The sequence below is a fragment of the Delphinapterus leucas genome, chromosome 14, assembly GCF_059928025.1.
Source record: "Delphinapterus leucas isolate spDelLeu-1000000601 "Yukka" chromosome 14, BTC_Dleu_Yukka2, whole genome shotgun sequence".
NCBI lineage: Eukaryota > Metazoa > Chordata > Mammalia > Artiodactyla > Monodontidae > Delphinapterus > Delphinapterus leucas.
In genome coordinates, this window is record NC_143142.1 from 31,951,015 (window position 1) to 32,023,103 (window position 72,089).

Below are 72,089 nucleotides of genomic sequence, written 5' to 3' on the forward strand. Positions count from 1 at the left end.
AAGGAACCTGCAGATGTTAAGTGACTTGCCCAAGGTCACAGGACAAAGCAGAATAGTCTTTTGGGAAGAAATGAGGAAAGCTTTTACACCCAAATGATCAGTATAAAGGCCACACAAATCACCTAGAATAACTGAGGTGTTTCTTTCAGGATCCTCATTAAGTTCTGCTTAGTGTTTAAAATACAAATTTGAACCAGGTAATTATAAGCATTCGTCTAGAAGCAGATTTAAGGAACAAATTTAGTTTGTAAGTGGGCTGGAAACTGCTTGATCAGAGCCATTGCTAAGGGGAACTGCAATATTTGTATAACTAATGAATTAACCCAAGAACCTATAGCTGAGAGAGGAAGGAAGGGATTGGAAAAATTTACATAGAAACAATGGAAAAACTCTATAATTGGTTTACGGAGGGAGAACCACAGAACTCTACAGAGGTCACAATTGCTGCACCATCACGTTACTTCCCCTCCATTTCTTGCTTAGCCAGAACTCTAAAAACTAAAGAAATCTAAAGACTAAGGAGGGGCATTTGACACTGTGAACCCATGCTTCTCTCTTGGACTGCGTCACTCCATAGGGAGTGCTCTGGAATGCTGTGGGAGAGCTTTTAGACTGTCGAAACAACTAGGGGCCTTCTGGTATTTAATCGGCAGGGCCAGGAATGCTAGGAGTCCTACGATGCAGTGAACAGTCCTGCACAGAGAAAGAATCGTCCTGTATCATACGTGACTTTCAAATACCCTTCTGGACACTGACCACAGGTGAAAGGCTTGTTTGTAATCATTGCAACCTAGAGCCCGATTCAGTTTTAGACTTAAGACAAAGTATTTTTTATATACGGAATTTTCCAGCAACACAATTATTGTGTAAGTTGAGGGAAAACTGTACTTTGTTTTGTTCGAATATTCACCCTCCTGGAAGTTCAGGTCCTGTGCAGCAACACAGAACAAGCTCATCCGGCCCAGTCTCCACGTGCAGGGCCCCCATCCACGCCAATTCTGCGCGTCAGAGCGACCATCTGACTCCTTCACAGTGTCCTCTGCCTGAGCTGTGTCCCAACGTTTACATATTGAAACACTTATTATATAAAATGCACTTTCCTTTTTTTTATATATTACAGTTGGGGCATTATGTTGATTTTTAAAGTTACGTGCACAAGGAGAGTATATTATCTGTAAATTTCATCTTGGGATTGATAAATGGAACAATGTATCTGATATGGTTGAAAGTCACGGCCCTAGCCATTCTTTCTTTTCTGGAAAATCTCTCATTCCCGGCTTCTGGGACAATGCTATCTCCTGGTTTTCCTGAACCCCTCCTTCCTTAGTCTACTTTACTGGCTCCTATTATACCCAACTCATAAAAGCTGCAGTGTTCCTGAGTTTCATTCCCATCCCTCTATTTTTACTGATTTATCTCTCTTGCTTACTTTGACAGCTTTGACTAACACTTACTTGCCAAATGGCTAGACCCTGAGTTTCCCACTTCTTTTGCTGAATTTCACACCACATTTTCACTTGCCCACTGTGTACCACTTGTATTTTCTACCAGTGCAGTATCTCAAATGCAGCAAGTCCAAAACAGAACGCATTATCTTCCCGTGCAAAGTCTGCTCCTCCTGTATTCCTGTTTTTCTTGGTTAAGGATGATATAATTTACCAAGTCTGCCAAATTATAGAAAACTGGAATCATTTTAGAATAATACATCATTTTTACACTTCCCGAAAGTAATTGCTCACCAAATCCAAACAAACTATTTTATATCTTGAATATTTCTAAAATCTGGAGCACAAGTTTTTGCACTTTTTCTGAAATACAATAAGTAGCATTACAGTCTTAATGTTACGTATGGTTTAACTCATTTTTACTTAAGTTATATAGCCTGTAAAAATATAATTTTACACAACTTTATGCACAAAGATGTTAAATATAAGGTTATTTATGAAAATTTGGAAACAACCAGCTAAAGGAATGGTTTGGTATTTTTATTATGCATCCATACAAAAAGTGATTTTGTACCCATTAAAATTATGCTAATGGAATGTCTTTATTATAATAAGAAATGTTTTTCATAGTGTTCTATGAAAAATAAGGATCTAAAATTATCTCAACCATATAAATTATGCAGGGAAAAATGACTGGAATGAATCACTAATGGTGATTTATCCCTGGTAAAAGGATTATAGATGATCTGTATTTTCCCCTTAATGTTTTCTTCTGCTATCTTTGTGATTTTCCACCATGCGTGTTTTTCCTATAAGTAATTATTTTAAGTCCTTTTCAAGTCTTGTCAATAGTGCCTGGACCATAGTTTCATCACTTATAACAGCCTTCGCATACACTTTCCTTGCTTCCTGTATCTTTTCCCTTCTGTCCATCTTTCACACTGCTTTGAGATGAATGTTTTCAAAATGTAGATTTGTCCCTGGAGTTCCCTTTCTGCTGGCTCCCTACCTGTGCAAAGGTCGAGGAGCAAACACATACACATGTCATAAAAAGATGGGAGAACCTGTCTCCCAAGTCTCTTTTTTCAGCCTCTTCCTCTGCAATTCCTCACCAACAAACAGACCTTCCACCTTTGCTTGAACAAGCCATGGACTGTGGCATTTTTTGCAAGTCTGTTTTCTTCGACAAAAATGTCCTTTTTCTCTTTTGCTGCCAGGTCAAATAACACATTCATCCTTTAAGACTCTATTCAAATGCCATTACAGCCTGATGCTTTTGCTGACAGAGATAGAGACTCTCACACGCTCCTCCCAAATATTGTTGTGGATACTCTTCTGTTAGCACTTATCTCTTGGTATAAGAGAGAAATGGCCACAGGAGTTCCTCTTCCTGGGAAAATACTGTGTCTTAGTCACCTTTGTATTCTGAGCCCTGATACAAGGTCTGCACTCAGAAAGCATTTGATCGATGACCAAATTAATGTATGTAGCCAAAAGCTGCAGGAAGAAAATCTTCAAGCACCTCACATACCCAGATGGCTTGGAGGAGCTGAAGCCGAGTTTCTGACAAGACAAAAGGCAGAAGGAACCAGAATGTGCCAAAAGAAGAACACTAAGTTAAGTCAAGTTAGTTAGGAGGAAATGGCAGCTGGATTCATCAGTAATTGATAATGGTGGAGACTGTTAGAAAAGATGAATTAAGCTTTTACATTAAAACAATACCTTGTGCCTATGTATTTATAATAGAGAAGTCTTTAACACTTTGGTTAAAACTGTGTTTTTGAGTAGTAAAATAAAGCCACCATGGGAACACCTACGGGAAGCCGAGACACCAGATTAATACTCAAGGTACCATCCCTTTGTCTGCACATCCCAACTTTTAAAATCTTAAAGCCTGGGCCACATTCCAGATCAACTGAATCAGAATCTAAGGGCCGGGGCCCAGATGTCAGTATTTTTTAAAAGCTCCCACTGTTGAGAATCACTCATTTACATGAAAACAGTTTTCCCCAACAGCAGATCATCTCCCCAGAAGGAAATTAATACTTCATGATTATTTTCATTGTTAACTTTGTTCCTAAAAAGTGACAGCAAATGATACACTCAGTATCAAAGAAAGGTAAATAACAACAATTAGTTTAAATAACCTTCTTCACTCAAGGGGTGCCGATTTTTACTTTAGTTGATTTTTTTTCTATTCTCAAAATACATTTTCAATATAAAATTCAAATCTGCATAAATGATCATATTGGAATACCATACTCCGATACCATATTTTGATATTTTTATCAAATATCAAAGGAAGAAAGGCCAAAGGAAGAAAAACTGGGGAACAAAAAATTTTATGGTAAGAAACTGAGCTCGTATGGACACGGAAGCTCTGCCAGCTTTGGAGGGAGGGTCACAGTGGGACAGCAGCTGGGACCCGGAGTTGGGAAAGGAGACTGGAGAGGTAAGCTGATTCCAACTCTCCTTCCTGAGGGCTGCTTTCCTCCTTTGGGTTCCCATATCTTTACCCTCGTTGTCACCAATTCATCCTGACTTGGGTATACTTACCCCTTATTAGACTCTGGCATGGTTAGAAAAATTCCCTGAAATTTTTCTTTAAGAATCTATGACAGGATAGTTTTTCAAAATTTATTTACTAAAAACTGAAGAAAGGAGGGGGAAAGAAAATGAAATGATTAAAGAAAAAAACAAAAACAGGAAATTTGTAATGCATAAGCATGTGACCAATAGTGACTTCATAATGCAGTTTAACTGGCATAAATTAACAACGCTAGAAATCGTTATCTTGTTCACTTGATCTCAAAACACTCTTTTGTTTAACTGACTTTTCTCTCCATTTAAATACAAGCACCTTATTCTCAATTCTGCCCCCCTCTTAAAACTTGTCCTTATTTCAAACACTATCTCTTAGTGGAGTGTTTTTCAAAAATTTTTTAACTTCCACTCATATCAAGAAATACAATTTATATCTCCACCCAACATACACATAAATCATATATGCAACAAAAACAAATTTCATGAAAGTCTCATTATGCGTGACATGCTCTGATGTATTTTCTATTCCATTCTTTCACATGCTGATAGTAACCTACCAAACTGGCTTCATAACCCTCTACTGGGTAGTGCGCGCTGCTGGAAAGCTAAGCAAAGCCTGCAGAGTCCCAGCGCAGTCTATTTAAATAGTGCTAGTACAGACACAGAAGCTTGTTTCCACATCAGACACGATAATGCTCCTTTCCCAGTTTCTCAACTCCACCCACTTTGGGAGAATTCTTAGAACCTGCTGGTTGGCTCTTTCTGATACAGTAAGGACTATGACATACCGGGGGTGGGAGGTGTGTGAGAATAACAGAGTCACAGTCACCGCATCAACTCCTGTAAGTACTGACAGAAGTTAATCCAAGTTCCAGCTGCTTACAAGCAGGGGAAGCAGAGAGAAGGGAGCAGTACCTGCTGGTCTGGAGCCAGAGGAGGGGGAGTTGAGGCTCAAGAATCCGGAACGAAGAAGATACCTTTCCTCTATCGCTCGCTTCTAGCGCCAGGAAGAGGTAGCAAAACGGCAGGTAATGTGTATGTTTTGAGTGACACACCTGGTTCTCTTGAATAAACAAATGAATGAACGGTTAAATCAATATTCATAGCCCTAAGCCAATATTTCTTTTTTAAAAATTCTTTTTTAAAAATTCATACTGGTATAAAAATTGTCCCGCCCCATTTTGCTTGGATCATTTGGAATCTGTGTTATTTTGTGTACATGAATTATGCAGAGTCTTGAATGGAAGAGTTGCTTACAGGTAACAAACTTGGGGGCCTAATTAGGAACTCCTATGAGAACCTTATGAAAGGGAGACTTAGATTCGTTAACAAGCACTGAAATTAATGCCAAAGACAACTTATGAGGTAATCGGTTGGTTTTTCCTCCCTGAATTTCCTTTCAGAAAAAAATCAGCTCCTTAATGCCTTTAGAGCTCTGGGTGCCCATCGGCATTTGCTGCTCAGCAGCTGCCTCGATACAAACAGCTCTGACTCCGCAGATTGTTGGCTGGTCCTGGGAGAGTTGCTGCTATTTGTCAAGTGTGACATTAGGATGAAGTTTGAGGACAGGGGATTACAATCAGGTATCTTTACTCAAGACTTTCAAATGTGACTACAATTAGAAAACACAAGGCCTCTCATAGGATTTTACAGAGGAACTTCCTCACATTCATCAAGTAAAGTAACTTGAATTTTGATACTTTGGCCTTTGTTTCCACCTCCTTTTGTTCCTGTCTCTGTTATAGCATGTACTCTTGTTGTCTTCACACTGACTATGAACAAGTCTTCACTCTTTCACTAAATCCAGTTCAGAGCAAGGATGTGTCTGTCACCTTATTCTTCTTTGTATTCCTAACACCTAGATGGTACCTGGAGTTGAGAATGTGTCCAATACCCAGTACATAAGCCAATAAGAAGAGGGTAAGAGGGATGTGAGATTTGCTCTACGATGGGGGGTAGTGGGGAGGGCGGAAGCAGGGCAGGAGAAGCCAGAGGAATTGCAGGCCATCCCAGGAAACGAAGGAGATGACATTCAGAGTAGCAAGCTTCAACCCAACAGGGCTCCTGGCCACTTACTTCCTGAGAAGGAAGCTTACCTTTACAGCAAGGCTTCCCAAGCTTTAAGGTGCAGATAAATCACCTAGGAATCTTGTTAAAATGAAGCTTCTGACTCAGGAAGTCTGAGTCAGAACCCTACAGTCTGATTTTCTAACAAGGTTCCCAAGGGTTCCAAATGCTGCTGGTTCAGTTTAGACACACCTCAAGTAACAAGGCAGCCTCAGGACCTGCGCTCTAAGTGTCTGTAACTCATGGGTTCAGTTGGGGTCCTGGGAAGAAGTAGACAGCAAACGCAAACAGCTTAATTGAGAAGCCTTGACTAAGATGTGAGTAGCATTAGGGGACACCAGCAAGAGAAAATTAAGGACCTTAAGACTTGCAACTGAGAGGATGAGCCATCACTAGCCCCAGACCAAAAGGTGCAAAGGGAGGGAGAGGTTACCAGAATCAAAGAACTTCGAAGCTGGAACAGGAACTGTAGGACAGGGTCATGAAAAGAGCTGTGTTCTTGGGTATCTTGGGTAGAGGAGCAAAGGCACTTCCTAGGGAGGAAGAGGGAGAATAAATATCCGTCTCCCTCCCTTTGCAGCTTCTGATCCCCTCCCATGCCTCCCATTGGCCAGACGCAATTGGGACCTAGGGGACAAGGAGGCCTTGTTGATAAGCCCCCTAGAGCAACCCAGAGCACAGAAAGGAGAGTGGACTGGACAGCACAGGGAGCTAGCCAGCATAGGAACTCCAACCAATTTAGCAATTTACTATTTCCTGTGGTTAAAAGTAAATACTCTTAAAACACAAAGAGTCTGGACTTGTCTAAGGGAGCTACATGAAAAAAGACTGCACCAGTCTGTGTTGATTCTGTAGGCAATCTTTAGGAGGAGAAGACTCTCAAGGGGCTTGTTAAGTAGGGGCAGCTTTAGAGATAAAAGAAAAACAAGCTGACTGCCTGAGGCAAGGGCAGAAAGGAAGTGCTGGGAAGCCATTAAAAGACCAGCCCAGGAAGTGAAGAATAGAGTGGCCCCAGGATCTCTAAGAGAAACAGGACCAGCAGGTTGGCGCTGGGGGCAGGAAAGCAGAGAGCCTTTGCTTTGCTCTCAGAGGCACTTTGCCTAAAAATTTCCAACTCCTTTTTAAAATGTAGATGCAATATCATTGGTTGAATTCCAAGATTTGGAGAAGAAAGCAGACCCAAGGAAAGTTAGAAAGAGTAAGCATCATAAATGCTAGCTCCTAAAAAATTCCAACCAGAAGTCTGTTAGAGACATATGATTAAAATTATATGTGTATGTATATATACATGTATTCTCACACACACAGAGACACACACAGGGTTCCTCATTAGAGCTTTAATCAAGGCTCTTAGGAAAACACTAAAAAAAAGTGGGAAAATCAACATCCTCATATTTAGATTTTCAACATGCTAAAAACCAGCATCTTTCACACTAAAAGATAGTGTCACCTCATCACCCCTGAGGGATGTGCCATGCTCCCGGTCAGTGCTAAGCAGAGCAGTCCTTCCCAAGTATGCAGGGCAGTCAGAAATGGCTTGACTCCCAATGAAGTGAGAACGCAGTCTGGACCTTGACTGATGAGTGAGATTGGTTGCCTTTTGCCAGGATGATATGATATACTTTTTTTCTTAATTAATTTATTATTTTTTGGCTGCACTGGGTCTTCATCGCTGCATGCGGGCTTTCTCCAGTTGCGGTGAGCGGGGGCTACTCTTCATTGCGGTGCACAGGCTTCTCACTGCAGTGGCTTCTCTAGTTGCGGAGCGCGGGCTCTAGGCACGCAGGCTTTAGTAGTTATGGCTCGCAGGCTCTAGAGCACAGGCTCAGTAGTTGTGGCACATGGACTTAGTTGCTCCGCAGCATGTGGGATCCTCCTGGACCAGGGCCCGAACCCGTGTTCCCTACATTGGCAGGTGGATTCTTAACCACTGCGCCACCAGGGAAGCCTGATGATATGATATACTTTTGACTGATGTGTTCCCTCTTCACCACCTCCGCCCCCTTCCCTAAACCCATATTCCAAGAGATTTGGCTGGGGTGGGGGAGGGGCTCATTCACCGCTTGCCCCAGAGGGAATTGTCAGGAGGAAAAAGAAAGAAAAGAAAACGCAGTAAACGAAGATTCCAAGTTCTTGGCTCTAGTTCAAATGAGAGACAAAAATAATTTTGAAAAGAGATATGAACTGGCAGGAGAAGTTTTTTGTTTGTTGTTGTTGTTTTGTTTTGTTTTGTTTTTTCTTTATTTTTTAAACCACCCCACTCCAAACTGGGAAGAAGGGAAAATTTAGAGAGGAAAAAGAGCATTATAAGCAATTAGAGGCTGTGCATTCAGTATCCCATCCCCAGAATAAAGCCCCGATGTATCAGGTGGGAGTTGGGGTCATCACAGTTTTCTCTCCAAATTTGGGGAGGCTCTGGGAGGACACCTGCTTCCTGCTTCCCTTCTTTAATCATTAAAGGCAGCGGCAGAGACATCCCCTGGGACAAGGGCAAGAAGAATCGGGATAGAGGATCCTGGTGGGCTAAGGCAGATGGGGTCAGGAGTTCCCTGCCTTGCCTATGGGTGCTGATTTTAGCTGAGAGACAGAAAGAGAAGGAGATTGATTGATTCTGTGTCTAACAGACACTCCTGGCTTGAGGTAAGAGTCCTGATAGCAGGGGCTGCCTAGCAGGTAGCCAGGTGGGAGCCACGCCTGTGCCCACGGATCCATGTCTGCATCCCAGGAGCACTGCCCCCAACTCCACTGGGGTCAGGGGGTCAGCTCTGGGCTCCAAGAAGTCAGGGGAGGGGAGGCTGAGTCCAGAACCCAAGTCCCTGACGGCCTCTATTGAGGCACTCCTTATAGCACCAGTAGGGAGGGGAACAAGGAGGATGGAGGGGAAAGATCCTGAATATTCCTGAATCTTAACCGGAAGGAAGTTACTCCAAAATTGGATGTGGCTGACTGGCTGTGGCTGTGACTAGATTAATTTTTCCTGCTATCTGTCAAAAATAGGGGATTCGAGTTAGAATACAAATTCTGTTGCCAAAATAAAGAAAATTATATTCTGTGACTGTGAAATTGATGTGCATTACAAGTGACTGATTTTTCTCAGCCTCACTGCTTAAATGTTGTATGTGAATATTCAGTCAAGGTCAAATTCTATCCAGAAAAAGCACCCCCATGGTCTCACTTGGGCCAACAATGGAGAAGCAGATTCTTGTTGGCCATCTGGCCTTCATCTTAATCTCACCTGAACTCTGATTTAGAGCTGGGATGGTCTCATAGGTCCAGTCCATGCTCTGTAAGCGGCAGCCCTGCCTGGAAGCACCTGTCTCTCCAGGTACCTGGTCCTGCCTGAGAGGTGACATGCACAGCCAAGTCCCGCTAACACACGTCACGTGTCTGCCAGCTCCCCTGATCACAGGCAGGGTCTGACTCTTCTGCTTGCCTCTCCTTCCCAATGTCTTACTGCACCCTCGTATTCCCCCTGCAGTTTCCCAAACTATCCCAGCTCCTAAGGATCTCTTTTACATAAGCTAGGGGCTCTGGAGTTCCCTGACAGTGACATTTTGGGTTCTCTTCTATTTACTTTTGTAGTGGGATGGTTGCATTTCTGCCAGAGGGTTGTTAGAAAGACACACATTGGCCAGAGTAATTGTGAAGCAATAAAGAAATGTCAGAGGCCTGCTCGAGTCTTGACAAATGGATTTTCATCATTAACTAAACATCTTTCCTGATAAGGAGGATGATGTTTCCCTTCTTCTCGCACAACAGCGCCCCTAAACACACACACACACACACAACACGCTCGCACACATGCAAGCAACAAAATTTACATATTACTGGGGAAGAGGGATAGATACTATCTCTTCCTTCAAGAGAGTCAGTCAGAAAGGATGTAAAAATGGTCAGAGTAGAGAACCTGGGAGCCCAGGCAACAAGAAGAAGCGGCCTGCCTGCGTTGTTCAAAGTCCTGCAGCTACTTCCAGCAAAACCTCAGAGTTCTTCTACGACCTCCAGACTGAAAAACACAGACAGGTAACAAATTGTGCCGCTCACTCAGCACTGTGTGGGAGGGAGTGCCCAGGCCTCTCAGGCAAACAACGTTTGGTTCACATTCCCACCCTGCCACGTACCGGCTGTACAAACTTGGGGAAGACGCCTGGCCTCCTCGTGCCTCAGTTTCCATATCTGTAAACTGGGGATAACCACCTCTGCATGGAGTCTTCGTGAAGATGAATGAAGCCGCATTTGTAAAATGCCTGCACACACTCTAATTCCACTCCTACCATGGTCACCAAAACCTACGGATTTGTAGCGGTAGATGTTATGATAGTTCAGGCACTTCCAATGCTTTGGAAATTACACTACTTCTTGAAAAAGTTTGAGATGGGTTTGTCTCATGTTGATGTCTGATTTCTTCTATTTCACAGATTAGAAAGCAGTTTTTTTTTTTTTTGTTTTTTGTTTTTTTTGCAGTACACGGGCCTCTCACTGCTGTGGCCTCTCCCGCTGCGGAGCACAGGCTCCGGACGCGCAGGCTCAGCGGCCATGGCTCACGGGTCCAGCCGCTCCATGGCATGTGGGATCCTCCCGGACCGGGGCACGAACCCATGTCCCCTGCATCGGCAGGCGGACTCTCAACCACTGCGCCACCAGGGAAGCCCTGAAAGCAGTTTTTGAAGGGACTGTAACTTCTTACTGGTAAGGGATCTCCACAGACTTGCCTAATTCGAAAGGAGACTGTGCTTTAGGGTTTTTGTTTTGTCAGAAGGAGAAGGAGGAAGAGCAGAAGCAGAAGCAACAGCAGCAGAAACCAGAGACAGATCAAGTGATAAATCCTGTAATCTTTTAACTGAACATTCATAGCTACTGAATAATTTGAGGTTGTCAAAAGAATGAAAGACGACTGATGCATACTACGCTATTATATAAAAAGAATCTTTTGAAGTACATGTAGGCTCTGCTGGCCTCCATGATAATTATATTGCTATAATACAAAGCACTCTGTCTGGACTAGCCCTACTGCGCCTGTGGATGCCCGACACCAGCGCTGAAGGTGCCTGGTCCACCACCAGGCTCCCAAAACTGCCTCAGCAGGTGGCACTGACGGCACTGACGTGTGGTTCCTGTCTCCTTATCTCCAGGACTCCTTTTGAAGTTTATGGAAGCACTGTTTGGAATTAGCACCGCAACTCATGGAACAGGAAGAAAAACAGGGTGAAAACATCTATATTATCACCTACTTATTCCAGAAGTTTCAGATAGTCAAACACCACTTCAGGACACAAATAACTGAAGTACTGTGCCTTCTGTCTTTTTAAGCAAAATAATGGATGTTTCACGTCCCAACTAGTGATTTTTGTGAAGTACCAAGCTGGATTCTTGGAAAGTCTAAAACAGAGATCTGCATTTTTAGCAAGAGATATCCTTTACATATCTGGCCCCAATTTTACTACGTATTTTCATAAGAGAAAGAAAAAAGTTGAAGTCTTCATGTTCATTTGCTTTACTACATCTAACAAACAGAAAGTAACACAGACCTTCAAAACTAACAGAGACAAGACCTGTTTACTCTGCTCACTTACAAACCCTGAGTTTGTTTGGGACTTGAGCTCTGTAAGCCTATCATTTATTCATCACTCAAGTTGCCTAGCAATGAATATCCATCTCATCAGTGCTCACATTGTCCAAATACTCCTCTCAATAGTTTTTTCCCCTTAAATAATCCACAGGCTTCTCTATCACTATGAAACAATTCCCTTTTTCTCAAAGCCTCCTTCCTTCTGTTTAGACAAGCACTTGGGGGCAATTGTTGGTGCAATCTTCCCTCTGTCAGTGGTCTTACTGCCATGTCCCATGAGGCCTTCAGAGAGAGCTGAAAGGCTTTTGCACTCTGTCTGGCAAGAAGGCAGTAAATTGCCTTCCCCACTGTCTTTCATGTAACAATACTGCACATCTTGACTAAGCTGCCTTCAATCTCTGCTTCTGGAAAATTTCCAGGCAGGGTCTGTGTTTACGTCAGCAAGACTGATTCAAAACAACATCTCTGGGGTTTTAAACAGGCTTTGAAACACAGTCCTGCACTCAACTGGGGTCAGTAGGAGACCTTCCAGTAAATCTGTTATTTCATTTCATCATTCTACTTATTGCAGAGGGGCACTGATTTCCTTTTAGCTCATCTTATAAGCTATTTTGTTATTTTTCATAAAATTTCTGCCAGAACCTTGGCTATTAGAGCCTTGCATTATTATGCCCACTGTCTTCAGAATTCCTTATCTGTAGAGATTCTGCCTGTTTGGGTAAGCTAAGTGTTGTTCTGTTTTCCATCTGGTTTTTTTTTTTTTTTTTTAACTTTAGGATCATAAAAACAAAGTCCTTCAGAGTCATATCTTGTTAAATTTGCCTTTGATTAGCACAGCTGCTCTTCAATTAATCCCTGGGCTTAGAGTTTAACAAGGGCCTTACAAAACTTGTAAAAGATGGGATGTGTAAAGAGGGGTCAGGGCAGGGGGGTTGTGATTATTTGCAGAACTACAGGGGTTATCACAATGAAACTGTAGAATGTGAAACTGAAAACAATTTCTAAATATGCAAATTCCTTATTACCTGCAAGATTTAAAGTTAAAGGTTTCTTATTTAGCAGTAAGTGTGAAATTATTTTCACAAACAAATGAGTACATCAAGCTATTGCCACAATCCTAGACATCGTGCCAGACATTTATCCCCTATCACGAGCCTTGGTTTTTCTTACCACCCCCTGAAATCTGTGATAAAACTAAAAAAAAAAAAAAAAAAAAAAATTTCCCCACACTATACCCAAAAAAACAATATTGCACTTCGGTAGGCTTTCTTACTACACTCTAATCTAAAAAGAAGGCTCATTGAGGCCAAAGTAGACTTTACCTTTGATTACAAAATACACTAGTAAAACAATTTAAAAACAACAAAGAAACTATAAACACACTTGCAAAATATAAAAATGATGCTACTTAACTAAAAAAAAAAACAAAACAGAACACAGTAAAGCAAATGATTCTAATCCAATTTAAAGGAAATGAATTTCAAATAAGCAACAAAACTATCCTTCCTGATATTTGCACTTCCCTCTAAAAGACAACACAAAGGACAAGAAAAGGAATAAAAAGAAAATAAAAGACCAGCAATGACCCTTGGCAAAGTGGCTGTATGGATAACAATGATCTAACAATTAAACATGAAACAAGATGGACAGATATTATGGAAGTCTTTCTGGGAAGAGCATGCACTTGTGTTTACTGAAGTAGACCCTCTGCTTGCAATTAATCAGAGGAATTTTGGGTAAGAGAGGAGCAGGCAGAGGCCAGGAAAAAATCAGAAGAAATGGACGGAGGCAGATCGCACAAATCCCCAGGCCAAATGAGGGCAGGCACATGATGAGAATGCCTTCCTCACCCACATGTCTTCTCTTGGACCAGGGCAAGGAACATAGCCATTTCTGGTTGGTGCCCTTTGTCCCAGCACTGAACACAAGAGGAAAGGCTGGTAGCCCCACCAAAGAAATATTTTAATGCCATTAAAGAGTGGAAGAGCTTGCTTGAGTAATGGAGTCTACCTCAGTTGATGTTTCTAAAATTAGATAATCATCTGGAAAGATTAGATGAGATAGCTGAAAGGCTCCTGCTCAAAAACAGGAACTGGAATCAAAAGATCTCTAAGCCATTCCTTTTTATGCATCTATTAAGATCCCATTTTAACTAGTCTTCCCAAATTAGTAACAAGTCTTATCTACTTGCCTTCTATATTTGAGCTTTAGAAACTTACATTCACACCACAACAAAACTTTTGAAAGGTTAAAAAGTAACAGTTTACTGGCACTTAACATTATGTACCAATAACCTACTAATAAAACTGTGAGCCCCACCCATGCATTCACCTAAAAATGGATTTAAAACAAACAAAAAAAAGCTACCGGCAAGCTTTGCTTTCTCTTTTCCTCTTTTAAGTAAAAGGAAGAACCAGTTTGCAGAAAGAAGTCTGTGGCCCAAATTATTGGTTTAGGAAACTTACCTTTCAGCAGGTTGAAAGTCTCATGGATGATATTCTTAAGGGAGAAGCACAAGACCTCTCTGTGGCCCGGTGTCCTCATGGCCCAGAGGTGGGGATGCCACCCTCCAGTCCACTTGCACCCTCACACACCTGCAGAGCTCGGCCTCCACCTCGGAGCAGGACCTCACCAGCTGCCTCCAGCCCTGCAGGGCCAGAGAAACAAAGGGCAGGGGAGCTTCTCATCTGAGTGGAGAACAATTCCCACCGCATGGCAGCCGTTTAAAGAGGTGGTGTCTGCAGGACGAAGGCTGCCTCAGAGCCTTCCTGTTTGTGTCCCAGCTCAAATTTTCATCCATTTCCTAAGGAAGACTGCAAAGAGTAATCAGCCCTGAGAAGGCTGAGGTTTATGAAAACCCATGCGCGGTGCAAGGGCAATTTTTAGAAACACTTTTACCCTTTCCTTCTTTTCTCCACTAAGTAGATATGAGGCTTTATTAAAAGTACTTTTAAAGTCAAAAGCAAAAGCTGTATATGTTGTGATCTGGTAAAAGTATTTCTACTCCTGAAAGATTTTTCACCTGAAATGTAGAAAGGAAAAAATTTGTCGCTGATTAACCCAATATGTATCAAGTAATTAATAATGCAGAGGAAAACCATGCAACTTTTGGTCAGAAAGCAAGGGTCTGAGTCGAAAAAACCTTTACCATTTACTAGCTTTAAATAAAGAAATGCACTCAATCCCTCTAGGCCTCAGTTTCTTTGTCCGAATAAATGAGACTAATAATGTGTGCTTTACATGTCTATTTATGAGAACTGCATAAGATGACTGGAAGAGACCCCATACTTTGCCCTAAAAGGTCAGAGCACGCTGTCATTATTACATCAAGGTATCCAATTTCCCTGTGGCCGTTACATAATATGAGACATTAGTAGCTGGCGAACGAAGAGCTAATACATCTCCTCACTTCTCTCCAAAATTATACTATATATGTATTTGTTTGCTTGTGTATTAGCTGACTTCCCCACTGGCACGCAGGTTGCCAGAGGGCCAAAGACCTCATTGGTAATGCTGATTTAACAATATCCCCAGTACCAAGAACAAGTCTTCACATTTATTAACATGCAATAAATATTTATAAAGTAAATGAATAGATAAATGCATAATTTGAGGCAAAATCAAGCACAATGCTCTACAAACAGTAAGCCTGTAACAAATACTTATTAGTGAATGTACCACCACTTTTTTTTAATAGAAAAACATCCCAGTAAAAATGCAATGTGATAGAATTTTAAGACACATTGGAACCCTGAAAAACATTCAAGATAAATATGACTGTGTGTTTTGTTAGATCACTTTGTTCAAATATATTATTAAGATGGTTAATGTACAAACTTCTTATCTCATGGATATTAGGTACGCTATCCAATATGAATTAATTCGCTGAAAAAGTTTACCTTAGTTTGTACCTAAAGTCCTTCCTCAGCCCTGTCTTTGTTCAAAGTGGAAACTCTTTTCGCTGTTGCCCTTTAAGTCCTAGCTTGGTGGCAATGGGATTGATAAGGATTCATTTATTTTTTTTTTAAGAGCATTACCCAGACAAGAAGTATAAAGATGTGTGGTTCCTTGTGGCTCTTATGATCCAACTACCAATGTTTAATATAACATAACAACATGCTGGGAGACAGGAGAGTCTCAGGGATCTGAAACAACAGATTTAGTTTTGAGCCTTCACATCATTGCCTGAATCCAGTTCAGGCCACCAGAGACTAAAAATCAATTCTCTGACGGCTGCTCATTAATATCTATTATGTGTAAAGAAGAAAGCGACTATAGTGGATATTTGTTCACTTTATAAAATTACGAAGAGAGGAAAGATCCTGAATCTTAAAAGATCATGTGAAACATAATTCCCTCTTCTAAGGATTTCTCTTGCTTTGCTTGAGAAATAGGACCCTCCTTCCGCATCTCTTCTCCTTTCCTCTCTGCCCTCTCTCGGCTCCTGCTTTATAGATAGGGCAAGAGCTATTCCACTACAAACAGACCTTTTCACAAGCGTTAAAAGTGCCATATAAAGATTTTAAGTTGCTCGCTCTGAAAGAAGTCATTTTAGTTCCAAAATATGAGGAAGCATCTCATAAACATTGAACCTGAAAGTTCTACAGCCTTTGGCCAACGAAAAAGCATCTCTGAAGAACAGAGAGTGATGATCAAATAAAATCAGAATTTATTAACTTTAAGAAGTATCTATTCTGTTTTTCTAAGTTCAGAATTTCAGACACTGACGATATTGTTCGCTACATCCCTCCTCCTCCTTCTCTCACACAGCTCCCCCAAGCGCTAGAGGCATTTTTAACTGAGCAATTTAAGATTTTAAAGAAGGTTCAAAACCGATTTTTGATAGCTTCCAGCAGCAAGCCTTTCTCACCTTGCCAGTAGCCTCCAGCCTGACAAATACCAGTCTGCCTGGGGCTTGTAAGTTCAACCACGAGGGTTATCAGATGCGCTTAAATGCCTCTGGAACAGGTACAGCTGACACTGGGGGAGGGGCTGAATTGTGGAAACCACCATCCTGTAGTCAAGCTGCTTCTTCATCCAATAAAGAACTTCTTTAAGAAGAGTTCTTCAAGAAGCTCTGACATCCTCCCCTGGGGCTGCTGGTGCACCCCACTAGCTATTTGCTATAAAATAGTTTTATTGCCCTAGTAACTAACAGACTTAGTCAAGATATCACTGTGTATTTGGTTAACAAATAAAAAGATAAGTTCAAATTACTGATTACAGGGTCCTGTTATGTTATTTCTATCATTATTTGAGATCACATATCTTATTTTAATAAACATTTATCTAATGCTACAGAAAACATAAAAATCAATCTTGTAAGGGACAATAATTTATAGGCATGAGTAAAAGGAGTAAATATCATAGAACACACTATCCCAAAGTCTATCATTACGAGGTATGTACACCAGACGACAGAACAATAATGAATATTTCCTTTCTGCCATCTGTTGTTTTATAGGACAGCAGATTTCCTGTCAGCTGACTCAAATAAGTAAAACAAAGTCACATTGAAAGATTAATCTTATTGATAAGGATGTATTTTGATGGCAAGCTAGTTCTAAGAGGTTAGGGCTATTTCTTTTCCAAAATGAGAAACAAAGAAGATAATATCTTTTCCTCCTTTCCTCCCTCTCAACTGGATGTGGGCAAGGGCTCTGCTAAATGCTTTAAGAACATACAATGTGTAAGCACAGGGTTCCTATCCTCAATCAATTCATGAACTGGTAAGAGAGGTACAGAAATATCTAGTACAAGGTAGTGTGTAGTAAAAGAGAAAGGAAAACCTCAGATCACTCAGGTCAAGAGTGCAGGGCATGGGGACTTCCCTGGTCGCGCAGTGGTTAAGAATCCGCCTGCCAATGCAGGGGACACCGGTTCAAGCTCTGGTCCGGGAAGATGCCGCAGAGCAACTAAGCACTTGCACCACAACCACTGAGCCTGCACTCTAGAGCCCGAGAGCCACAACTACTGAGGCTGCAAGCCACAACTACTGATGCCTGCACGCCTAGAGCCTGTGCTCCGCAACAAGAGAAGTCACAGCAATGAGAAGCCCACGCACCGCAACGAAGGGCAGCCCCCGCTCACCACAACTACAGAAAGCCCATATGCAGCAACGAAGACCCAATGCAGCCAAAAATAAATAAATTTTAAAAAAAAAAGAAAGAAAAGAGTGCAGGGCATGAAGCGAGGACACAAGTTCAATGGCTTTGCCACTTCCAAGCTGTCTGATCTTTGAGAAACTTGTTAATCCCTCTAAGCCCTGCTTTTCTCATGGATAAGACAGAGATCATACTAGCACTGCCTCCTAGGGTCCTGATGAAAATTAAATGAATTTATGAATGCCCTTAACAGAATGACTGGATTTTGGAAGCTATCAATAAATAGCACTGATGCAGAAGAAAAAAATTAAAAGAAATACTTAAATTACCCTGGACATTCAAAGGAGAAAGAAAATTCCATCCATAAATAAAATAAGAGACAGAGGATTTTGCAGCTGAGAAACTGCTCTAGGAATAGGTTGAATGTACAGGCTGTCCTTGACTTATATCCCTTCAGTGTGAAAGATGATTGAGGAAAAGTACCTGGAAAGAAAAGGGGCCACAGCCCCCTTATCTCCCAGATGCTATGCCCCCCTCTTTTCTGGAATGCCCGCCCATGGTCCTGTGTGCAGTCTCAGCCTGTGCCATCCGGGACACAGTAAATGGTCTTGGAGCCTCTTCTCTCTCCCCTGAAAATTGCTTCTCTCTCAACAACAGATACTCTCAAAGACTACCTTAATGTCTAGGAGAAGACATCTAGAATATTCATAAAAACCGAAACTTCTGTTTCTGGCCATGATGCATTAACTGGGACTGGATCAGCCTTCGTGCCTAAACAGCTGGAAACTGGATAAAATACAGGGAAAACTATTTACAGATACTAGACAAAAGGAAGCCCAAGATGTGATCCCTGAGAGAAAGGGAACAACTTAGGTGAGTCTGATGGTTAACCCACCTTGCAGAGCAGTGAGAGGAAACCCAAGAACCTGGGTCTCACTGAGTAAAGGGGACACAGAACAGAGTTCACAGAGGCAAAGGCAGATGGAATTTTATAGGAAAAGTACTAGACAGGAAGCATCTATACTGACAAAGAGCTCAAGAAATCCACACGGGGTATCCTTGAGTTTGTTGCTGAATATTAAGTTGCACACAGGCCGGGTCAACTTCATAACACTGGGCAAAAACAAATGAGGATCTACAAGATAAAAGATCCCCAGATCTGGCAAAGGGCTGGGAGCCACGTGAGTTTTTACCAGCCAGAATAGACAGTCTTTGCTGAGCACCTGGGGCTTTAGGTCACAACCCCAGAAGATTCTTTAAAGTATTTGTTTAGTAGTATGGTTAAATGAAGCCTAGAGTAAAGGTTACTACAGACCTGCCCTAACAAACCTTTTAAGAGAAAGACAACAAAACTTGGCACTGAATCAAAATAATACAAAAACGAAAACAAAAAACTAAAAACAAAACACCAACCCCCCCCCCCACCAAATCTAGCATTCAGTAAAAAATTTACTGCACATGCAAAGAAAAAGGAAAATGGGACATAGACTTGGAAATGACAGAGCTGAGGAATTAGCACACAAGTACAATTATAAATATGCTCAATATACTTAAGGATTTAAAAGAAAGATATGAAGAGATGAAAGGAAGATTAAAAGACAATGAGATGTTATGGAAGTGAAAGAAATACTTGAAATAAACAATATACCAGATGGGGTTATCAGGATATTAATGAACTGCAGAAGAAACTAGTAAATTCAAAGACAAAACAATGTAGAGAATACCCAAATGTAAATAGAAAGAGGAAAAAAAGCCTGAAAAAATGAACAGAGCCTCAGTGACTTGTGAGACAACAAAGTGGTCTAACACATGTGTTATCACAGTCCTGGGATACAGGTGGGAATAAAAATGATAAAAACAAATGATGGATAAAATTTTTCCAAATTTGATGAAAACTACAGACCAGAAATCCATGGAACTGAATGAACCCCAACAAAGATATACAAAGAAAACCAGAACCAAGCATATCATGAGGCAATTGCTGAAAACCAGAGATAAAGAGAAAATATCAAAGGCAGCAGAGTGGGAAAAAAAGACATTATGTACAAAAGATCAACAAGAAGAATAACTGCAAACTTCTCATTAGAAACCACACAAGCAAAAATCAGTAGAATGACATCTTTAAAGACCTGACTGGAAAAAGAAAAAGAAAGGTCAACCTAGAATTCTATATCCAGTGAAAATATCCTTCAAAAAATGAAGACTAAATAAATACTACATTACACAAACAAAAGCACAGAGAATTCATGGCCAACAGATTTGCACTACAAGAAATGTTTGAGCAAGTTTTTCAAGAAGAAAGAAAACACCAGGTGGAAACTTGGACTTACACAAAAGAATTAAAAGTGTGGGAATTTGTAAATATGTGGGTATATACAAAATAAACTATTTCCTTATTTTTTTATTTCTTTAAAATGAAATTGACCATTTAAAACAAGATAATGTATTGTTAGGTTTTTGACATACGTAATAAATATAATGTATGACAACAATATCACAAAGAAAAGGAAGGAGAAAATGAAAGCATAAAGTCATGAAGCTCTTACATGACACATGAAGCAATATTATTTGAAGGTGGGATATGATAAGATAGAGTGGCATACTGTAAACTCTAGAGTAATGACTGAAAATAATGATCCAAAGAACTATAAGAAAGAGAGGAGATAAAATGGAATACTAAAAAAATACTTAAGTCATCCCAAAAAGGCAAGAAAAAAAAGAGAAAAGGGAAGGAGAACAGATGAGACAACTGACGGGAACATACTGCATAGCACAGGGAACTCTACCTAATGCATGGTGGTAAACTAAATGGGAGGGAAGTCCAAAAGGGAGGAGTTATCTGTATGTGTATGGCTGATCCATTTTGTTGTGCAATAGAGGCTAACACAACATTGTAAAGCAACCATAATCCAATAAAAATTAATTAAAAAAAATAGAAAATATACCGCAAGACAGTAGACTAAGCACAGCCATACAAGAAACACACTTTAATTATAAAGACACAGAGTAAAAGCAAAAGGATGGACTAAGATACGCCATGCAAACAATAATTAAAAGAAAGTTTGGATGGCCATGTTAATTCAGACAAAGTAGACTTCTGTGTCAATTTGCGTCCTGGGAAAGAAGATGTCAAGACTGAATCAGAAGTTCAAGATATTTATTGGGGGAAACACTTGTGAAAGATAAAGGTAAGAGAGAATAGGATTGAGCAGGGTAAGGTCTTCAGACTTGAATGCGGATCTGACACCTGTGAAAGGAGAGAAGGAGAAAGAAGGTTTGGGTCAGAGAAGCCTGAGACCGCAGGCTCTGTGAAAGTCTTAGCCAGGCTGATGAGGAGTCCCCAGCTGAGACTGCCCATCGGAAGAGCTGGCTTTGGGCAGAAACAGTTGGGGTCAGTCATGAGCTGGCAGCACCATGGGGAGAACATAACCACAGTGGGGATATGTGGCAGATCCCCAAACTGTTGAAGCTGAGGCTGTGGGCTAAGTGTACTACTTTGGGGAAAGGAGGTCTGAAGAGCACAGCTCGATGGCTTCCACACCTTTAGAACCAGCGGTATGACCAAGGACAAGGAGGGATATTTCTTAACGATAAGAAGCTAAATTCATAAAGAGACCCTAACAATCCTAAATGCACATACACTGAAACACAAAGCTTCAAAATATTTGAAGTAAAAACTCTTAGAACTGGGGCTTCCCTGGTGGCGCAGTGGTTTAGAGTCCGCCTGCCGATGCAGGGGACGCGGGTTCATGCCCCGGTCTGGGAAGATCCCACATGCTGCGGAGCGGCTGGGCCCATGAGCCATGGCCACTGAGCCTGCGCGTCCAGAGCCTGTGCTCCGCGACGGGAGAGGCCGCAGCGGTGAGAGGCCCACGTACCGCAAAAAACAAACAAACAAACAAAAAAAAACCTCTTAGAACTGAAAGGATAAACAGACAAAGCCCAGTTACAGTTGAATATTTCAGCACTCCTCTCTCAGCAATACATTGAATAAGTAGACAGAAAATCAAGAAAAATACGGAAAACTTAAACAATAGCATCAACCAAATTAACTTAATGGATATTTTTAGAATACTCCCACCCAAAAGAGCAGAATATATATTCTTTTTAAGTTCACAGGAAATATCACCCAGATAAATCATATGCCAGGTCATAAAACAAATCTTGATAAATTTTAAAGGATTTAACTCATACAAAGTATGTTCTTTGACCACAAAGGAATTCATTTAGAAATCAGAAAAGAAAGATATCTAGAAAATCCCTAAATATTGAAAGTTAAAGGACACACTTTTAAAAAACCCACAGATAAGAAGAAATCTCAAGGGAAAGTAGAAAATATTTTTAACTGAATAATAAGAAAACTACAACATATCACTATTTGTAGGATACTGCTGAAGCAATCCTTAGAGGGAATTTTATAGCATTAAATGCTTATTGAAATAGAATAGAGGTCTATAATCAATGATCTAAGCTTCTACCTTAGGAAGCTAGTAAAAGAAAAACAAATTAAGGCCGAAATAAATCAAAGCAAAGAAATAATTAAGGTAAGAGTGAACAAAAATCAATGAAAGAAAGAGTAAACAGGTGAACAGAGAAAAATTATTTAAAAGGTAGGTTTTGGAAAAGAGGAATAAAATTGATAAATTTGTAGCTATTTTATCAAGAAAAGAGAAGACAAAAATTACCAGTATCAGGAAGGACAAAGAGGATTGCCCCTAAAAATCCTGAAGATAGCTAATGGATAATAATGGCATAAAATAAACAACTATACTCCAAGAAATTAAACAACTTACATGCAATGGACAACCTCCTTGAAAGATATAAACTACTAAAACTGACAGCAGAAGAAATGGAACCTACCTATATTTATTTTGAATATTGACTGATGATTTTATACTTTCCATGTAGCAGTAATTTATTCATGGACAAAAGAAAACCAGCCTCACCAGTGTGATAACTTTAGCTTCAAAAGTCCTTACGCCAGTAAAAATTAAAATCCTGAAAGATACCTCAGAGTAACAGATAAAGCAGGAAGGGGAAATAAAGGGTGAATGAATATAACCAAAGTAATAGTGAAATGGAGCAGGACGCTGTGGTCCTTCCCCCGCACCATGTCTTCCACCTGCCTGTTGTCTGTGGAAAAACTTTAGCCAAAGAATAGGTTTAATCAGAGAAGTGAGAAAATGCAGAAACAAAGGAAAACAGTCCAACAAGACTAAATAATAATAGTTTAGTCATTAAGCACAGTCAAGGACCTTCAGTTCCTTCTCAAGGGCTATAGATAGATATATTCCGAGCCATCTCCTGGAAGTTAACTACATGATGCCCAGACTGTAGCCATGACATAAGCTGCCACAATTCCGAGAACTGGCCTCAAGGAAGTGGGAACAAACCAACCCTGGAACTGAAGACTAACTGTACTTAAAACAATCAAGACGACGCTGGTCAGACCACCGATGACCAATTTCAAGATGACGGTCAGAGCTGACTGTGTTGTTTCTGCATGTAGCCCCCTCCCTCTGTCTATAAAAGCTCTTGCCCACTGGCTGACAGTGGGGAGGGAGGGGGAGTCGCCTCCCCCCCACCCCCGCACCGTTGCTGGCATCCAAACTAAAGCAAACTTTCCTTTCCACCAACCTTGCCTCTTTACTGGCTTTTGAGCGGCAAGCAGCTGGACCCCACTTTCGGTTACAACAGTACTTGCATAATTAGGGCAAAATTATTATTAGCTAATACCCTTAATTACAAGTAGGTTTTAATATGAGTCTGGATCTCAACCCATCTCTTTTTTGGAATTAAAAAGTCTGGAAGTGAAACTATAGCTTCCTTGACAACACAAACGGTCCCAGAATGATTCCTAGGAACAAAAGAAGCAAGATGATTGTCAGGAGGAAGTGTGCTTTGAATCCAGGATAGCAAACAGTTCTTGTTTTACAATAAGCTGTGAACAGCCAGCTTTGACTATTAGCAGTTATGTGCCAATGATTATTAACTCAACTGCATAGTGAGGGCATTAAGTCACAGGAAGACTGTTGCTTTTATGCTGTGCTTCTACTAAAACTTGATTTTATTGCCCATTTTCAACAGCTCTTGGGCTTGGGTTGTAAACAACAGCCTTTTGGTAATTCTTCTGCAAAGGATGCAGCCGGTGAGTAAAATTTAATCATATATGTATACAACAAGGAAGAACAAATAACACGATTCTCCATTTACAAGTCAATCAAGTTATGTGCCTTACCTAAGAAGTTATGTCTTTAATTCTAATCATTAGTGGTCATTAGTAAATGAAACAATTTTTATTTTTCTCAAGTGTTTATGTTTCTTATATTAAGAAGTCAAACAACAGTCTAGACTTTCATAGGGAGATGTGCACAATCAAGATGTCATGCCAGGCTTAATGATAGTAATAAAACACTTTAGGCATTTACTAGGTTCTGGTTAGTATTTTAAGTGCTTTACATATACTAACCAATCTCATCCTCCATACCACCCAATGAGATTGTACTATTACTTCCATCATTTTACAGATCAAGAAATGGAGGCACAGAAAGGTTAAGTAATTTGCCCCAGATTCCACAGGTTGGCTTCTGATGCTGTATGGGGCACAGAGAGGTTAAGGAATTTGCCCAGGACTGCACAGCTAGGCTCTGATGCTGTAAAAACTGAAGAGTAATTCCCCAGTGCACCAGTTACTACCTCTGCTTTCACACTGCAGGAATTAACATTTTTACAAATTTTTTTACTTCTGGAAATGACACTTTTTGTCTCTATGGTTTTAATAAGCTGAATCAGGAAAAATACAGTGTGAGGAAACATTAATTTGGTTCTGTGAGCTTCCCAGCAGCAGGTCAACTTGCTGGAATGAAGAACCTTTTCAATAATCCAGTAGCACACTCCAAGACTACAAACACATTTGCAAACAGCATAGTAACAGCCTGTGAGAAGGTGTTGTGTTGAAAGGTAAGCAAGGTAGAACGGAGACCAGCACAGCTGACCCAGAGGAAAAAGAAATCAATTCAGTCCTAAAATCAAAAGTTAACGAACTTCCACATCTTGAAATGAGAAAAGGATGTGACATTTATTTATAGAACCTTGTCTTGGAAACCCGTTCTGCAAGACAAGAAAAATCATACTTGCTCTAGTATCTTCTTTGTGCAGAAGACCTGGAAGGAAAATGCAATCACTGGGTGATGTTTACATGACTTGTGGAAAGGGAAAGGGGAAAAACTAAACATTTATTGAGTCCCCAGGTTGGGCCAAAAACTGTGTTATGTTGTTTCCACTTCATCTAATTAAATCTTGACAATGTACCTATAAGGTATTATTCCCATTTCTAAGGTCTAGAAAAACTGAGGACAAAAGAGGTTATGTAAAGTGCCTGAGTAAATATGCGGGGAGGTCAGAAGTCCGCCTCTGATCTGTCAGATTCCGAAGCTCACACCACACCCATACCACACACTGACCCCTGTGCCTGCCCACCCCAGAGGGGCATCTTTGTAAGAGGTGGTCTACTTCTTCTGGGGGGCTAGACTGTATCATGTCAAAGGTTGAGCTCTAGGGTAAGACTCCTGGGTCTGAAGCCCAGTTATGCTGATGACTAACCATTGACAAGTTACCTGACCTTGCTGTGCCTCAATTTTCCAGCCATGGGTGACAGTACCTATATCATAGTGATGCTGTGATTATTAAAGGACTTAATATATATAAGCCCTCCTGTATATTTCCCCATAGCATTTATCACAATACACTATATACTAACCAAAAATTCAATTTATTTATTTCACTTTTCTACCCCCTAGAATGTAAGCTTCATGAGGGCAGAAATTATTATCTATTTTGTTCTGTACAATTCTGTATCCTCAGTACTGAGATGAGGGCCTGAAACTCACTAGGTTCAATAAATATTTGTTGAGTGGTGGACAAGTATAAGCCATTAATTTATTAAAGATCAGTATTTCATTTTTGTATGAGCCTGAGCATAGAAATACATGGTGATACATGCTAGGAAAAAAATAAAAGGGTCGACGTATGGGTGATGATGGGGATGAGATACCAGTAAAACACGAATGCCCCTTTTCTAGAAGTTTACTAATTTTGTATGTCAAACTGGAATTTCAATTCCTGTATTGCATCTATATTCATGGAAAGCAGAGGAAGTTATCTCTGTTTTTTGGGAAATGAAAAGATACCTAGTCTTTCTAGCTTTCTCTTTGCCTGAAACTTAGGGGTTGACTCTTCATTTAACCTAACTTAAAAGCCTTTTTTTTTTTTTTTTAATCAGCAAAAGCCAATGATTGGCTTTCTAATCCTAAATTCCAAATGGGAAGAAAATTTTCCTTTCCTTAGCCGGGTCTTACCAACATTCAGTGTAGCAATGAGGACACAAAAATGCTTTGAGCAGAGATGTCAACCACTCCCACTCCCTCAGGAAATTTTAAAAATCTTACTTCTCTTTCTTAGATTATTTTATTAATCGGGATATTTAAAAATTAAGATGATACAAATAATATTAATAAACTATGCTTTTTTGCAGATTCCTTATAAATACAAGTAGCCCTAAACATGCATGTCCTCTGTCACATGTGTTACAATACACATAAGTACAGCAGGTCAGTCCATGCACTTATTAATTATTACATTCAATATGATATATAGAGAATCCTCCATAAACACTGCATTTAAAAGTTAATGCTCAGTTTTAATTTTTTGTTTCTAATAAATAAATAAATAAATAATATGCAGGATTTTCGTTGCAGGATCTTCGTTGCCACCTACAGGATGTGGCATGCGGGATCTAGCTCCCCCAGCAGGGATAGAACCCAGGTCCCCTGCACTGGGAGCGCAGTCTTAACCACTGGACCGCCAGGGAAGTCCCTCAGCTTCTTTTAAAATTACAAATCTCATTTAGCTTTCAAAACCTTACCCAGATGTTACTACCTCCAAGAAATCTTAACCAGTTTCCCTCACTACTCAGACTTAAATACCTATTTTTGGGTGCTGTTAACACCTATATACTAAATTACTTATTAGCATATGTGTCTCCCTACAAGACTGTAAACCAGAGGTCAAGAAATTTATCCGTGTATGCCGGAGCCTAGAACAATACCTGGCACAAAGTAAGTATTCAATAAATGTTGAACTGAATTACTGGATATAGATTCAAGATAAATGTAGTCAATAAAACAAAGTCACAACTGAGTATAAAAAAAAAATGAACACTAGAGTTAGAGAGTCCGTGTGCTTGGATGACGGCTGTATCAATTTTTTGAAAGTCACTTTGTTTTGAAGTGACTTGGAAAATATTTGAAGGTAATGGGATAATTTGCAAGCATCTTCATCTGTCCTAAGAGAAGCAAAAGGGAGAGAATTTGTGTGAAAGTCACTTTTGATGATGATCCCCTTAGAAAAGTTATATGCAACATGCCAAAAGAATTGTCTGAAATCACTGTTTTTATTTCTAACTGGAGCTCTATTTGTTTCAAGGGTTTCTCAGAACTCAGCCCAAAGGCCACTGTCCCTGGACAGCTCTCCTGTCTCCCCAGGGAGTAACATTCCTACCCCAGCCCCGCCTCCTTCGTTACATTTATTTACTCTCATATCTGCCTCTTCCACTGGACAGAAAACCTTTTGAGGGCAGAGACTGTCTTACTATCTTCATATTCCTGATATCTGGTACACATGAAGTACTGAATAAAAATTCACAAAAAAATTAAATGAATTAAAAGCTTCTTTTAATTCTGAACAAGCCTAGCCAGCTCTTATTGGGGGCCTGGAATCTGGACATGGGCCTGTGTGCCAATGTTAATGGACCCTGCATTGTAGAAAGTGCCTGTGAAATTCTAGAAAACAGGCCAACTTGCATTATTTTTTTTTTCTAACATCAAACAATTCGACAATAGAGCTTTTTGCCCTTCATTTCACTAGAATTATTCAGTCTTATTCTTTTACGTCTATGAGGACTTTTTCCATGGGCAAATTTAATTGTGTAGAATTAGATTTTATCATCCATATCCCAAATTTCTGAAGGAAACTGTCTTTATTCAAAGAATTTCAATAGAACAAAACAGCCAAGAGAGGGCCAACCAGATGTAGGGATACTGATTCGATATATAATAGTTCTTGATAATGACTTGTCTGCTTTAGTGCTTTCCCTCTCTGACCCCAATCAACAGAACTGTGAACACTGTGGGGAAAGAAGAGGGAGAAGCCGGGAGGGTTCCATGCTCACTGAGTGCCCTCAGGTGCACCCCTGCTCTTATGTGCTCTACTCAGGGCACCGGTGCTGGTCTCCCTCCCCAGCTGCAGGCCAGGCAGGACAGCTTCTGGCCACTCACCTGCCTCAGCACCGGAGCTGCTGGGAGCACCCACCAAATATCTGTGGGGCACACACTGCGCTGGACACCAGCCAACAGAATCAGGGGGTGGTAGGGAAATCCAGATAGACTCTGTGCTCCTGGAGTTTAGAGACTAGCAGAGAAGAAAACTGAACATGTATTTGCAATAACATTGGATGGATGTCATGATAAGGTAAATACAGATCGTTTGGTGTCAAACTCTAATACTTTTCAAACTCTAAGAATATTCTACCTTGACAAATAAGAACTGAGGAAAAGAGACTGGGTCTTTTGTACATGACTGCATGTCTGGCAACGCTTTTTCCCCCATTTTCTGATCAGTAAATTTAGGATTTAAAAGTACCTCCCTCATAAAGTTAGTGACAAGTAAATGGAATGACACAAGGCAAAATGCTGTGAACAGGGCCGGGCCCACAATGAATGGACAGTGCATCTTTGCTGTGGTTATGTCACATAGAAGGGCACCTGGTCTAACCCAGAGTGTCCTAATTGAAGTGACTTCTAAGCTCAGTCCGAAGAATGGGAGGGAATTCATTGCGGATGTATCAGTTTGCTAGAGCTGCCATAACAATGTACTACAGGTTGGGTGCTTTAAACAAAGGAATTTTTCTCACAGTTCTGGAATCTTGAAGGCCAAGATCAATGTATCAGCAAGGTTGGTTTCAGGCTGAGGCTTCTCTCCTTGGCTTGGAGATGGCCATCTTCTCCTTGTGTCTTCACATGTTCTTCCTCCTGTGCCAGTGTGTGTCCTAATTGCCTCTTCTTATAAGATCAGGTTGGATTAGCGCCCACCCTAATAACCCCATTTTAACTTAATTACCTCTTTTTTAAAGGCCCTATCTCCAAACAGTCATATTCAGGGGTACTGGGGGTCAGGGTTTCAACATATGAATTGGGGGGTTGCAATTCAGCCCATAACAATGGGAGACACAGGAAGCGGCACAGAGAAGAGGACTATTTCTAACAGAAATATCACTATTCAATAAATATTAAATATTAATATTAGGAATGTCACTATTTCTAATAATGTGTGAACTGAAACAGGATAGTGTAGCATGTTGACGAGAAACCGAATGAAATTAAACCCTTTTGTAGTATAGACTGCAAAAGAGGAATAGCAAGAGTTGAAGCTAGAACGTGGAGACAAATAAGGCCATGTAAGGCCTCTAAGAGAGTTTAAATATAAAGCAGTTGGAGTTTACCCTAAGGGAATGGGAAACCATTGTAGAATTTCAAGCAGGATGTATATGTGGCACAGTTGAACTCCATTTGAGAGAGAAAAATCACTCTGCCTGCATTATAAGAAGGTTTTTGGAGGCAGAGTGAGTTTGAGGCAAGGTGTGTGAAATAAGACAAGTGAGAAAGGCTGATGCCTTGAGTCAGGCCATGGAGTACAAAAAGCTGATACACTCCAGAGAGCTAATCAATGGACTCTGTGATTGATGGGGCAGGAGGGGAAAGGAGAACAATTTCCACGTAACCAGCAAATGGGCAGATAATGGTGAAGGAAGATGACAAAGTTGAAATGGACCTTTTGAATTTGAGAAACCTATGGGACTGCCATTACACCACTGGCTGTTGATAATATCTATGCTTACTAAACTCTGACTATACACCACAGAGTGTGCCAAGAAATTATGTAGATTATCATGCACCTTTCTAGAATACAGACAAGGAAGCTGGGCCTTAGTGAGATGCGTAACTTGGCCATGATGCCACATCCTTCCCACACCCTCACCGCCCCTGGGGCACCACTATCTTAACTTCTGATGCCACAGATTAGTTCTGGCCACTTCTGTACAGTATATGAAGGCAATTGTACAGTGTATGCACTCTTTTGTGTCTGTCCACATGCATTTTTAAAGTCTGCAATTTAACTTGAGGAAAAAAAAGAGGTTGTTACAGATGGAGACATAAGTATAATCTTATGAACTCATTTTCTTATCTTCTAAGGACTCCCGCATGGATGGATACATAGTACCTACAACATTCATATTCCCAGGTAAAATCAGTAATGTGAAATGAATCCAGAGAAGGACAAGGCCCACTGCAGTGTTGCATCCTTTAGAAGAGATTGAGTCGCAGACCCGGACTAACTGTAACAAATCCCTTCAGATGAATTAAAGATTAGGATGTAAAGTAATAGTAATGGTAAGAGAGGTTTTAAAGGGAAAGTTCTATTGTAATAGCTTAAAGTAAATTTAGATGATAATAAATGTGAAATCAACTCCAGTTGTTGCTTTATCAAAGTAATCCCTTTTTCTAGTTAGGAATCTTTCATACTGCTAAGGAATTGAAAGTGACTTTAGATAGTATTTTGAATGTGTTTTAAAAACAACAGAAATGACAATTAACTTTTTCATTAGTTTTAAAAATTCTTTTCTAAAACAGTTTCATAGAAGTTGTACATTTAACTTAATATTTTACTCTCTGCTCATTATACTATATAATACTACATTGTACTTGCTGAATTCTGAGTTTGTTTCTTCCCTGGACCTAGGAATTTCTTGGTGGGGCAGGGATTACAGTCTTATTTTTTATTTTTAATAAATTTATTTATTTTATTTTTGGCTGCGTTGAGTCTTTGTTGCTGCATGCAGTCTTTCTCTAGATGCGGCGAGTGGGGGCTACTCTTTGTTGCGGTGCGCGGGCTTCTCATTGCGGTGGCTTCTCTTGTTGCGGAGCACGGGCTCTAGGCGTGCAGGCTTCAATAGTTACAGCACACGGGCTCAGTAGTTGTGGCTCACGGGCTCTAGAATGCAGACTCAGTAGTTGTGGCACACAGGCTTAGTTGCTCCACAGCATGTGGGATCTACCCGGACCAGGGCTCGAACCCATGTCCCCTGCATTGGCAGGCAGATTCTCAAGCACTGTGCCACCAGGGAAGCCCTACAGTCTTATTTTTAAGGTAAGAGGATCTTGGCTTTGATAGTTCTCTTATGAATTATACTACTTTTGCTTTCAATCACAGTATTAAAAAAACTGTAAAAAAAAATTTGACTTGGAAGGTGAAAACAATCATATTTGCAAATTTACTGCCATCAAACTTTTAAAGTTACCCAATGTTTGTAAAGGGAGAAAAAACTTATCTATTCACCTAACTGTTCTCCACAACAGGTCTGTTTGTTTGTTTGTTTGTACCTACATAGGTGTGCACAGTTAGGATATAAGCCCATTTCAGAGAAGAGTCCAATCATTTTTTAGCATAGTGAATTCTTTGAACTCCTACTGCACATCTTTTGATCACATGTTTTTCTTAACCCCCTGAAATTCCCGATTATATTTGGATGTCCCTCTCCTACAAAAGAGCCAACATTTAGCCTAACCTTCTTGGTGAGCCAAACAAGGTTCTGATTACAATCTTAATGAACCTCCTTTTGAGAAAAGAATCAACTGCCTATGACCAATATTTTGACTGCAGGATACTCTGCCTTTAAATTCGGTGGGAAGCAGCAACTTCCAGGTGAATTGTGAGTCAAGTTGTTTTTAGCTGAGAAACTCTGCAGCTGGGTGTGAAAGCCTAGTTTCTCTGTCATATCTTTAATTTTCTCAAGGTCAGATAGATAAGAATCTGTGAAAGTATTCAAACTTTAGCTACTTTTTACTTTTCGTTTCTGCTCTTATAATTTCCATATTCATTTCCTGTCATAGATGAGTTGTAGATTTCAGTTCCTTCACTCATTTAAGTCTGATGTCCCATAAGCATCTCTGGCTTATTTAAATTACTTAAACTTGTTAGGTGCAGAGCACAAGCTCTAAATATACATGTATATGTATTTTAACTAACCAACCATGCAGGGATAACTGGGTGAAAATTAGTAACATTTTAATAATAAATTAGACAATCACAGGAATGAAGACAAGTCATTGCAAAGGTATAAAACAAAAAAGAGTATATCCAAAGTGGGAATTTTATTGATCACCAATAAGATATTCTAAACGAGAACTAGAATTTCCTTATTCATTTCTAAGCTTTTCTTTTTGAAAAATCTGATTTGTTCCAAATTTGCCTACCAACTCTTTAATGAAACTTTAGAAATTGTGTCTAAAAGGATTAGAGTAAGAACTAAATCCATCTGCCAGGATATCTGAATTTGCCTCCTTTCAAATTATACATAAGGTATCTGTGGTGAAATAAAGATTAGGAGAAAACAGTAAGCATTTAAAAGGAAAAGCCCACTCCATGCTTGCTAAGTATTAAATTTTCATTGATTTTAGCCAGCATTTTATTAAAACTTACATTTACAATGTTACATGTAAAATGAGTATTAAAAAGTCTCAATAAAAACCCACTTAATAAAGCAACAAGATCCATATTATTTTAAAACAAATCTAAAGCAGTCCTATGTCCTTACCTGACTCTTGCTCACAATAAATCATCATTTCCTGTCTTGCCTTTCATCTTCTCTGATTAAAAACCACAACTCTCATTTATCTAAGATGATAAAAGGACAGATATAGAGCAAAAAAGCCACAAATACCATTAATACCTCACTTTCAGGTCTGTCTACCTACAAATCTTTAACTAGCCCAACCATCCAGAAGGAAAATCGGATAATTTACATTTCCCTTTCTATCCTTTCCTGCTTCCTGGAGCAATATTAAAGGATAAGCAAGCAACAGACTCTAAAGCAAATTCTATGCCCTAAACCAAAGAAAAATAGAGTATCTTATATATGCTCTATTATACAGCATCTTATATATGCTCTACGGATTTTAACACCTCCTCCATCCCCATTTCTCATCTGATACAATTATAGTATGTTTGCCACAGAAATTTCTTATTTTGAATCTTCTAAATAATATTCATAGCAGACCTACAATCCCATACAGTGACATGTAAAAATAATCATTCCTCAAGCTTCAGTTTCCTAAATAAACTTGAGAAATAGCTATTTAACACAGCACAACGAATGGACTTCACAGCACTTGGAAAATGGCCCTCGGAGTCAAAATTATATAGCTCTGGCATGGAACTTCTGAGGTCTACCCCTGGGGAAACCATCCTCAAAGCCTCCTGACAGGTAATCCAAGGAGCAGAACTCATTAGTTTTCTTCTGGGGCAGTGCAGTGTGAAAGCCTGATATCCAGTCCTGCTTGTGTGGGGTGAACAACTCTGTGTTTCATGCTTTATTCTACTGAACTCTGGAAACTCCCTTGACATCAGTTTCTAAAGAATTTACCAAAGTTGCTAAAAACATTGGCTATTCAGTCTGGTCCTGTATCTCTGATGTCACAGGTCCCATTAACTGGAATGATGGAGAGAAGGACATAAAGAGTGAGAGATCACGCAATTTTGGAAAATTATATGTACCCTGTCATGGCTTAATTCTTAATCCAATAGGATAGGTAGGTAGAACATCAAACACTACTTAAATTGTTCCTTTGCCAAATCTGTATGAATTTTATTTCCCGAGGGTAGTAACATCATGATAGTTGTCAATCCAAACTTTGCATTAATCATCAGTATGTCCCTATAATGCCTAATTCAGATACACTCCCCCCGATATGCAATGCTGGCCAGGTTTGTCTTCTCTTTTATCTCTGACTCTGACCCATCTCTCTAGACCCATTTTACTTCTTAGGTTTTGCTCCATTTGTTTCTCTTCCCGTCCTTCCATCCTGCTCCACTCCCCATTCTCCCCTCTCTGTCTCCACAAAGTACATAACAGAGCTTTCTCCTGTTTCCCAAACTTCACCACGTTAAAGAAGAGTGGCTTACTCTACTAATCAGTTTCATGTTCCCCAAAATACTGCTATTTCCCATATGTGACGACTATCAAACAGGTCATATTCTCTGCAAAGGGTCAGAAAGGATATTTTATGCTAGGTGCTCCTGTGTTTAGGTTTTCAATACATTACGGTGGTAGAGGTGGAACAGGGAGAGGGGGAAGGGAAGGAGGGCAGGAAATGATGATTCAAAGGACTGTGCAAAAAAAGAACAGTGCTTCATGGGGACATAAGAATATGAATAAGAGTAAGATTAAGAATAACAAGTTAATTCTTACATAGATCTTACTATGTGGCACTCACTGTTCAAAGGTCTTTACTTATATCGATGTCTTTAATCCTCACAATAAGTCTAGGAGATTAATTCTGTTTTTATCCCCAGTGAGGAAAATGAGGGGCTGAAGGGCTAAATAACTTGCCCAAGTCAGCAGAAGAGCCAGAAATCTTGCTCTTCAACATAGATTTGCTTCTTTTAAAGCTAACAGAGGGGAGTTCCTCCCTGGCGGTCCAGTGGTTAGGACTCTGCACTCTCACTGCCAGGGCCCCGGGTTTGACCCCTGGTCGGGGAACTAAGATCCTGCAAGCCACACGGTGGGGCCAAAAATAAATAAAATGAAATAAAACAAAACAAGCCCACTAAAAGGAAAAAAAAAAAGGTAACAGAGTTGATTATTTCAATACTGGAGAGGGTGAAAGTGAAACTGACTTATGACCAAAATGGTCCAGTGTCTTTGTGACCAATATATGAACCCTAATAGTTGAGACATACACTAACTTAAACTGATTTTTTTGGTGCTTATTGATAATACAGAAAAATTGCTTAAATGTTGTCCCGGAATGATATTCATTTTAGAAAACGTTGAATATATTTCAAAGTATTTGGGCTCAGGCATAGGGTGACCACATGTGCTGGATTGTTTAGGAAAATCTCAGTTTATACCTGCTGTCCAGGCATGATTGTATAGCACCTACTTTCACTTTTAAAAGTGTCCCATTTCGGACAAGAAAGTATATAGTCATCTTACTTATGCACAACCAGTGTAATTGGCACAAGTCAAATTGTACAAAATTCAGATCCAATCTCTTTACTGTATTATTTTCAGGTCATTCCTTTTAGCAACTCCAGAAGCTATTGGTCTATGCCAACAACAACCAATGGCTGTTCACTGTCAGCATTGATTCCGTTATCTTTATGCACATTTTTTCTTGTTTTATGGTCCCATCCCCAAGCTTTCTATTCAACAAGAATCTTTCACTCAGTTTTTTCTACCTGTAAAATTAATTAGGATTACTGATTAACTCTAAAACTTCTAAAAGGCAAAATCAATACAAAACAAACACCCTCCTTCCCTACTTCAAGACATATATAATTTAAAAACTTTCTGTGCAACTAAAGCCACATAAAGTTACCTCAATAAATGTTAGTTTAAAATCATATATACTCATAAAAGGGAGAGTTCTATTGATCTTTTTCTTCTCAAACACTTTACAGGATTTTGTACATCACCATGTGAATTTCAAATGATCTCTTATTCATCTTCTGAGAATCAACATCTGCATAAAAACTGGTAAGTGCTGCATTTGGCTTTAATAATTCTGATTCTTTAATTTCCTCATCCTAAAATCAGTTGTTTTTACCATAATGAGCTCAGTGGTGCTTTTCCCCATTTCCCTTTTTTCTGCCTCTTCCTACCATTTCCCTCTAGTCCTTTCGCCAAATTACTCCCTTTCCTCCTCCAATACTTTCTTTTCTATAATAACCACTCTAGTGACACTTCTGTCCTTAAGGATTCCATTGTCGCTTTTTGGAAACAAGACACTGTTCATTATTCACTCTCTCACATTACACTTCCAGTAATGCCCCCAACTCAGCAATTGCCTTCGTAGGCCTATGCTCTCTCCATAGCACTTTATAATTCTTCTGGAAAATTACTTACTCTTGGTCTCCTTACACACCACCCTACCCTTGGATCAAATTATCCACTCAGATGTACAGTCTACTTGGGAAACTCAGCTGACAAATAAAGCTTCCCAGCTCCTAGGCTTCATTCACCTTATTGCTTATGAAGATCCTTGGGAAACTGACCTACAGAGAGAAGGAGGAAATTCCTGCCCTCCATCCACAGGAGATCAGTTTACGTGCCCTGAAGCACTGGACTGCATTGTTTTACTCTTATCTTGGTCCACATAACTACAGATGTTCGAGGGTACAGTTGACCACTAGTTCTGGAAAGTGCTCCACGCCAGTGTAAATCGGCATGAGGGAGACAATAGCCTACAATGTCCTGCTTAGTGACTTCAAAGTTTTGACCATGTTCTGCAGATCTTAGTATTTAAACTTATCTTGATTTTGATACCCAACATAGAACTGTATTCATCTTTAATTTCCACTAAATGGCCTCAGCTATCCAAAGAGGTTTAATCTCACTATGATAATGACATATCATTAAAGGGTTCTCTATAAGAGTTGCTTTGGATGTGTGGTACCTTTGGGGGAGAAACTGCTATAAGGTTTGAAAATCACATTTAATAGAAAGAAGTGAATTTCATTAAAGGTGTAAGGAAAGTAATTACAGCTTCAGAGTCACATGGCCAAAGGCAAATTATACATTCCATTCTATAATAATGTTTTAAATATAGACATTACTTCCTAGTTACCTGTTACCTTGTTCCTTCATGAAAGTGGTCTTATTTGCAATAAGTAGATATCGTGAACAAAGCTGGAGTCATTGCAAACAGAGAATCAATTGTATCATATTTTAGAGCGATGAGGTGACACTTAAGCACATGTTCACCAACACACAGACCAAAATTTGACCAAATCTTAATCATGAAAAACGAGCATGTCTCTGTATGTCAGCTTTACAATTACACTCCTATAGGAATTTTGGTAATCTCTTTGTCTTTTATGGACAGGGACAATATTTACTAAGACAAAAATCAGTATGCTTGGGGTGAAATGTTTCAAGATGAAACTCAACTAGAGTCAGACACACGCAGAAGCCACAGCTCTGGGAAGACCAACAGAATTCAAACTTTAAAACAACAGCAAAAAGAAGACACCTCAAACCATTCAATTCCATTTCTCTAAATGTCATCCTTTCAATTATCTTAACAATACCCATACTACTAAGAATAATTTTTAAAGGTCAGTCTCTAACTAAACCTCATACTGTGTGAGGTTTTATATATTATTCCTTCCAACTATGGACTGCACTTATTGAATGAGCTGGAACTTTACTGTGTGATACAGAGTAAATCATATGATTGCATTATCCCCATGAATCACAAGTACAGATAGTGGACAGAGAGGAAAAAAATATCGTTGATTTCAGTTTGGTCTCACTGAAAACACGATACTTGTTCTTACTGTCCCTTTACATTAGAGAGAATAGGAATGTCTAAAAAATTTTTTGAAAGGCTAATTTGAACATTTGTTTTTAATTAGACACAAGCAGTGGCTCTCATGTCAAATTATTTTTTTACTTTAACCTTTTACAATTGCAATATTGTACTGAAAGTAAGAAGAAATATTTAAGTCTCTTTCAAGGACACTTTCCTTAAAAAAAAAATTTAAAAACACTACAAAATCAGCCCTCAGGTACCATTTCACACTGGCACCTAGGTATCCCAAGGCTCTTATTTCACTGTGCCCTCCCAAATTATAGCCTAAACTCACAATCACTTGACTAAGTGATACTTCTGTAAGACACAAAAGCTACTGATTTATTGAGACGCTTGAGGCTCTATTTTTACTTCATCACACTCCTATGTATAGTGTTTATAGCAACAATAGAAAAAAATCATCCTCAATCAGTGAGTCAAAGACAAAATCACATAGAATGATTATGAGCATATAAAGAGGGAAAAATAAACGCATACCTTGGTGGGATGATACTGAGGCATTTCTTAGGAGACTACTCTCTGCATTCCTGAATTGTGACCAAGATGATAAAGAAGTGTGGAGAGGAACAAGTGACCTCATTGTCACCTGTCCGTGCTCTTTAGCTGAGGAGGCAGAGCCTGTGTATCACACGGCAATTACCACACAGCAATTCCAGCTAAGAACTGACCTTGCACCAGATGAGAAGCATCCCGAGCCCAGCTCACAGAGTCCCTTCTGTTTAGACATGGTTCTCGTTGTACAGAGGCTGGAGTGAATTCAGCAACTGGTTTTGTCGAGCCTGGAACCTATGCTACGCCGCACGAGGTCTGTGTTAACTGAAGACACAAATGGTCTCAGATGTAGACAGAAAAGACTGTGAGAGACGGAGTTAGAGACAGGATCAAACAAAAGCTCGAATTTGAAAGTTAAGCTCTAAGTCCTTGGTTTACTTGTGATGCCAGTGATACAATCAGAATAGATAAGGAGGTCTGTTTTGCTTCATTGTTTGAATTTGGGTCTGAGGACCCAATAAGTTATGATAATGTTCACATTCTTTTGCAACAGTTCCAGAAACTGTGGTTGTTAAATTCAGTAGGGGAAAGAATTCCATTTGGCTCCACTCATGCTTTCCTCCCAGAGTAGAAATGAGGATTAATAAAAGCATGTCTGAGTAGAAATCTTATTAGTCTACCAAGGGTGAATGGGCATTGGCGGATTCGTAAAGGGAGCTAAAATTAAATTCTTAATACAATTTAACGTCAATTAAATGCATGTAATGAGAATGGCCACCCTGAAAATTAATCTATTTAATAGTTAAAGTATAATCAAATTGGTTTGTTCTACAAACATAGCTCTCCTTCCTTTCTAATTAAACACTACTTTATGAAGTTGGACTTCCCAGACACCTGGAATTTTTTTAGAAGATTTGTAGGCATGTCTTCAAAACGAGAGGGACTTTGCTACTTCTTATAATAGAAAAATTGGTTTCTTGTCCTAGCAATTGCCAATTAACTTCATAACCCTAGAGAATTTCAAGGAAAGGAAATCAAACTAAAATCAGAAAGGAAAATTACATAGCAAATACCATAGCTTACACCATCACAGAGACAGCACTGTTGTATTCTGTGATCTATGAAGCTGCTGCCGCTGCTCTTACTGGGCCTGGCAGTGCCACCTCCAGATCTGACACCCCAGTAGAGAACCAGTAGATACTTCAGACACCCCAGTAAAGTATGTGTGTGCCCACCGGTTTGAGGCTTCTTGTTGACCCAGTTGGCACGGCTAATTTTGCCTTTCTATGCCCCAGTCCCAACAATCTCAATTTCTATGTATATTCCTCATGGCCATTATTTTCCAGTCTTTAAAATTATATCCTCTAATATCCTCTGAATCATCCCTAGCTACTGAGTCCTAAATTAGATGCTGCATTTTAACAGGAGACACATTATCTCTGAGAACGACTGTCTCAAATGAGGTCATGGACACTCTAGTTTTACAGTTTGAAAAACAAAAGCATTTCCCTTTTCTGTTACCTGCCAGGGATTTTTTTCTTTACAAGAGAGAAAATCTGACAAAGTGAAAGCATAAGCAACTGACCATGTGGAACCTGACCCTGATTAGCATTTCCCTGTGTTTCTTCAGTGTTTCATTTTCTCTTTCTTATTGTAAGAAACTGTCTTCTACAATAAATTTTAACCAGAGTTGATTAGTTTGTTTTCTAGTTTTGGGAAAAAAAATCATACATGGCCCCCTTCCCTCCATTTCACAGACATTTATGGGGCATGTTGCTGGACAGGAGATCATAAAGACACGCCGTGGCTCCAGCTCTTAGGGGGCTGCGAGCAGTGGAGTACAGGGGGCAGCTACAGAGAAGTCACATCAGCATTATCATCAAGAATAATAACTTGAGGGCAGCAGTAGGCCCAGGGTTCACTGGGAGCACAAAGGAGAGAAACTGGACATAGACTGGAAGAGTAGAAGAAAAGGTATTAAGGCAGGTTTTCTAGACAACAGAAGCTGTGGTCCAATCCCCAGGGATGACAGGACTTAGCCAGGTGAAGACTGGGGAGAAGGCTCTCCCAGCAAAGGAAGGAGGATGTGCAGAAAGGGCTCTTGGGACCTCAAATATGCTATAAACTGCCTGATGAACAGGCTATATGTAATCAAGGCAGGATATAAAACGCTGTATAAGGAGAAATATCTGTCCAGTCCAGAAATCTGTTGGACAATGCTGCCAGGCAGGGAATGTTTGTAGGCAACAGCAGTATTTGTTTGGCTGCTACCTTTTTAACTTTCCTATGAAGATATGCTACAAATTTGCAACTCATGACTTCAGCTCACCTTTCTTGAATCTATTTTCAGTGTGGTACGGCTACTGAATAGATAATGTGCAAACAGACCGGATCAGTTGTTTGCTCTGATTAACTTTCAGCTCAAACATTTTTTTCCTCGTGTTACAATTATATTGGTCAGAGATGTACCAGAAGCTTTAACTCCAATCGCAGAAATGCTTCATTTACAAAAGCAAACACTTTCCTCTCTGTCTTGGCACACAAGACTAGGGACTGGTGGTCTCATGTGCAGATCACACGCCTGCACAGGGATCCAAGGAAAGCACTAGAAACACCAAGCAAACTCCCATTCAGGACACCGAACTTGGACTGTGGGTATGAGGGTAAAAAAAAAAGCAGAGTGGATTAATTTACCTTGTCTTCCTATTAGAAAACAATTATACAATTTCCCACCCCTCATGTGTGAAATACTGAAAGGCTTTTGTTTCCTCTACATCTTCTTCGAGAATGGTTAAAACTCAGTACCTTCTTGTGCCCTGATCTCGTTAAATGTTGACTGCCAACATTTTTCACTTCTGAGAACAGAAACATCCTATTCATACAGGTATTATCTCATAAGCCCAAGGCACCCCTGCTTCTGCCCTACTGGCTTTCTCACATCAGCCAGAAATGCCCAAGCCCAGACGCTGGCCATCACAGCAATGCCACCCAGAAGTGTCCTGATTGTGGGGAGACACACAGAACAGCAGGCATTCTATCTGTTTTTATATTGAATTTGTCCAGCAGTCATTCAAAGCTCACCTCAAGTCCTAGGGAAACACTCTGAATACTATTAAGTATACTCTCCAGGTATATGAAATGGTCCTGATAACTGTAAATGTAAAGATACCCTGGATAGAATAAAAAGAGAGGAAATATCTCTTGACCAATATCTTCTTAACCTGCGGTCCACGAATCACCAGAAAATGCACGCAAACTTGTACAGCATACATATGTGTACTTTTCAGAAAGGTCTAAGGCTTTTAGTAGATTCTTGAAGCATTCTATGACTTGAAAAAGCTAAGAACTACATGATAAAAAGTAAGTAACTCTTCCTATTTCAGTATGTAAAAATACAACTCACGTGCACAAGCTAGAAGTATCAAGGAAACATAAAATATATCACTTTTTGCCTTCATTTGTATATCTTTGAGCAATGAATACCAAATTAAAAGATAGTATTTGCTACACATGCTGTCTGTGAAAAGTCACCTTGCTTCAATAGTTCATCAAGTAATTTTGACAATACATTTTGTAATTTGGCTTTTAAAAAATTCACCCTAACACCAGAAAAAAAAGATATTCTGGATGTAAAATAGTTCCCCAAAGTAGGTATTGATACAGTAAATGGTTCGTTTAATTGAATACTTGCTAAATTTGAGGTCCAATCACACTTGGGTATGTGGAGAATTCTATTCTAGGAGTAGCATAATTCCAGGAAGATGGAAAACCTGTAACTGAATCTCCTTCACCACTTTCCAAAAACAAATAGGGGTGCATTCCAAACACCAGCAGCCACAGGCTTAACTGCAGCTGACCAAGTTTGAGATGACCTACAAAATCTGCTCTGTTATTAGTAACATTCCTGCCTTCATGGAATTACCAAAATGCATGTGGGGGTCAGGGTTTCATTAGTGTTGAATTAGTCTTCTCCCCCATCTGCCCTGTATCCCTCTGGGGCACAACACTAGGAAAATTCTGTCATCCACAATACCCAGCTGTGTCACCCAACTGCAAGCCAAGTTAACAGGAATAAAAGCTATGCTAAATGTGAAGTCTGAAGATGGGACTTTGGCTGAACCACTAGGATTCCAGCATAAGTTTGCGATTATCATTAAGCCACCTACTCCCAAGATATAAGCTACTTTGTATTGGTTATTTGACTGGGGGAGTAGAGTGGGGGGGGGTAATAAAGTTCTAAAAGAATTACTTTTATGCTTCAGTCTGATTCTTTCAAAACAAATTCTCATTAATTTTTAAAGAAATGTACAAAGAGTTTAAGACACCCTCCCAAGGTGAGGTACTCTCATTAATTTATTTTCATTGGTTTGGCTGTGACAGTTAATATCTCTTTGACAATTCACTCATTGAGCCAATCCCATCCCACAAATAAAATCTTGCAAATATTTGTATAGACATTACCACTACTTCCCTCACACATTTCTCAGTACATCCAAGCTGAATTGAGCCCCCTTGTATACCCTCTCTTTGCTGCACACCCTACCCATACACCAGGATACCCACATCACCCAGTATGTCCACGTGCCCAACTAAAACACCACTCCTCTAGGAAGCAAAGTCTGTGTTCTCTCCAGAGGCATGAAGCTAAATAAGGCATGGTTCCCAATGGTCTCAGGCTCCCTTAACAGCCCCTCAAGCACGGAAACTCTATCCTGTTTAGCTGTGATCATTCACAGTGCCCTCAGGGAAGATACTCAGAAGATACGTGCTAAGAAAGAAATTCAAAGAAAGAATAAATGGATGAATGAACTGAATGACAGAGAATCTAGAGGTCTCTATTTTCTCAGTTAAATTTTTATTTTTTTCACACACTTACAATGTTAGAACAATTATTTGGACAAAGCATTCAATACACTGTTTTTTTAAATCAGTTAACCTGTTTGCTAAATGTATAACCCTCATTCTTTCTTAGCCAACCCTTGGTTTGGTTTCCGGAATACTACCACTGAATTCCTAATTTTTTTTTTTCTCTCTCTCTCTCAGCCTTTCATTCCTTTAAAACATGTGAGCTAAGACAGGTTCCCCAAATGTCAGTCTGATAGTATATTTGAGGTAATGTGACTCATATCCATCACAAACTGAACAGGGCAGAGAACACTAGCTAAAGACCTGGGGGTTCTGAATAGTCTGGGATCTTCTTCCACTGACTCCTTGTGACATTGAAAAGTCACTACTCTGAGACTCAGTGTCCTAGCTGAAAGGTGAGAGGTTGTTACTAATACAACCCCCAGTTCCTTTCAGCTTTATGTATTCTAGAGAATAAATTCTCTGTATCTTGCTATTATAGGCTTACAAGTTTCATGAGTAGGCAGATCAGGAAGCTGTCTACATTAGGGGACTGAGTTCTAGGGCCCACAGGCCACATCCAGTCCACTGCCCATTTTTGTAAATAAAGTTTTATTATAGTACAGTCATGTCTATTGGTTTCTCAATTGCTGCTTTCATGCTAATGATGGTGGAGTTACAACAGAGACTGTATGGCCAGCAAAGCCCAAAATACTGGTCTTTTGTAGGAAAACATAGCCAATCTCAGTTCTACAAGATGTGCATTGAGGATTGTGACTTCCTACCGAAAGACCTTGCCTCTCTTCCTTGAATGAGACCTGGAGTTTCACCATTAGAAGTTACAAAATGTATATATGCTTTGGAAAGGCAAAATGCCTCAAGTGTTAAGCAGATAGTCCCCTAGTAGTAATCAAATGATCCCTATCTGAGACAGCAAAGGAAAATGGAAGGGCCCAGGCAAGCCAAAGCAAATTGAGCAGGCAACAAAGATAAATTTGCTTACTTCCCAATTTTGCCTGGGTCCACCATGGAGAGATGAGTCTCTAGATTTTGATATCGTGATGGGTTTTCATCTAAACCTGCTCCCTCACCTAGCCCCTCTTTTATGTAACAGCCGATGCCTATGGGACAGCTGGATGACAATCAGGTACTACAATAAAATAAAACCACCAAAGGGCCTACATACATTTTTCCCACTTTCAGGCTCTGAGGAAATGATGTGTTTGAATCTCAAAAGCCATTACTCTGAGGAAATGAAGGCAGACACAAAACAATATATACTGTAATGTTCTGTTCATATGACTTCCAAGAATAGGCAATACTAAGGTATGGTGATAGAAGTCAGAAACTGGCAGGAAGTAAAAGGGGCATGAAGGACATTTTCAGAGTGATTGAAATGTTCTGTATCTTATTTTGGATGGCAGTTACACGGGTTAAAAATCAACTAGCTGAATCCTTAACTGTGCATTTTACTCTATAATAAGTATATCTCAACTTTAAAATGTATTAAGTGACTATTATCACTAAATAAAGACTTTTTTTGTTTGGGGATATGTCTTCAGAAATCTTGAAGATCTTTAGGATCATTGTCATTATATAAATTTCCCCCCATAGGAATGGTGAAGAGGGTGAGTGGAAGGGAAGGTGGTTCTTGGCCTCTGCGCCCATTTCCCTCACAGGCACATTCTTGCAATATGTCATCGGATATCTCAGTTTGGGGACCTAGTCTTTCACAAAAACTCAAAAGCAGAAAATGAGGAAATAGCTGAAACAGATTTGTCTCCTTAAATTGTATGTATGTGTTGCTGGACTATTAAAAAACACAGAGAAGATATACAACAACACACTCACATGTTGGAAACACGTTTCTTGGAAGTCTCTGCTTTACTTAATTTGCATTAAATTTATTCTAATATTGTGCCAAATAGAAGTATTAAATCTAGCACATATGATATTAATAAAAATGTATCTTTCAAAAAATTGTTATTAATAAATGCTCTTTTAAATCTGAACAAAAAATAATGAAGTGCCATGGCATTCTTCAACAGTATGTAGCATTCCTATTAACTGGGCTACTACAGTCTACAATCATCTGAGAAATAAAAATCAGTTCTGCTTATTGGACAGGCTATATTTTTCAAAGAAAAGCTGAAAGACAAATAAATACCTTACTGATATATTAATCTGACTTTGGTAGCTTGTTTGAAATGAACCAAACTCTACTTAAGAGTAATCAAAGTACTAAATTAGGCAACAATACATGCTTACTGCACAGACAGCATAAGTAACCAAGAGATCATTTAAATTGGCAGAGTTAAATGAGAAGGGGAAAAGTGTTACTACAAAATTAGTATAGGTCTGAACCCGTGTTTTGGTTAAAAAATCTAGAATTATCTAATTACCTTCATTTCCAACTTAACAATTGAGAAAAAGAGAATTTATGTGTTAGAAGGGATCTAGAGGTCAGCTAATGGAAGCCCTTCATTATTCTAATGAAGAAACTGGGCATGTAACTGAGTTCAGTCTGACCTTCATCGTTTTACCCAAAATGCACAGTAAGTGGTCTCTCCCCTCGCTGGCTGGTTTCATATTACGTGGCCTCAGGACACCAGCAACTGTGGCTACAGTCTCTGTCCCTTTTCCTCAGACTGGTTCTTCTGCCAAAAACTCTTCCCACTCTTATTCTTCCTACTAAGTCATGCTCATTCTTTAAGGCTTAATCTAGTTATGACTCCTCCCAGATGCTTCCCTTGACCCCTTTCTCACCCACATCAATTTAAGCCCCTAGTGTTAGTTACACCTTCTCTGTTTTCCCAGAGCACCTCATGCGTTTTTCCTCAATCATTCTTTCAACCATTCAAATACTGAGTGCCTGCTCTGGGCCAGTGGGCTAATGCTGGGGAGACAGAGAGAGAGAGAGAGACTTCCTTTGTACCCTCAAGGAGCTGCACCTCAGATGCAGCTGAAACACCTGTTAACAGTCCATCTATTCTCAATGAAGGACTATTAAACCATTTTTGCAGCCCCAGAGCCTGACAAGGTGTATGGCATACAGAGGCTCAATAGATGGCTGTTCAATTTCACTTTTATTGTAAAAATCAGGAGTTCAAGTTCTTCTTCTTTTAATGAGTAAAATTACCCTTGAGCAAAATTTAATCTTTAAAACAATGGAGGGTATATTTACCTTCTATTAATTATCCATACTGCTCTCAGTTTTACGTGTCATGGCATGTTCGTTTACAATTGTTGCCAGTTTTGATTTTTATTGATCATTCTTTACTTCAAAGCATATTACCAAGAGTTTATGTTATCCTATGACTAAAGGCTAATTTATCATATTCTGGGAAAGCAGGTAGTATGCAAGGTCAGAACAGTATATTCTCCAACACAACACCAATCCAAGATTTCTAATACTTCCAGGGTCAAAAATAATAGCAATTATGAAACTATCATCATATATTTAAAAGGAATATTACCTTCACCATTATTTAATGAATAAATTGTTAATTTACTCAAAAAGCATATATGTACCTGTCACTGAATTAGGCCAGGGACACGGAGATGAATGAGACATGGTCCAGGGCATCAACAAACTCCAGGTCAGCTATGTAAGTACTACCGTAAGTAGTGGGTAAGTGCAATACTAGAAGAATGTAGAGGTAGAGGAGGCACAAAGGTGGAAGTGACAAACACGGCTTGAGGAGGAAGCAGTCAGGGAAGGCCTCACAAAGGAAGTGATGCTTCTCAACCCAAGAAGAGGCCACATTTCCACAAATCAGCCCCCACTGTGTTTACTCAGCAAAAATTTGTTAAGACTCTGCTGAGTGCCAGGCCCTTTAATGGGGGCGGGGAGGGGGGAAGGTAGTGAAGGATTCAGCAATGAAGAAGACAGACAATGCTCCTGTTCCAGAAGTGCTTAAGCACTACTGTGGGGCTAGTGATAAAGATTCATCCTAAATGCAAAAATGTTATCAAAGGATTATAAATAAGAGACTAAATGTGTTTAAATCTTGCATTTTAGAAATGCTAGGTTTCCTTCTTGACGTTTAGCCAATTTTCAGCTCTTTTTGCTAAGTTTTAAAAGCTCCCCCCACTGGTCTCTTCACCTTCCCATAAGCTAAGCTTCTACAACAGGTTCCACTTGCTGCCTCTATTTCCTTACCTCACACTCACTCTTCAACCTGCAGCAAACAGGCTTCCGCCTCTCACTTCCATAAAACCCATGCTCGCAAAGATCTTCATTGTTATCCACACTACAAATCCGGGGGACAATTTTTAGTCTTGACCTTATTGGTCACTTAGCTATCTTGATATGGTTGTCCACTCATTCTGAACCTAATGCCTTGGCTTCCAGAATGCCCCGTTCTGGTCTCCATCAGAGGCTCCCAAAGCTCTGCTTTTCCCTAACTGGCACTGCTCCTCGGGTTTCCATCTGTGCTCCACTGCTGTCTCTATAGAGACTCTATTCTCTATTCTCTCCTGCCAGATCTCATCCAGTCCCAGTTTTCACTACCTCTCAAATGCTGAAGATTCCCACGAATAAATAGCTTAGAAGTCTTGGCCTTGATCTCCTTCCCAAGCTTCCAACTTGTATAGCCAGCTATCATTTGGGTATATACACTGAGCTCAAAATTTCACAGGCTAAACTTCTCCCATCCACAATCTGCTCATCCACCAGAATTCTCAATTTCAGTTAATAACACTAAAACAAAAACTCAAGATTTTTTTCCTGGTTCCCAGTATGCATTTAATTACCAAATCATACTAACTTCATTGCTTGTTGTCCGAAAGACTCCATTACTTCCTTCCATCCATATTCGAACGACCCTAGTCTAGGCTCTCATCATCTTTACTTGGACAAGGGCATTAGCCTTCCAAATAGTCACAATGCGCCTTAAAGCCACCTGTTTTACTCCAGAGAAAAAAAGACACTGGGGGATCCTGGAACAGAAGGAGCAAACAGTTACAAGATCACAATTTTGATTTTATGGATTTTAATCCAATAGCTCTGAAACCAGATTAAAATAGTAATGATCTAAATCGGGTATGAGCAGGGTGGGGTTGGAGAGTGGAAGAGACAGAAGAGAGAATAAATCAGTGTAAAATTTGATTAACTGAAGAGAGTTCCTCCTTAAGACCCATTAAAAAGTCCTCTGAGTGCAAAGTACTTCCATGAATACTAAAGAGAACTGGTGCTAATTTTTTTAACTCCCACAATAAGAATTTTTTTAAGAGTCTGGATAAGAGAAGTATCATGTTTGTTTAGGATAAGTATAATTGAAATCAGCTTCACTTGGGCTTCTTCTAAGCAATGACTCATGTTGTTTTAGCTGGTGTTGACTCACTGCCCCACAAAGGATGACACAGCTTTAAACAAGCAGAGCAGGGCCTGCTTTTTCCAATTACATGCTTCCAGCAACTGAAGAGGTGGGAGTCCTCTGGAGTGGAGCCTTCTGCAACTAAGCACAATTTTGACTTTACAAAAACAGTTGCCAAGTCGACCTTGTAATCACTGAGCTTTGTAAATGAGGAGGAGAGAAGTTAAGTTGTGGTATGTTAAAAATCACAGGGGCCAGGCATCCTCTGTTTTTTCAAAACAGAATCTACGGAAACTTACAGTCAGCTCTTTTCCCATTTAATTGCTTACTCTATTGAGGTCAGCAAATGTTTTTCTTTAAGATGCCAATGAAAAGTCGCAGCAAGTGTGTTTTCGAGACTCTCCAAGTTACGTTTGGTGAGATAACGTGCAAGGGGAGTTGTAATAGTGTTTGAAAGGAAGCTAAGGAAATGTCGTTCTCATTAACAGTCACCACCTTTTCTCCAGTCCTAGACCTTTAATGTTCTCCCATCTGCAAGCCAGTTTTCCCCTCCTCCATGTTTTCCTTGCTGGTGGCCTGACTGCTCCCAGAACACATTGGTCCATGCTGTGGGCCTCAGTAGGTGCCATGGTAATGCAAGCAGGTGATGAGGGGTCAGCAGAACAAATTCAGAGCCTGGCTCAACAAGTTGGTTATTCCTTGTGAGGTTTTCGACATGACACTTTTCCATACTTTGCTTCCCAGCTGTACGACAGAGATTAGTCCTCACTCATTACTGGTCTTTCATGATGTTTAGTTCCTATTAGTAATACACTCTGAACAAGTCGGCTAGTGAAAAATAGTTAGAGAAGACTTCTAATGACATGGCAGTTGGCAGAGAAGCCCAGACCACACTGTTTAGGTATAACTAAAATAACTGTCCAGCCTCTGTAGTTACAGTGTTCTAAAAAACAAAGCTATCAAAATGAATACCTCGGAAAATGAACACAAGTGCCTGGAGGCCACTCTGATTCTGACCTCTCCGGAAGATTCAAGTCCAGACTACAATGGGCCCTGAGTTTGTTTCCTAAACAGAAATCCTTGAAGCCCAATTTAGGTTCAGCATTATCCATGGCTCCAAGGTCACTGAGGGATAGGGACTGTGCTCAGGCTGATGGGAGACCAGGGATGGCTCGGGGTCCGGACTGGATTGCACAACCTATCTTAACTTATCCTAAGTTTCTGAGTAACATTTTGAACAGAACTGGTCTTCACAAAGGCATGGTCCAGGACCTGCTTGTCCCTTGGTTGGCTTCAAAATCAAGATAAGGTGAAAATGATTGAATATTAGGAGACAGGAGAGGAAAACCCCATTAATTCTCATGGAGCATTGCTTCTCAACCTGCATTAAGAACTGTTATGTTATAAATCACATGGAAGGAACAAAGTGAAAAATATGTTTTTAACCATAGAAATCTTAGTAGTTAAAGAAAATGATTAATAAAACTAACATGAAAAATTCTAAGAACATGAACCTAAGGGTTAGAGGATTAAAAATTGCCCTCCCTTCCTTCTGCCTAAAAAAGAGCCCTAAGGAAGATTTCCTATAACTCATTGCTTGTATCTCACTTTCCTGGTCAAGTTGAATGACTTCTGTAGCACATTTTGTCTTTTTTTTTTTTTTTTTTTTTTTTTTGCGGTATGCGGGCCTCTCACTGCTGTGGCCTCTCCCGTTGCGGAGCACAGGCTCTGGACGCGCAGGCTCAGCGGCCATGGCTCACAGGCCCAGCCGCTCCGCGGCATGTGGGATCTTCCCGGACCAGGGCACGAACCCGCATCCCCTGCATCGGCAGGCGGACTCTCAACCACTGTGCCACCAGGGAAGCTCTATTTTAAAATACAGTTACCTAAATAAGACTGCAAGATGGGCAAGTATATAGCTTTTAAATTTTAAAAAATCCTATTATTTTACTTAAAGTGGCAACAAAATTTCTCAAACTATTTATATCCATTCATATTTAACTCGCTCCATGCTCATTCCATTAACACAGAATAGACATGACTGCAAAAGGAAAGACTAAATCAAAACTGAGTATAATATCTACTATGTGAAAGTTAGTATTGCTGGTTGCTAAGCAGGGATATGATAATACTGTCCCTGCTCTCAATAAACTTATAACCAAATTGTGGCAGAAAAAGACTAAATCCACAATATACTAAATAATGTTTCAAGATTTAAATAACGGGTTAAAAGCACCAGTTTTAGAAGGGCTGTCATTATCCTGCTGTGTGATCTTGAGTTATTTCTCTGTGCCTCAGTTTCCTCCCATGTCATTGGATTGTGGTGAGGATTAAATGAGATAGTGCATGTCAGGCTCAGTAAGCTATCAATAAAACCTGGCACCTTTTTTTTTTTAAAGAATTGACACCACAGGACTGTGCGTGATGAATTACCAACGGATCATTATTGTTATATGAGGTAAAACCCTCATTGTTATATGAGGTAAAAACCCTTCTGGCTACTATTGTGAAGGAAGTCTTCAGAAAGGAGGTCTAGTCCTTACTTCTTTAGCTATATTTATCCTCTTGTGTTTCCCTTTACAGCGCAGCCACTTAAATATGGGTTTAGTCCCAACCACTGACCTGTTAACTGGCTACTATGTGAATTTTTCAGTATGGTAATGAAGGCAGGGAACAGTGGGGAGGAAAGAGATCAAATATCATATTATCAGTTATAATGTCATTTTAGTATGTTTAACATTTTTTCTAAACACCTGTCAGGTTTCTCTACAGCTCTATAAAAATATAAATCCATTGATGGGCCTTTGTATAAAGCCAAAGGCCCTGGTCCAGTGTTTTCTAAACTGATTTTCATAAATGAATACTGAACAGGAAACTTCAAAGGAATTCTTGTCCCTATACATTACAGATGTACAAAAGCAAATTTTGTGTCTGACCACAAAATTTAACATAGGAATAAAGATTTATCTCTTATACGTAAAAGATAATCGGCACCACAACTTAGAATTATTAAAATAGTACAAATATATCTCAAGTGTTTCACAATTTAAAACTACTACATACTACTCTGCCTTTGGTTTCCAGTTTCTCCTTCTCCTTCCTGTCTTTGGTATTGTGTGTTTGTGTGCAGTCATCATCTACTCATGGAAGGGATCAGAAATGGAATGCATAGGTTTAATTAGTTTTTAAGAGTAACATGAGACACCACAGCTGGTTCTCAACTTGATATTAGCATACATCCTCCCACACTTGGAATTACTTGGCACTTAATGCCTGTCAAATGGATAGTTTTACCTATAATATTCATTTACTGAAGACTGATGTAACACATTTGATACTCAAAGAATGTGTCATAAACCACAGATATTTAGGAAGATGATACATAGTAAAACAATCTACTACTTTCTTTAGTTCCCACTTTAGGCACTTTTGGACACAATATTAATATTTTGATGCACATTCTCTAATAATCACAAAGAAATGGATACGTGAAATTCCCCGTTACAAAGAACAACACATTATACAAAACTCACTAACTCAAGTAACCAGAACATAGCAAGAAACTGAAAGCAAACAAGCAAACCAAATAATTCTCAAGGAAACTGAAATAAATGCTATCAAAACCTTTTGTTAGATTATACATTTTAGTTCTTTGAGCAGCATTTTCTTTTCAACAGTTCCAACAAGCTTGATTATCTAATCAAAAGTAAATTACAAAGCATGTTAAAAACAGCAATATTAGAAAGAACCAAAGTACTGCTAAAGGCTTTAAGGTCTGCCTGAAAAGAAGGAAAACAACAACAATGATAATAAATAATACTTAAATTATATAATCAATAAAACAATACACCAATATAGGCTATTTACTTTTTTTTTAACATCTTTATAGGAGTATAATTGCTTTACAATGGTGTGTTAGTTTCTGCTGTATAACAAAGTGAATCAGCTATACATAAACATATATCCCCATATCTCCTCCCTCCTGTGCCTCCCTCCCTCCCACCCTCCCTATCTCACCCCTCTAGGTGGTCACAAAGCACGGAGCTGATCTCCCTGTGCTATGCGGTGGCTTCCCACTAGCTAGCTATTTTACATTTGGTAGTGTATATATGTCCATGCCACTCTCAGGCTATTTACTAGTAAAGCAAAACATCCACATCTCAATCAGTGCCTGTACTACGCAGCACTGTAATTCTTACTGACTTGATGATAGTCGTTTAGAAAAGGTTCTTTTCTGCACTAAAGATAGATTTGTCTTCATATATTCATCCAAAGAGGCTTAAAAACAAAATGAAGTCTACTGTTTAAGTGGATAAACTTTATTTCCAAAATTTTCTTCTGAGGAACATTTTACTCCCTTCATTTGCTTTTCTATATAACATTCTACTTCTAATCTTTGCTAGAACTGATATCTAGAGACCACAGATTGAGAAAACAGAGAACGGATATGACTTCAAAAGTGAAATAGTTTGGTTTTAGGATGCAGTGAGAAGAAATTTTGATTACATGCAAATTAGAATGTTTGCTTTAGTTATGATACATTTGTAAATGTTTAAGTAACATCTCTGGAACACTGGTAAGGGGAAAATGTTTCCCATCAGATGCAAGCATAGTACCAAAAAAACAGAAGGACAGCCTCAGTAACAAGTGCCAGGCAAAGTGGGACCTAATAACCACCCTCTCTGAACACAGCATTTAATTTAGCAACTTTCTGATCATTTTTTCTATTAAGCCTGTAATAAAATTTTGCTTTCAAAAAATCATAGATTTTTTAAATTAGGGATTTTATCTTTATAGGCTTCATGAATTCAGACCAGATAAAGCTAAGCCATTTTATTGTATTTTGTGGCAAAACTGTGAAAAAACCAGTAGGTTAGATTACATTTGGTTGACTTTTTAAAGGCAAAAAAATCCACAAATAATAAAATTAGAGAGAATACTGAATGTGGATTTTATAGTATGTAAAATAAGTCAAACGTAGGAGGACTGAGAAAAACTGAAAATCACTATTAAGAACATCACTGTAATAAATATTACTGACAAGATCTGTAGATGGACGTGAAAATCAGAGGAGGAAAGTTTGAGGAGAAACAGGATGTTAGCACAGTCAAAACGTATCTCTCCCAAGATGTTTATTAATTACATAGGGAAACCTGGCAGACAACACCTTAACCAGGTGTTCAGAGCTAACATCAATATTAACGAGACAGCGACATCGTGAACCCCCCAAATGATGCACTGAGAAAGGCCTGACATCATTCTGTGGAATTCTCACCCAAAACACGTAACTTCAATCCAGTCATGAGAAGACATAAGACCCATCCAAATTGAGGGACTTCCTACAAAACAACCAACTGGTACTCCAAAAGTGCCAAGTCACAAAAGACAACAGACTGTCATGGATTGTAGGAGGTTTGGGAGTCATGACTAAATCAAATGTAGGATCCCGGATTCAATTCTACAACAGAAAAATTCCAATTCTAATGGAAAAACTGGTGAAATCAGAATAAAGTCTATAGTTTAGTTAATAGTACTGTAGCAGTGTTAATTTTTTGGTTTTGATAATAGAACACAGTTCTGCAAGATATTAATCTTAGGGAAGGTTAGGGAAGCTGGAGAAGGTTACATGGGAACTTACTGCACCACTTCTGCAAATTTTCGGAAGTCTAAAATTACATCAAAATAAAAAGTTAAGGGAAAGTTATCATTTTCATCCACACGAAAATGATTCTACAACACTCTAAGTTTCCTGAATTTTTTTGGATACATTAAGGATTAATGATCAGGGGGAAATGAGCAGGTTAAAAATGGACAGAGCAACTGGCCAAATGTTAAGCCAAATGACAGGATCAAAGGAAATGTGCCAGATGTTTTCCAACAGCTCTACATATGGAGGCACCTACAATCAGCAGGGATGCCACTGTAAAAAGAAACCAGACCACCAACTCTGGTTTCAGCTATCACATAAAGAATGACCTATAAATACCTCATTCTCTCCTAAGAATCCTATTTCCATTACTCTTTTTGAATCCTCTAGAAAAGTATACCTACTATGCCCCAGAATTTGGTGTACCTGTGTATATGTTTGTAAGCTCACACAGACCTACATTAATGCTTAACTGAACAAGAGTTGGCACCTTGAAATAAACGTCTTTCTAATTAATTATTTTCAATCCAGGAATGTACCACTAAATATGTGGTACATTCTTGGATTTTTTTTTTTAGCCCAGGTCAACAAACTTTTATTGCCATTTCTGGCTCCCCCAGCCCCAGCAAGACCCCTGCTTATACGGTAGAAATACTGAGCTCTGGTGCAGAGGAATGGGGGGTGTTACCTCTCTTTCTCTGCACACTGCCAAGGTTAAAAAAAAGAAACCCACTTACTGGAGAGGGAAGGCCATACAGGGTTGGAGTTCAAGGGCAGGTATGGCTCAGTCCCACCTCTGCTGGCTGCAGAATATAGAGACCATGGTTCCAAACATTTTTTAAAGGAGGGGAGAAGTTGCCAACCCTAGTCTTTTCCACAAACAAAATATTTACTTTCTATTCATCACTAATTCCATTTTAATCAAATCATTCCCATTATAATGAACAGTTATGCTATTAGGAAACAATATGCCCTTGACAAAAGTTTTAACATTGCTATAGAATTAGAATTCCTAGGATAACCTGGAGCTTCTATATTTGTTTTTCAGGAACAGTTGGCTCTTTTCCTCCTCTATTTTTGTCCTCTTTCAGGAAGTTTATGGTATATTGAGATAAACATCAGAAATACTCATAGCCATTTTATACTATACCTTCACTAAAAAATGTTGTATATGTTACTTGTATATAACTTAGGAAATCTTTGAAAAACAAGATATCTAGCTTCATCTTCAGCTACCTTTCATTTTGTAAGTGAAATCATTTTGAACATATGTTAACATTTCACTCTCGATTCTGAATAAGGGTCTAGGAGCTTAGCTTCTCTAAAAATCACATGATTCTAAAGATAATTCCAACCATTTGTTTCAACAGAACTGAGAATTTGTAATCCTTCGTTCTCTTTTATCCTTACAACAGAATGTAAATATAGAATGTTTGTGAAATAAGGAATTGCTTTCCCTCCTCGCAACAAATGCTTAGTACTCCTGAGTCTCTTCCCTGAATGAGTAAGTTTGGGGGATAGGTACCAAAAATGTTCTACTCCTCTTTACGTCAACAGCTGTGATTAAACGCGGTAACAGTAATAATGCAGCTAACAATTATCAGGTGCTTCCTTGGTGCCGGATGCTAGTCTAAGCAGCTGAAGCAGGCTGCCCAAGGTCACACGGTAGGAAACGGTGTAAGTGATGAACGGCGTCTGGCAGTCTGACCCCAAGCCTGAGTAACTGGCAAGTACACTTTATACTGGCTACTCACTTTAATAAAGTAAAATGGGCAGGCCCCAAAAGAAATTACAATGGACACCCAGCTTCAGTGTTGAAGAGTAACAGGGACAGGTGTGTAATGGAGCCCATGGAAGCCTCAGTTGCTGGATCCTTTGGGGGGTTTGTTTGTTTGTCTGTTTGTTTTTAATGGGAAGCTGACGTCCAGATTTATATCTGAAGCTTCTTGATTTTGAAATGTTGCCACTTATTTCAAGCTTTTTTCTAAAAATCCTATTGGTCTGAAAGGTCAAGGGCTACATTCTCAAGGCAGGCTCTTCATCTCATTTCTCTTTGTATCACTAATGCCTATTGCATTTCTGGCACATAGTAGGTACAAATACGTTGACATACTGTTAAAAATCCTTCCATTTTATCTTGGCCATTTGGTAGGAATTCATTAATTTATTGAGCTACTACAGTGGGCAGACACTACTCTGGGCACTTGGGATACAATAGTGAAGAAAAGAGAATAGTAAAGAGAGAGAGAGAGAGACTATATTTTAGTGGAAAAAATAGGCCAAAAAAACCCAAAATCAAAAGCACATAAAGTCAGATGAAGTATGGGCTTGGAAAATAAGGAGATGGCTTGCTTTGAAATGAAACTATGCTACCCAGAGCTAAAGAAAGATGATACTTAGAAAGTCAGATACAATAGCCCATGCTTCCTAGTGCCATACTGGTCACTACTCCACAAATACATTACAACATATGTAAGCGATTTAAAGGAAAGGGTATTCTTGAAAGAGAGAGTGCTCTCTTCATAAGTGGAACAATACAATCTTGCTCCTTGGCTTGAAAGGGAGTATTGATCAGTAGTTAGTGAGTCAAAGGTTAATAACTCAGGCCTGATTACTTCTGTTACCAGACGCATGATTGATAGTGTCCTCGGGCTCCCTGTAAATACAGGAACCTCTTTTTGATCACTGTTACTGAGAACCAAAGAATTAAGCTCTTCTCTCACAATTTAGTTGTAGGGGGCGGGGGTCGTCTATCTCCTGCATCAGAGGGTGAGTAGCACGAAGGCTCCCATACAGAGGGTACAGGGCAGTCACCAAAAATGCAAACTTGGAGCAACATAAATCTAATTGGCAACTGTATGGTAAAACACTATGATAGGCAACTCTTTTGCTCTCGTATATTATTATTCCACGAGACCACATGCTGAGTTAATGGAACTTCTCCAGTTTGCTATGGAAAGGGATATAATTTCGGATTGCCCAAATGGCACAATCTGGCTCTTGCTCCCAGACAGCTGCAGGGAGCTATAGACAGGATAGCTACACCAGGACCATCTAAAAACGCACAAACCTGGCCCCCACTTCTCACCAAATCACGTATATCTATTTAGTTACTCATAATAGGAGTAACTATAGCCAAGGATCATGTTTAGAAAAGAAAACACTCTAAAGACAAACGCAAGTTTGTACCTTCAAGTAGCCTTTAAAATAATGTGCACAGCTCTTAAAACTGGAAGAAAAATGTTATTTTCTCATTGTCTGTATATAATAATTAGATTTCACTCATGCTGCTCTTTTAGGAAGAAACAATATTTTCTTTGTTAGCCAAGCCCAACACAGATCTCATGCCAATGCAGTTTGCTCTTCGCATGGATGCTAGCCAAGAGGATATTTCTTGAAATAAAGTCACAATCTGTTGAAAGCCTTGCAAGTCAATTAAATTAGGAAACAAGTAATCTTTATCACATAACTAAAGATAAAAGTATGAGAAAAAAATGACTGAAAATAAACATGCAAAAAGCACACTATTCAAATCTCCCCACTTGTAAAGAAAACCATTTGTCAATGGATCCATTGCAGGTAGTCACATTTAAACAAATAACACTTCTCCTAAATATGTGTCAGATGTCAAATCATCTCACTTAGTGTAATATTTTTGTCCACAGAAGGAAACTTCCTAAGGGTCTAATATTTTCGTTTAGTTAATAGAAGTCTCATTGGCCTTGATCTTGCATCAAATAGATGAACACTGATAGATTGACTAACATTAATTAATTAACATAGATATTAAATCTAAAATGCACATAGTGAGAAGCCTTCAAACCTCTTTTTGATCCAAAGGAAAATTATAATTGCATTTATAGACAGAGTCAACATTAGCAATAATAGTGACACCAATGTATACAATTGGAAGGTTTTTTTAAATCTAGAAATAAGATTGTTTTTAAAAGTCTACTGAGATTTCCTTTTTGGAGACTCTCCAGCTGCGCTTTAGCTCCTGTGAAATGCAGTTACTAAATACATTCTCGATAGTGTCTGAGAATTAAGATAATATATTTTACTTTTTTTTTCATTTTCCCCTGCTGTTTCATTTAAAAAAAATTTTTTTAATTCTCCAATAGCTCAATAGGTGAATTTGGCAGACATCAGGCATATGCCTATTATCAGCAAGTTGTACCAGGAATGCAACTCCGCTGCTAACCTCTCCTAGCCATCGTCTTTAGCCATTGCCGGCTGAGACTTCCCATCAAGGACAAATACAAAGAACGGGAGGCTCACTCATCCAGTCCTCCAAAACTTGAAACAACAATCAAGCGACGGTGGTCCTACGCTCCGGCGGAAAACCCAGCTGCATATGAACCCCCCACCCCCACCCCAGCCCAGGAGACCTCTGCCCCTTCGGCGCGGTGGGTTACCTGCTGCCTGGGTGGCTGGCGGCGTCCCGGGGCGCGCAGCGCGGCTCGGAGCTGGGCGGCTGGGGGCGCGCGTACGAGTGGTAGGCGGTCAGCACCACGCCGCCCGAGTCCTCTACTTCCATCGTCAGCCGCGCATGTCTCCGCTCCGGCCCGAGAACAAAGGCGGGGACCAGCATGGGCCAGCGCACCGGACCGGTCACCGGCGGGGAGGCGCGGCCCGTCCGGCTCCCACGGCAGAGGGGCTCCTCCCGCCGCTGGGCTGTCAGGGGCGCGGGCAGGCCGCCCCGCCCGCCGGCCGCCGATTAGCCCGGATTCAAATACACGCCCACCAGGCCCCCTGGGGTGGGGTGGGGCGGGGAGGGCGAGGCGGGGCGTCGGGGTGCTGGCGGCCGAGGACGGGGGAAATGGGGTGTGGGATCCCTGCGTCTAGAAAACTGGAAACCCGCCGCGATGCTTAGGGGCTCGGGCTGGCTGCTCTAGTAAAGTTTTGCTTGCTTTGTTTCTTTTCCTGTTCCTTTTCTCAACCCCCAGCCCCACCCCTTCAAACGGGAGGCTTGTCCCATAGCTAGGAACATTTCCTGCTGGGCAGCCCGAAGTCAGAGAAAGAAAGGGCGCCTGGGGATCCCCGGCTGAGAAGCAGAGGGGCCGGCTCCAACGTGCGCGGGCTGGCGAGGAAAGGAAGAAGAGTCGACGCCGTCTCATTGAAAGCCTCCACATCAAAAACTGAAGAACCGGGTCACGTTGCTGTTTACTTAGTCCAGTTCCAGTCAACGGGATTTCCTTGCGGGCAGGTAATGCCCTCTTACGACAAACAGGACACTTCCCTCCCTCACCCTCGGTGCCGCAACCATCAGGGTCTTACCTCACTCCCACATCCCTTTCGTCCTCCCCATGCCGCTCAAATTCACATCCTGCTTTCAGCTGGCCTGCAAATTAGACTTGATCGCTCTGGGAAGAGAGCCTGTTATTCCCAGAGGGCTTTATTGAGGGAGGGTCTGGGGTCTGGCAGGGAGGTGGATAAAAGGGAGCATAGTCAGACATCTGGGGCCTGAAGTACGTCTTTACCTCCATCAGACTAACAGCACATATGGAAAGAACATTCTTTTAGCCAATGAAAAAGAGAAGCAGTAGAATGCTACATAGAGGCCCACCCCGACAAGGCATTCTACCTTCTGCCTCTTACGCTCAGCTGGGAGCAGGCAGACTGGAAGGAGAACTGAGTTCACCCCTCACTGAGGGGTGACCTGGATCCTGCTATTAACATCTCAGAATCTGTTTCTGTATCTGTGAAACGGGGAGAATAATATTCTTCTCGTGGGGTCAAAAGCATCAAGTACATGCTAGCTCTCAAGAAATGTTGATTCCCTCTGCTGCTTCCTTCACATTCATCAAGAAAGGAGACATTTGTTTTCACTGCACTTCCAGAGATTGGGAAAGCAAAAAAAAAAAAAATTCATCCAAAATGCTTTTTAGAAAATGTTTTGTTGACTAAAACGGTGGGATAATAATAACATTTACTAAAATACTTACTCGCTGTGTGTTGGATCCTATACATTAGCTCTTTAAACAACTCTGTAAGGTAGGTAGTATTATTATCTCAATTTTCTGAATAAACAAACTTGGGAAGCATCAGTGTATGGATTGGGCACAAAGAATGCTTCATTCTCCAAAAATTGCAGCTACAAAGAGGCATCTGTTTACCGACTGTGTTTAATGCCAAATACATTGAAACTAAGAGAATACTTTCTTAAAATATGAAATAAAGAAATAGTATAAGTATTGATACACGTCCAGAATGCCTCATCTAAAACCTTGGAATGGGGTATGTTTTAGAATTTATAAATATTTTTTACTTTTAAAAGGTAATTTGGTGCATGCACCATTTAACATAGAACACCTCCTGTCCAGTGCGATTTGGGACAGAACCCTGTATTCAAATATATTATTCCTTCAGCAAATAAATGGACCCTAAGTGGGATAAATAAAGTCTGTTAATACCCTTACATTTATGAAGGTCAGGTTTGTCACCAGACAAGTTTTGACACTAAACTTTTAAAAATGTGTAATTTTACAGCTTTCTGAATTTTGGAATCACCATAAGGAATTATAGTAGTGGAACCTTTTCTGGGCATGGAATTTCTCCTTGGCATTTTCTGTTTGTTTGTTTCTGAACTACAGACTCACAATTTTAAATACCTGCAGGGTACTTCCTTGAAAATATTTTTTCCATAACTCATGTGCAATGTTGCAGAGCTCTCCCTCATGCCAGCTGCAGCGGCTCTCCGCTTTCTCTTGAGTGTTCATATTTTAGACACCCTGGAGTCCCTTGGGGTCCTCGCTCCAAACAGTGATCACATCTGTCATTTTTTTCTCATTCTTTCAATTCTATTCCCACCACCACTGTCCTTGTTCTAGCGTCACCATCTCTTTCCTGGGTGACAGTGAGCTTCCCTGGACACAGGTTACCTTCCATCACCTTCCTCTTCAACCCTCCCCCACATTCAAAGTGCTGGGAAAGTGATTTTCCTAAAACATAGGACCTCCCCTTTTCAAAAACCCTCAGTTGTAACCCACTTGCTACAAAATAAAGTCCAAGTTCCTTAGAATAGGTTCTCATTAATCTGTTTTGGTCACCTACTGCTTTTTTACTCCCAAGTCTCCGTGGCCCACTTACACCAGCCTGTCTTGCATTCTTACCTTTGCCTTTGCTCTTCTCTGTCCTTTCCTGTCTGGAAATCCTCAAAACCCCCTACCTACCCCCACAAAGTCTTCTCAGGTGTTCCAAACCAAAGGAACCCCTCCTTCTGCCCTCCTGAGGAAACTGCTCTTTCTCCTGCAGTGGGGACCACCCCACTTTGCCCTACAGTGAAAGCACAGTCAGCCAGAGCCCTGTGTGCGCTGAGTTCACGCCTGGCTCCTGTGCACTCATCACACGGGGCTAACAGGGCAGACTGGTGTTTCCCACCAAGCCCAGATGTGGCCACAAAATCTCAGAATGGAGCCCACAGCAGCAAGGTAGATTTGAGATGAAACTGTGCTAGGATTGTATTACTATTTTCCAAAACATTAGTGTCTTTTCCTAAGTTGTAAGCTATTGAAAGTGCTAGTGTCACATTTTTATCTTTACATCCCAGAGCCCATGTTTTGCAGAGTTGGCACTCAGTAAGGAATCTTGTTGAGTGAATATATGAATCAATGAATGAATCAGTGAATGAGATAGCCCTCTTGAGTGCGACAGTTGCAATTTTCAGGGTAGCCAAGGAATTATTATAAATGATTCATTTATAATAATTCTCTATGGCACTGCAAACTAATAAAAAGTTTCACATGTATGTATTAATATTTTTTGAGTGTGGATATACGCTGTTGACTTAATAAACGACAACTCTTTAAGCATTCGTGAGTTTTCAAGTTTCATAAATGTGGTAGAGAGCATGTATTAGATTTTATAGAATACACTGTACAAGATATTCACCTTTTGCCCTTCAGATCCACTTGCCACCCTCATGCCCCTGCTTGGTGCCAGTGGCTCACTTTATGGTCTGCATCTGTGAGCTCTCTTGCCTCTGGCTTCAGATAGGGTGCGATCAAAGAGAGGCTCCAGCAGAAGATCTAGAGGGAGACGGAAAAACCAGGTTGGGTATTTATTTCCCAGGCTTCTTCTCTATTTTGCTGCCAGCTGGTTCCTTCTACCCAAGGCCAGAGCTCCTAACTGCAGCTTTCTCCCATGCTGCTCTCTCTGGATTCCCGTAACTCTACCTCCATCTGGCTCTTCACGCCTAGGGGTGGTAACAGCTTCTGCTTCATCACGTAATCCCTCCTTCTGCCCTCCTGCAACATCCCTGTTGTTCCTTCACCCCACCCACACCTTTACAGACAGTCCTTTTAATAAACTCTGCTCATTCACCTGGGCTGAGTACTCCATCCCTTCCTGCCAAGACCCTGGCTGATAGGTATCCCCTTGAGATCTGGGCAGTACCCTGTGAGCAAAAGCATTAGCACATCTGCAGTCAACTGTGCGAGGACTCACACTATGAGGGATAGGTACACACGATAAATAAACTCATGTCAGTTCAGGTGCTGTGTCACCAAATAAGTTCAGGTCTGAAAGAGTTTTACAGTCAAATGAGTTAAGAAAAAGCTTCCACAGCCACATAGCACAGGGAGATCAGCTCGGTGCTTTGTGACCGCCTGGAGGGGTGGGATGGGGAGGGTGGGAGGGAGGGAGACACAAAAGGGAAGAGATATGGAACATATGTATAACTGATTCGCTTTGTTGTGAAGCAGAAACTAATACACCATTGTAAGGCAATTATACTCCAATAAAGATGTAAAAAAAAAAGTAAAAGCTTCCAGATTTGAGAGCTTCTTGGATTTCGGAATTACAGATACGGGATTGTGGACCTGGTAGCGTCTGCTTACATTTTTTGGCTTGCTGGGAACCACTGGGCTGGGGGATGACAGCCCAAGACTGTGACCGCTGACTCGGCGGTGAACAGGGACCCTGGGAAAGATTCTCCATCTGGGAACTGGGCTGATAGATTGCCCTTATGGTAGACAGTAGACATTCAGTGCACAGAAATAGCATTTTCAGTTTACTTAGACTAGGGGCAACAGTAGAGGGAAAATTCTCGTTTGCTGCACTGCACCGCTCTGGTGGTCACTGCAGTGCCCAGCAGTGGACTGGGAACAGGAGACCTGGGTGTCAGCACCAACTCTGCCACAAAAGAACACCGGGACCTGAGCAAGCTTGAACTGCAGACCTGTTTCCTCACATGTAAGAGAAACAAAACAGCCCACATTTACTGAGTACTTACCATGTGCCTGGTTCTGTCCTAGGCATCAGAGCACCAATCATGAAACACTCACAGCAGCCTACTGAGATAAATATTGTTAGCATCTTCATTTTACAGTTGAAGAAACTGGCCTTAGTAACTTGCCCAAGGTCACCCAGGCTAGGACATACCAAAGCTAGGGTTCAAACCCAAGGAGTCTGGCTCCCTGAATCCAGGCTCATAAGTATTATAGTTCTCTTTCATAAAACGTTTGTTGAGATTCAAAGCCCATTCCTCCTTTATAATATAATGAGACGGGTAGGATTTATGCTTCTTTGTGGCAACTTTCCATAAACCTGTTTAGCACACTGGAGGATAGATATCACTAGCATATAATAATGACAATGAAAATGTAATAAACGAAGAAGGAATTACACGTATTTTCAATGCACAATAATAAGGAGTTCAAAGTTTATGTTTTATTTATATATATATATACATATATGTATATGCAGTTCACTAACTGCTCTAAGAATGTGTTGAAGGTTAATTCAGTATTTCATTCTGCCTTGTAAATCTGTCGGTGGAATCACATATATAAGGTATTAAAGGGTAGTGACATACGTGATCTACAGGTGCACAAAGACTCTGCACTTTCCAAATAAACAGAGGAGGCAGAGTGGTAGACCAAAGAGGGTCAGACAGAGTTGAGTTTGAGTTTGAATTCTGAATTTGCTACCTACTCTCTGTGTTAATTTTTCCCTGTTTTAATTTCTTAATTTGAAAAGTGGGGTATCTCCTCCAAGAGTTGAATAGCATCTTGAGAACACCAGTCATGGTGCTAAACATATCATAGATGCTCAGCACATGTGGGTTCCCTTCTCTCTTGTTCACTATCCCCTGTCACCTGTCCTCTACCTCAGCCTTTACAGAAGCATCATTTGAGTTCTACCTTCAAGACTAAACAACCTGATCTTCAGAATTCCAAAGGTTTTCAGAACCTATACTGAGGGATGAGTCAGACTTAATTCACATAATGAAGCTTACCTGAGAAAGCCTCACAAACTCTGGGACCCAAGTGTAAGTGACACGGCAGTAAGTATTATGTAGTATGTAGATATTCCAGCATATTCAACCCCACCAGGAAAGGCAAGAAAACAGGGCATTTATGCAAAAGCTTAACATGGACAAAAGAAAAGTGTCTCTTGTGGCTTTGGCTGCTTATCTACTAGGATAATGGTTCAGGACCAGAAAAGGAAAACAGCTGTAGCTGCAGGAGTCTTTGTAGCCGCTGCCTGCCATCCTCTCAGCAAGAGGGTTTGAAGTTTCATAGTTACTGGCCCTATCTTGCAGGAAATGAAGGCACAGTTCTTACCTACCTAGAGAAACATGTTCATTCTGTCAAACTCCACCTTACATACATTCACCACTTCCCCCAAATCCTCTAGAAAGACTGGGTAAAATTAGGGGGAATTAATGCAAAATTTCATTTATGTAAAGAGAAAATACTTTAATGAAACAACTATTTTAAAAGTATTTAGAAAGTAATGAGTAAATTCTTCATCATTGAGTCAGCTGATAAATCTTGAATTTCTACCCTGAAATATTTTTTAAAACTTATTGGCACTAATTAAATTATACAAATTTATTTTCTGAGTGCTCTCAAGAGGACACAGAATTTTTAGACTACTCTGATTTTCCTATTGTTCTCTTAGAATAAAGATTAAAAGATCTTTAAAAAAATTTTAGGGCCTATTTTCCTTCAGTAATTGTTCTGTGTTCTATGAGCAGTTTGGTAATCAGGTTAAGCAGACTATGTCACCATGAGAGCCTGTCAGCCAGGTCAAGACTTGTGTTTTTTATGTGATGGACATAACTGAGCCACTAAAGTGACATAACTGAGTGACTTAGGTGACTTTTACAAATAAACTGAATCATTATTGATTGGAAATGAATCACTACTAATAGAGCCAGGCAGACTGGGGGAAGGGAACAGACATGAAGTTATTGTCCAAAAAGATCTGCATTATGGAATACTTTCTACAGTGCCATGCTTTGCAGTTATACAAAGGCTATATCCATCCATCCATCCATCCACCCTAAGAACCTACAATCATCATTAGCACCTATAATGCTAAGCACTAAGAATACAAAAATGATTAAGAGTTTGAAAGCACAGTCCCTGCAAGGGGTAGAGGCGGGGGATGGAGAGTAGGTCATCATAGAACCCAGAGGAGGTAATGCTAGAGATAGGTCTTAAAAGATAAATAACAATCGGCCAGCTCAGGAGTAGGTGAGTGCAGTTGCAGGGGATGAGAAAAAGAGCAATTCCAGAGAGATAATAGACTGAATAAGAGGCCCAAAGAAAAGAAACAATTTGGCACATACAGGAAAGCAACTTTAGTTTAGCTTTGCTGGAGAATAAAGTGTAAAGGAGAGAAGGCTAGAGATGAAGCTAAATTACAGAGGCCAGGCACTGGGGGGATCTGAATGCTGAGTGAGAAGTTCAAATGGGAAATCCACTGTAGGTTCCCAACAGCACAGAACCAGGGTCTACTTGTGCTTGTAGATGGTTCTTCCTGGGTTCTGCGCAGTGTGGTCTTAACTCTTCTGAGTTACATCTCCTGTGCTTCCCAGCCTCCTTTAGAGAAGAGTATACACTGAAGCCTGGGAAAGAAGAAAGCCAATTATAAATGTCCAGATGCTAAGCTCCAGATAGAATCCTAAGACAAAGTCCAGATGGATTTTAAACAGTTGTTGAGAAGAACTTTAATAAATTATGTAAGTGCCTCAGAGGGGAAGCTGAAGAAAGGGCTCTATCAACCCCCTCTCTATGTTACTAGCTCAGTCTTAGAGATAAGCTACCTGATTCATTCACAGTCACCCTGGGCAGTACAGACCACCTGACCTGGAAAGTGATGGAATAAGGATACTAGGTTTCCACTGAGTTGGCGAAGAAAGAACACAACAGTGAGATGCTTAGGGAGGGATGTGGCATGTAGGGCTACCAACAGGGAGGGAAGATTTATTATGAGAGTTCTTTGGTTGCAAACCACAAAAACATTTCTGATTCTGAAACAAGGAAGAATGTTTTAGAAGGGTCGTGGGAATATCACAGGATTGTGAAGGTCAAGCTGAAAACAAGACTTGGGGCAGGAATGAGAACATAATCTTGCCAGAATACAGTCTTGCCTCGGTGCTTCTTATAAAATTAACCAATTTTAACTTTTCTCCCATCCTTGCTTCATTCTTCTCAGGATACAGACTTCCAGAACATTGCATCAGATTGTCTGTGCTTCAGCTGCACGCTTACCTTCCACTTGGCAGTCCTTGGGTGTTAAAAGTAATGGTCTGGTGATATGGCCTTCAGGGACCCCGTTGCCTTCTGTAAGGGTCATGGGTGGTAAAAATATCCAATAGCTGAGAAAGGAAGGGGTTTCACAGAGTGAGATAAAGAAAGAACACACCTGCCCACTGTGCAGTTTTGTCTAGATGTGGCAAAGGTTGGGAGGGGGGTCTTATTTCCTGAAGTTTACAATCAAATGGACCTGTGATTTTGTGATGAGAATAGCAAGGTTCAAATCCATATTGACAAGTCAGTCCTCAAATAGGTCCCAAATTACATCATTCATTAAGATTTACATGACCTGAACTGAGTCACCTGAATCCACAGAAGAATCATTGAAAGTATAATTTTAAAGTAAGTTAATCATGGATGGTTAAAGGATGGTAGAAAGAAGGCAGTGTTTGAAGCAGGACAGACATGCCAGTACACCCTATTTCTTCCATTTAGTGCCATAAGACTATAAGCCTTTATTTAATCTCTTTGGTATCTGATTTTTCTCATCTGTAAAATGAGATAGCATTTAACATATAGCGTTGTTGGCCAGGATTTAGAAAGGATAACTTGTGGGATCACTGCATACATAATGTTCAATAAACATAGGTTCCTTTTATTATGCTATGCTTCCAAGACACTGTTATTTTTCCTTCTACTTTGTTAGCAGTACCTATTTGAGCTTCCAAGGGAATTCAATAAACTCTAGCCACCATTGCTAGTCTTATAGCAAAGACATTTCAATATACTCCAAAGACTATAAATATTTCTTCAGAAGGGTCATGACTGTAACAGAGCCATCCTTTGAAACTGAGCAGGCATAGGCAGATAGTGAGAACCTGATGTTGAAACATTATTCAGTGATACCTAGTTATTATTATCATCCAGTTCAAAAAATTCACAGAAAGCCTGACTGCCTTGGCATCACTAGGCCAGAATACTGGCATGGCCTCTGAAGAGGAAGTCTTGACTCACAGCACTGGCATTCCAGATCAGTCATTTCTGGTTGGGCTCTCAGAAGGCTGCTAGCAGACTTAGTATAGCATCTGGTACAAAGTAGGCTTATATAACTACTTAATGAATAAGAAGCCCTTGTCTACTCAATCCTTGCTTTCTACATCTGCAAATATAAGGTGAAATTACAGGACTGCTACCTTACTGTGCCTTTCTCAAAAGAGTGGGAGGACTCGAAAGTCTTAGGACAGCAGTGCAATGGACCACAAAAGTAGAGAATGGGATGCTGTGTAACTTATCCCCTGCAGTTGTGGGATGCAGCGCTGTTAGAATGGCTTTAAGACAGGCGGGTCAGGCTAAATTAAATAATAGTTGTAGTAATAAAACTTGTGTTGAAGGGAGAGGACAGTTCTGATCTCTGCTCTGTCAACTGCCAGCCATGAGATGATACGCACACACAATACTTATTCATATTTCTTCCTGAGCCCTTTCTTTCAGGAATCACCCTAAGTGCCTTCATACAAGGAACTCTCCTCAGGCCTTGTGGTTTGGATTGAGCATACCTAGCCCTCCTTCCTCACTCCCCTGGGACCTCTGCCAGATCTTCATAACAAGAATTTTTTCATTCTCTGTAAGGATAGTGCAGCCCTGCAGTTGCAAATAGCCATCTTACTACCACAAAGCTTCTCTGATATATCTTGAAGCCAAGGAGAAGCAGAGATGCTGGGGTGATTTTGAACCTCTTTCCTAGGCACATCTGAAGCAAATACTACTGCCTTTTCTTTTGCAGCTTAAGCTAGTGTGAGTTGGGTTCTTATCACTTGCAACCACAGAATAAGAACAGCCAGCATTCACGTGGCATTTAGTAGATGCCACGTGTTATGTTAGGCACGTGACTCTCAGTTTCATGTGGTAGCACTATTATTATCATCCTCTCCATTTTGAGAGGGGAAATGGGAGCCCAGAGAGGTTAACTCATCCAAGGTCACAGATCTAGAAAGAGATACAGTTGGGATTCAACCCAGGTAATCTGGCACCAGGGTCTAGAAACTTAGCAACATCACCATGCTGCCTCTTAATTGCCCAAACAAATATTGTGAACTTGGGCAAGGAATTCACCATCTCTAAGCCTCCAACATAAGGAGCAAATATACAACATTTTATCAGAGTGGGCTCTCAGTAAATAGTAGTGATTGTAGTGCTTGTAATTATTCACTACTTCATTCCATTTCCTTCGTTTTGAGTGGTGCTTGGTGGGTGGGAATAAACGAGTTTATTACAAAACAGCTTTGAGGATTTGGGAAAAAAGTTGGGTTCTAAGAATCATGATAGTCTGTTCCCTAAAAGCAAGTTAACAGTTTTGTTCATTTCCACAGAGAAAGAATGGACCATCAATTTGGACCTGATGACTTGATTGTATCTGTCCCTGTTGCCATCACATGTAGGAATAAATGGTCACTTGAGGCCTGGCTATTTTTTAAAAATCCTCTCAAAGTGACTGAAAAGAGGCTAAAGATGATGAGATACTTGAGAAAGAATTATTATACACTTAACCACAGTGCTTCAAAGGTTTAGAATCCCTTTGTTCTGAATTCATTTCAACGTGCTAATGGCGGAAAGGGGTATATTTCCTAAAGTAGATGAAGTCCTGTTATCTACAGATCACAAATCTGATCCAAATGAAATATAATTCTAAAGGTAATTTGATTAGTAGCAATTTACCTTCAGGTAACTGCAGTCATTTAGAGTCTGCTTCTTTTATGATTTTTCCTCCCTGCAGCTTCCCCGTTCTTATTTGAATCTGTTTTCTGCAGACAAAGGACAAACTAGCCACTTCCCTCTTCTTGGCTGGTTTGCTCCCCCAGGTCCCCCTGGAGAAGAGAACTGTGCTCGTTTCTGGGTACTGTCACTTGGCTGTGGGTTTTGAAGGGAAAAATCACCCCGATTTATCTCCCTAAATATAAATTAAACATAAGTTTATAAATATATACCTTTCTTGAGATGCTATATGCCAGACACCATTCTGGGTTCTGAGGATACAAATATAGTAAAATAACACTATGAAATTTATTCATATGTTTTCTTTTTTGTATTTCCTAATATGATGTTCTTCCTATACAGCCAGAGGTTTCAAATGCTTTAGTGTGGATTCTCCACAGGTGAATCCAGAATAGACAAAAGTGCAACATGGTCTCAAGGCGAGTGGATGACACACAGAGATCAGAATTGTCCTCTCCCTTCAACACAAGTTTTATTACTACAACTATTGTTTAATTTAGCCTTACACTCCTGTCTTCAAAGCTATTCTAACTGGGCTGCATCACACAACTCTAGGGGTATAAGTTACACGGCATCTTATTCTCTACTTTTGAGGCCCAATGGCACTGCTCTCCTATGCTTTTGAGCTCTCCTATTTTTTAGAAGAAGTCACAGTGAAATAACAGTCCTGTAATTCCATTTTACATTTGCAGATGTAGAGATTGATAGAGGTTGTTATAGCTGGAAGAGAGAAATGGTTAACGCTTTACTTTGACTTTCAAGACTGGCTCTTGAAGGACGTTCTAGATATATTAGTCAAGAGAACTAGGCTTCCATGACTAGAGCTTGGCACTTGAGTTTCCTAAATTCTAAAAACTCCCCATTAATCTGAAAAACCAAAGTTTGGGAGACTGAATGTGGAGATTTTTAAAGCTACAGACTGTGATGTCAAGGGAAGGGCAGCATTGCTTCCACACAGAGGGGACTTGAAAACTCTATGGCTTGGGAGAGATGTCAAAGAGAGAAGAGAATTATACTCAAGAGGAACTATCCAGTCTGCCCTTTCCTGGGTTAAATCTCTGGGATGCAGGGTATCATGAGAGATAGGCTTGAGTACTAGAGGATGGAGAAGATTACGTGCCATCCCCACCTGAAAGTCTGGGATGAGGCAGTCCTGCAGAGAACCTGAGATGACCCACGCCTCCCAGAAGCTATCACGGAGGGCATGGGGGAGATCAATAATCTCCCATGTTCCCCAGTAAGTATTGACTAGCAATCTCTCAGAGGAATCATTATAGCTGAGATGAAAAGACCTTATGGCAGAGGGCCTCAGGGTTGACGGCCCAATCTGGGGAACAAAGAGTAGGTCTAGCCAGGCCACAGGAGGTCTGCAGGGCCAGTGAGATCTAAGGTGGGGTCCTAAGGAGCATGGGGGAAATGTCAGAGCTCCCAACAAGCATTGCCTTTGTGGACAGGGTGAATAAGGAGTTCCTCCAGCAGTGGGGGCAATATGGACAGCCGCGCCAGCCCCTTACCGAAGAGTAAAGCAGATGATCAAAGTCTAGAGGACAGCACAAAACCCCTACAATGTTACATAAAGCCTCCTGTACCCAGACACAATCTCAGGATCAAGCAGAAGGAGAAGGAGAACCGGGGTACCGTCACCACAGAGAAGAACCGTGATGGGAAGTTGTGGCGTGAATTGACTGAGCTTAAATTCTGAATTTAGTAATTTCCTAATAAAGACTTCTTTCAGTTGGAAGATACCGAATGTCTTTGAAGTGATAGAATAGAACTAAGTTGAGTAAAGGTAGACTTTTTGTACTTCTGACTCGTGACTGTATTTGAAATTTAAAACCCACTGTATGAAGATGAATGAGATAAAATTCCTGCCTCAAGAATTTTATAATCTAGGGGTGTGTTATAAGGTGAGGTATTGAACCCAGGAGTTTTCTGCCCTATAATTTTGCATATGATTGATGTTGACATTTTATGAATAAATACATTTCATGCTTATAAATTGGGCCTGGGGGGGGGCTAAAGTGAGAATAGAAAAAGGCTATAGGGCCAGAAGAGCTAACGTTCTACTGCAGAAATATGATGCCAATTGAGAAAAACAATTGGATGAAAGCCCGGTAAAGGACAATCTAAGTGATCACTAGGTTGAGAAAGATGCTCTATGGAAAGAAATATTAATATGATAAACTAGTCAGGAAATGCAAACGCTGAGAAGGAACAGAAATGAAGTCTATCAGTTTTTTTAAAAATATTGAAACCATCATAAACCATAAACTAGTGAGATTATTCAATCTCACTCCAAAAAAAATTTTTAAAATGAGTTAGATAGCTCCAAGGAAGGTCTGATTTATACTGGCAATTTTCTTGACCCAATAAACCCCACATGATATCGGAAGTGACAAGATTCCAGGTACTTTGTATTTTATGTGCTAGGGAGGTGGGCAAAGTTCATACAGTATGTTTACTGGTGTTGCCCAGGAAATGTCCCAGCTATGGGGGATCTGTTTTCAGAACAGACCCCAGTCAAGAAGGGATTTTCCTCCAAAGCACCTTAAAATTAGACACTGAGAAAACCCAGATGCGATGTAGAAGAATGCTTATTCCCCAGTGAAATCCCAGGCACAGAGACACCGTCCACATGGAGGAGGCTTGGGAAAGGCTCAAAGAGCTGCAGCCTTGCCTGCACTCCTAGGTCAGACAAGAGAAATCTTACAATTTAGGGTAGGGTTTGTCAAAAAGGTAAAAAAATGGCTTTACTTTGTACCCAAGATTTTGAAGGAAGCAGCAGACATCTTATGACAGAACGGATTTTGAATTATGGCAACAACTGGGGGCATGTAGCAGAAGAGGTGGCTGGAGCCAGCAAGGCCATTTAATCACAATAGATAAAGCACAGTCATCAATTTCTTAGCAAGGAAGAAACAGACTACTTGTATAAAAACACATTCCGCTTCCTTTATAGTTACTTTTACATGTTCTAAATTGTAAGAGGTCTTATTACAGAGTATGGGTATAGTCATTCTCAACAAATGCTTTTGATGTTTCCATAAAAATCTAAGTTAAATATGCCCATCTGCATGGATCCTGACTGGTTATTAAAGTCAAGATTCTGGTAAGGAGTGGCAAGGACTTTTATTTTTTTGATGAGCATGCTAAATGCGCTATGCTTACTTATGCTTTTACAGCTCCTATGCTCTATGATCTTTCTAAGCTGTACAGTCTCGTGGTGGTTTTGAATCTCTTGCATATCTCAGCTGGGAGATGTGATTCTCTCCATGCACTCCTTTCTAAGTCAGCATATAAAGTCCCCA